The following is a 72,089-nucleotide window of genomic DNA, read 5'->3' on the forward strand; positions in this document are numbered from 1 at the left end:
GCAGATTTGCATTGTATTATTTTTTTCAATTTCAACACAAGCCGAAACATTTACGATTCAGTTTCCTTTTTGAGACCGTTGATTAATTATATTTAATCTATATTTTTACGATCGCGAAAAATAAACCAATTGTCTATCACAGAAATTTCCATATACGGACTACTGAAATAGAAATGTAAACTTAATAAGGCAGACAATCTGCATGATTGTTATTTGAAAACTCAATTATTCGTTTCAAATAGACGCTTTTGATACAAAATGTTCGAGACAGGATTCTCCGTCTTCGATAATTTTCTGAACAGGAAACAAATTTAAGTTAAGTATCATTTAGATAATATAGTTGGCATGCAATATACTTTTTATTGAGAGGATTGATTATTAATCATCAATGTTATATATGCATACAATTCTAGTTACCTTCTTTATATATCTGAAAGTATATGATATTCATTTATTACAATATCAAACTAAGTGTTCTATTAAGTATGTGTTAAATTAATACAAAATGTACTTAATTTTCATCAACATTTCGATGAAGGGTTATCCATATATCAATGGCTAAAATACAATTAGTGATATAAACTTTATTATCTTTGTGCAAAATTCTGACACGACTACTTTGAAAACAATTTGATATCACAGCAACAGCATTGAGATCATGTTATAGCTAATGTTGCTTTACCCCTGTTTTAGCAAAAGCATATTTGTAAGATATGATTTGTAATGGTAGCCTAAACTGAGGTATGTTGTTGGAATCAGACAGTATTCTTTCTTGTATATGTGTTTGAATCTCATAAAATGATTTTTCATGTAATTTCATAAATATAATGTAATTTGTCTCCTTTCTCAATTGTTTTATTGCTGTTACCTGGTAGTAGTATTTCTCAGGATAAACATACGGGATTATAATATACAAATGACTTAAAACCTCTCTTCAAATGAGGTTACTAGAAAAAAGAACAAAATTAAAAGTGTAAGAGCAAAACTAACTCGTACATGATAATGAAATTGATTTTTGAAGATCAAATAATAGCCTCTTTGATTTTCAGAAATAGTACAATAAACGTGATGGGAAAATGTTACAGAATGCTATTATACAAATTAAAAATGAAATAACGCATATGAAAATGATTAAATGTTATCGAATGCTATAATACATAAATGAAACAATGCTTGTGGTAAATGATTAACTTCGGCAATAAAGATCACACAATAGTTCTAATATTTCTTAAATTATATTTTCACAATAATAACAATTTGATAAATATCCTTTATGTGTCCCTTAGGGGGAAGAATCAATTTATATGATTGTTATATTTGCGTGAAGCAGAAATATTTGAATGATAAGTTTTCAGATAACTCAAGATGTTATCATTAAGGCTAAGTTCTTTCTTTATTTATTTTAGTTTTGTTGTTCAGACTAAGTTTGTTTTAATCAAGGCTTAGTTATTAAGATGTTTTTTTTTCTTCCTTTTTTCTATATATTTGTAAAACCTATAAATGAATATCAATATTTTCAAGAGAAATAAAGCGCTAATAAATAAATATCAATATTTTAAAGAGAAATAAAGCAAGCAGTATGACAGAACTTTGATGTTCAGGAAAGAAATAACAAGCTTTTTTGAGTATATTCTATGATTGTTAAAACCATAAAAAATCATAGCATATTGTGGTGCCCAGACCCCTGCTTAGTGTTTCCAGGGCAGTCTGCAGCCTCACATTAACTCAGGGTTCGTTTTACACGGCCCAAGTACCAAATTATAAATGAACACAGAAGACATTTTGTAACTTAAAACTCTTTTAATTAAAATATTATATAGATCAATTAATTTAAATATACATAGTCATGGATGCCTAGAGTCTCTTATTATTATTCCTATAGATGACCAGATTTCATTAAACAAGTACCAGGTTTGGTACAATATAATGAGATACCAGATCTGGTAGTTACCAGATTGGGTACTATACCGGATTGGGTATTATACCAGATTTGGTATGAACCATTTCTGGAACAACCGTTCTCTACACTGGCAAAGTAATTATAACTGTTTAACAATAACAACAAGTGAATTTCACCTGTATCCGATCCATTTTCGGTTATTTATTCGTCTACAATTATCTACTCAATAGAGTACTTTTCTACCAGACGACCTGATACGAGATGACAACGATATGCTAACGCGCAGTATTTATAGTACCCTGTGACGTCATCACATTAATATTCAAAATGGCCGACCAGTGGCAAATTCAGAAATGTGACCAAATATTAAGCAAGATTACATGAAAATAAACGTATGTCAGCATTTAAGAATAGATAATAAACATTTATATATACAAATGGCATCTGAAAATCATAATAATGTGAGATAAAAGCAGTTACATAGAAAGTAATCATCAAAACAATGCGATGGTTCGTACTCAGAAATATTCGTACTCAAAGTCGGAAAATGAATAAATATTAAAGAACATTGATAAAATAGCCTGAGCATCACATTACCCCCACCTCTCAGGAATCGGTCCCCGATTAAGAAGTGTGGTAAGTTAATTTTTACATATTTTTTAAGTTATTTAAAGGTACAAACATTGAATACTTATTATCATTATGCTTAATTGACTTAATTGATTACTGAAATACATGTAAATAATTAACATCACCAATTAATTAAGAGTTATGTTGTTCACTTGTAGATATAATCTTTTTATAACAATTTAACAATTCAAAATAACAATTTATTTACAATTAACAATAGGAAGTCTCTTTTAGGTTACAAGTACAAAAGCAATTATGACTGTAGAACCAGTGCAGATGTCTATAAAAGATGTAAGTATACAGCCTTTAGATAATTGTTTTGTGTCAATGATTTAAAAATATCACTTTTACTTAACATGCGAATTGACTTCCATAACATATGAAAACAATAAACAATAATAATTTAACATGTCTAAAACCTTATAACATTGACTCATAATAGTACATGTATATTCCACAAAGATAATAATTAAAATGTCTTTACATATTCTTAATATAAGAAATTTGTAAGTCTCATCTGTTGAGGTAAGCAATTATGTCACTTATAATGCACTAAGTGTTCATAAATTTTGATATTTAGTAACATTGCATTTCAAAGTATAATGTCAAATGTTATATTAATAACAATAAATGAATACATGTATATTTAACATAGATGTATTCTATTGCGTCAAATTATTTTACACAAAAATTTAATGTTCATTGTGTTATTTTATAAAGTATTTCAGACACACTGAACTGGGCATGGCACAAAATCCTGTAGAATAATCACAAAATATGTATATTATGTAAGTATGTGTTTGTCTCACAAATAAAGTTAAGATAATTAATTGTCATGAAATTGGTTAAAGTTGCTTAATAAAATTTATGGCAAAATGTGTACTTTACACTAAAATTAGTTTGAAACATTAAATGTGAATTTTATTTGTATAAAGTTAAATTAATCTTTTAAACTCCACTGAAGATATCTGTAATACTGTTCCTTTAGTTTGTTCATCATGCTGATACTCTGTTTATCGGTAAATTCCTTTTGTCATATGTATTTCTTTTATCTAAAAATTCCTTTTATCTTTCAATAATTATTTTCCAAACATTCCTTTTATCATCCTGTCTATATTTGACATTACAACACTTTATTTATTCTTGTTTACACATTTTCTTTTAAACTTATCCTTTTGTCACTGCACTGTTTTTCCAGCTTTGGGAGGTTGAAATATTTCGCCTCGAGTTGTAATGCAGCCAAACTTCCTCTGTCTGATGGTAAAAGATCTCTTGACAGGTTCATCACTCCTTGTTGACGGTATCTTAAATGATTCAAGACATATGGGAATAGTTCACTGTCCCTGTCAATGAACAATTCATCTTTATTTATCACTACTTTGTCCATTATGCCTTTCACGGTGGTATTTAAAGTTGAAAATTTTCGTCCTCCTACATTCAGTGTAACTATTTCCATCTTTTGTTTTTCTTCTGTTTTCTTACTATGTCTTTCATCCTTGTCCTTTGCGTGTAGTCTCTTTTCTTCTACCCTTCCCTTTTCTTTCTCTGCTTCCATGTTTCTCTTTTCTTTCTCAAGTCTAACTTCCTTCTCTTTTCTCTTTTTCTCCTCTGCTTCTTTTGTTTCTATCTCTTTTCTTTCTTTCTCAAGTCTAAGTTCCCCCTCTTTTCTCTTTTTCTCCTCTGCTTCTTTTGTTTCTATCTCTTTTCTTTCTTTCTCAAGTCTAAGTTCCCCCTCTTTTCTCTTTTTCTCCTCTGCTTCTTTTGTTTCTTTCTCTTTTCTTTCTTTCTCAAGTCTAATTTCCTCCTCTTTTCTCTTTTTCTCCTCTGCTTCTTTTGTTTCTTTCTCTTTTCTTTCTTTCTCAAGTTTAAGTTCCTCCTCTTTTCTCTTTTTCTCCTCTGCTTCTTTCCTTGCTTCATTCTCTTTCCTTTCCTTTTCTACTCTCTGTCTCTCCTCTCTTTCTTGCCTTTGCTTTTCCTCTGCTTCCTTCACTTCTTTCTCTTTTCTTTCCGTCTCAAGTCTAAGTTCTTCCTCTTTCCTCTTTTTCTCCTCTGCCTCTTTCCTTGCTTCATCTTCTTTTATTTCCCTTTCAATTCTGAGCCTCTCCTCTCTTTCTTGTCTCTCCTTTACCTCTGCTATCTCTCGCCTTTCTTTCTCTTTTCTAAATTTTTCCTGTTTCTCTTTTCTTTCATTTTCAATTCTTAGTCTTTCCTCACTTTCTTTTCTTAATTTCTCTTCGTAACAAGGTTCCACAATTTGAAAGTCCTCCTCCAGATCAAGTAGATCCCTAACAGCAGTTACCGTTTCATCTTCTCTTGAGCTTGTACTACTTGATCTGGATGTGTCTGATGATTCAGAGCTACTTGAACTGGAACTTTCCCTTCTCTTTTTCGTACATCTATTTTCTCTGCTTTGCGGCCTTCCCCTCTTTCTTTCGAATAATACTGGTCTTGTCTGTTTCCTTATCATATTATACCCTTGCCTTTTGTCTATTATCAAATCAGGAATTGTTAGTTTAAATCTTTCCATTATGTCATCAGCTTCTTTCCCTCTTTCACCTGTAGCCTGGACAAACCTAATATAATTTTCCTTTTTGTCGTGACAGGTATTTGCTTGTGGTGTGTTTCTATGATAGACCTTGCAACAGAATCGACACTTCCATGTCACGCCAGAGTGCTGTTCTAGAATATGACTGTAACATCTGCTTCGGGTTGTAAAGGAGATATCTCCACAAATCTTACATTCAAAGGGTTTCTGAAGATAGACAAAATAAGTTTCCTAAGTATAAACTTCATTATCTTTATATTTATCCATTAATACATTTCGTGAATTTATATTTATCCATTAATACATTTCGTGAATGTACAATAATTACTTTTCAACAAGTTATGAAAGTAATTTCTTATCAAGTATTATTTATCATGTCATGTATATAATGACATCATTATATAATCTTTTCATTTATTATAATCAATTGGTAAAGAATCATATAAAATTATCTTTTCATTTTTAATAAGACATTATCAACTGAATTTTGATATATATATATATATACACAATGTGATAAAAATTAGCAACAACAACAATAGAACAGTAACAATAAAACAAATGCAATAACAAACAGTCTATACTGTTGTGAATTATAGGTGTGCTATTTACACCTATTTATTTATTTAATTAATGTATGCTTTTAGCTTATCATGACGAACAACTCTAGGTCGTTCTCTCTGACTACCTTTTATTCGATATAAAATGTTGTTAACTTTTTCAATTATTTGATATGGACCTTTCCACGGTCTTGTTAATTTTCCACTTCTACCAACTTTTCTCTGTGGGTTATAATACCAAACAGAATCACCTACTACATAAGAAGTCTGATTAGCATTTAAATCATAATTTCTTTTCATAGCATCACTTGAAATTTTTAATTTCTTTCTAGCAAAAGAATGAATTTGATAAAGTTTTTCCTCTAATTTTCTTACATAATCACTGGCATACCTGTTTTCTTTTTCAGGATTGTCTACAAGAGGAGCTCCTATCAGTAGGTCAATTGGCAACCTCATCTGAAGTTCCAAAACATCATAGAGAATGGTGTGACACCAGTAGATTGATGTACAGCAGTGTGATGTGCCATCATGCAGAAAGGTACATACTTGTCCCAATCATCACCATTTTCAGAAACAAATGCCGTTAACATATTTAGGACACTTTTATTAGTTCTTTCTACAAAACCAGCCCCCTTGAGGTCTAAAAGGTGTATTTCTTGTCTTTTTAATGTCAAACAGTTGACAGAGTTCTTTAAAAAAAGATTAGACTCAAAACTGTGGACCTTGGTCTGTATGTATACTTAAAGGTATTCCAAATCTTTGAAAAATATTTGATATGAGTGCATCTGCTTACTACTTGAGTTTCTATATTTGGTAATGGGATTGCCCTCGGCCCATTTAGAGAAAAATAATCAGTTACTACATTAAATATGAATTATTTCTTTCTGTTTTCCCTAAAGGACCTACAAAGTCTACCCCAATTCTTTCCCATCTTTCTCCGGTGACAAATTGTTTCATATACGCTTTTTGTTTCTGACGAGTCGGTTTTCTGGACTCGCACACAGTGCAATTTTCTAATCCAGTCTTCAATATCTTTTCGTAAGCTATACCAGAAAAACCTTTGTCTAACCCTAAAATATTGTTTTCTTCACACCTAAATGAAAGCTGATGTTGTTGAATTATGCATTTGTGTTAATACCTGTTTAATAAGGACTTTAGGAAGAATAATCTGATATTCTTACTGAGTTATCTATGTCACTAACCCATTTCTGTAAAGGATATCTTCTTTAATTATCAATGATTTCCCACCTATACCAATAATACTTATATTCGGCATTATATTTAGATACCATATTCCAATTTGGTTTGTTTCCAGACAACACCCATTCAGACACTGACCAATTACTGAATCTTCTTCTTTGCAACTTGGCTAAGAGCTCTAAATTTAGAATTCATTTAAGAATCAAATGTCACTGTTGTCTTCATAAATTTTGTGTTTGTTTGACTTCATTATCTGATTGTTTTGGTGCTTGTTCGATGGTTTATTTAGGTTTGTGTGTGAGCTATCCTTATTTTTGTTCAAGCAGACATTACTATCTTTATTGGACGGACCTGGTAGACATTCATGTGAAGTGTTACTGTCAGACTTGGCAGACCTGACCCCTATAGTTAACATTTCACTACTTTGACCTTGAGACTTGACAGGTTCTTTGCATCCTGCCCTATTTATTTCATTTTCAGTCAGCGAAGGTTTAATGTATGCTTTAAGCTTATCATGATGAACAACTCTAGGTCGTTCTCTGTGACTACCCTTTATTCGATATAAAATGTTGCTAACTTTTTCAATTATTTGATATGGACCTTTCCACGGTCTTGTTAATTTTCCACTTCTACCAACTTTTCTCTGTGGGTTATAATACCAAACAGAATCACCTACTTCATAAGAAGTCTGATTAGCATTTAAATCATAATTTCTTTTCATAGCATCACTTGAAATTTTTAATTTCTTTCTAGCAAAAGAATGAATTTGATAAAGTTTTTCCTCTAATTTTCTTACATAATCACTGGCATACCTGTTTTCTTTTTCAGGATTGTCTACAAGAGGAGCCCTACAATAGGTCAATTGGCAAACCTCATCTGAGTTTCCAAAATCATAGAGAAGGTGGGTGACACCAGTAGATTGATGTACAGCAGTGTGATGTGCCATCATGCAGAAAGGTACATACTTGTCCCAATCATCACCATTTTCGAACAAATGCGTTAACATATTTAGGACACTTTTAATTAGTTCTTTCTACAAAACCAGCCCTTGAGGCTAAAAGGTGTATTTCTTGTCTTTTTAATGTCAAACAGTTGACAGAACGGTTCTTTAAAAAGATTTTAACTCAAACTGTGGACCTTTGGGTTGTAGTAACTTAAGGGTATTCCAAATCTTTTGAAAAAAATATTTGATATCAGTGCATCAGCTACAACTTGAGTTTCTATTTTTGGTAATGGGATTGCTTCAGCCCTTTTGGAGAAATAATCAGTGACTACCATTAAAATGAATTATTTCTTTCTGTTTTTTCCCTAAAGGACCTACAAAGTCACCCCAAATTTTTCCCCTTTCTCCGGTGTGACAAATTGTTTCATATATAAGCTTTTTGTTTCTGACGAGTAGGTTTTTCTTGGACTAAATAGACACAGTGCATTTTCTAATCCAGTCTTCAATATCTTTTCTAAGCTTAACCAGAAAAATCTTTGTCAACCCCCTAAATATTGTTTCTTCACACCTAAATGAGCTATGTTGTTGAATTATGCATTTGTGTTAATACCTGTTTTTATAAGGACTTTAGGAAGAATAACTGATATTTCTACTGAGTTTCTATGTCACTAACCCATTTTCTGTAAAGGATATCTTTTTAATTATAATGATTCCCACTATACCAATAATAACTATATTCGGCATTATATTTAAGATACCATTATTCCCAATTTGGTTTGTTTTCCAGACAACACCCATTCGGACACTTGAACCAATTACTGAATCTTCTCTTTGCATCTTGGTAAGAGCTCTAATAAAATTTAATTCATTAATACAAGTCACTGTTGTATTCAGGTATTTTTGTGTTTGTTTTGACTCATTATCTGATTGTTTGGTGCTTGTTGGGTTTTTAATTTAGGTTTGTGTGTGAGCTATCCTTATTTTTGTTCAAGCAGACATTACCATCTTTATTGGACGGACCTGGTAAACATTCATGTGAAGTGTTACTGTCAGACTTGGCAGACCTGACCCCTATAGTTAACATTTCACTACTTTGACCTTGAGACTTGACAAATTTCTTATATTAAGAATATGTAAAGACATTTTAATTATTATCTTGGTGGAATATACATGTACTATTATGAAACAATGTTATAAGGTTTTACTTTTAGACATGTTAAATTATTATTATTTATTGTTTTCATATGTTATGGAAGTCTATTCGCATGTTAAGTAAAAGTGATATTTTTAAATCAGTGACACAAAACAATTATTTAAAGGCTGTATACTTACATCTTTTATAGACTTCTGCACTGGTTCTACAGTCATAATTGCTTTTGTACTTGTAACCTAAAAGAGACTTCCTATTGTTAATTGTAAATAAATTGTTATTTTGAATTGTTAAATTGTTATAAAAAGATTATATCTACAAGTGAACAACATAACTCTTAATTAATTGGTGTTGTTAATTATTTACATGTATTTTCAGTAATCAATTAAGCAATAAGATAATAAGTATTTAGTAGTGTTCCTTTAAATAAATAGTTAAAAAAATATGTAAAAAAAAATTAACTTACCACACTTCTTAATCGGGGACCGATTTCCTGAGAGGTGGGGGTAATGTGATGCTCAGGCTATTTTATCAATGCTTTATTACTTTTATTCATTTTCCCACTTTGAAGTACGAATATAATATTTGCTGAGTACGAACCATCGCATTATTTTGATGATTACTTTCTATGTAACTGCTTTTATCTTATATTATTATGATATTCAGATGCCATTTGTATATATAAATGTTTATTATCTATTCTAAAATGCTGACATACGTTTATTTTCATGTAATCTTGCTTAATATTTTATCACATTTCTGAATTTGCCACTGGTCGGCCATTTTGAATATTAATGTGATGACGTCACAGGGTACTATAAATACTGCGCGTTAGCATATCGTTGTGATCTCGTATCAGGTCGTCTGGTAGAAAAGTACTCTATTGAGTAGATAATTGTAGACGAATAAATAACCGAAAATGGATCGGATACAGGTGAAATTCACTTGTTGTTATTGTTAAACAGTTATAATTACTTTGCCAGTGTAGAGAACGGTTGTTCCAGAAATGGTTCATATACCAAATCTGGTATAATACCCAATCCGGTATAGTACCCAATCTGGTAACTACCAGATCTGGTATCTCATTATATTGTACCAAACCTGGTACTTGTTTACTAAAATCTGGTCATCTATAGGAATAATAATAAGAGACTTTAGGCATCCATGACTATGTATATGTAAATAAATTGATCTATATAATATTTTAATTAAAAGAGTTTTAAGTTACAAAATGTCTTCTGTGTTCATTTATAATTTGGTACTTGGGCCGTGTAAAACGAACCCCGAGTTAATGTGAGGCTGCAGACTGCCCTGGAAACACTAAGCAGGGGTCTGGGCACCACATCTGGTGTCAGAAGTGGGATAATGAATAAAAGTAATAAAGCATTGATAAAATAGCCTGAGCACAGACATTAACACAAAAAGTTTTACATATGTCCCTACTTGTCACATTTAGTAAAATAAGACAAAAAGCAACTGTAATAGAAATTGGAATTTGGGTAACTACCACTATTATTAAGATAAGACTTAATATTAACTTTTCAGTTGTGACTCTACTTTGATTAAAAATTAGTATTTACTGAGCTTTCACTAGCGCTCGGTTTGTTTTCAAAAGACAGGACAAACAGAAACATTTTCTGTACATAACACCTTTTTGTTAATTTGAACATGTTTTATCTTCAACACGTTCACAATATGAACAAACTTTTGTTTATAACAGGGACGACGACTTAATGCGTCAGCATTACCATGTATTTTACCTGGTCTATGCTTTATTTCATAGTCATAATTTTCTAAAATGCTTACCCAACGACATAACTGACCCTCTAATTGTTTAAAATTGGTAAGCCATCTTAGACTCGCATGATCTGTACGAATAGTGAATTTTCTTCCGTATAAATAATGATGGAAATGTTTTACCGCAGTAACGACAGCCAGTAATTCTCTGCGTGTCACGCAGTAGTTACGCTCAGATCTTGAAAAGCACTTAGAAAAATACGCGATTACTTTTTTCTTCTCCGTCTTGTACTTGATGGAGAAACCGCTCCCATACTTGAATTACTCGCGTCCGTATCAAGTATGAAATAATCATTTTGGGTAGGGAAGCTAGTATAGGACTTGTTATCATAGCTGTTTTTCAAAGCTTGAAATGCATTTTCACATTCTAATTGTCCATTCAAATTTCTTATCTTTTTCTGCTAAAGTATGTAAGGGTTTTGCTATGTTCGAAAATTGATAAATGTACTTTCGGTAAAATGAAACAAGTCCCAGGAAACTCTTAACATCTCTAACATTTCTTGGTGTGGGCCATTCTTTAACACTTTGAACTTTTTTTTCTGGACATGTGGAGGTCCCTTCTTCACTTACAACATGACCCAAAAATGTTACCTGCTTTTGAAAAGAAATGGCATTTTCTAGGATTTAATTTTAAGTTTGCTTGCTTTAATCTCTGTAAAGCTTCTTCAAGGTGTTTTTTAAAGTATCTTCAAAAGTCTTTGCAAATAAAATTATATCGTCTAGATACAAAACTAAAGTTTTCCAGATAAGACCCTTAAAAAACCATTTGTACTAGTCGTGTAAATACACTTGGACTATTAGACAAACCAAATGCTAACTTTTTAAACTGCCATTGTTGACCACCTTGAAGACTAAAAGCTGTTTTCGGTCTACTCTCTTTTATCAATGTCTACTTGCCAAAAACCTTTTGACAAGTCACAAGTACAAAACCATTTAGAACCTGATAAAGCGTCAAGATTATCTTCAATTCTTGGCTAGGGTTGGTATTCTTTTATTGTAACTTCATTCAATTTGCGAAAAGTCACAACAGAAACGAACAGATTTGTCAGGTTTTTGTAACCCTAATGATAGGTGATAACCAAGGTGAGCAAGCTGGTTTCGATTATCCCGTCTTCAACCCATTTTCATTATTTCATTTTCAGCCACCTCTCTTTTTGCTAGAGGTATTCTGTAAGGATAGGTTTTAATAGGGGTACTGTTTCCAGTATCTATATGGTGTTCCACTAACTTTGTGTGGCCTATATCTCTATCATTTTTTAGAGAATACATCTTGATACCTTACTAAAATTTGCCTAAGTTTACCTTTTTCCTCACTATTTAAATGAATAGAGGACCTTTCAAAAAGATCATTTAAATGTAATGGTATTTCAGTATTGTTTGGACTTGCAACATGCTCTTTGCTACTGCATACACTGAATTTATTAGGTGAACTGTTCTCATTCACTGTTACAGACTCTAAATTACCCACAACTGTATTTTTATAAATTTTACAAGGTTCTGAATTGAAATTAGCAATTCTAATAGGAAAATTACCTGTATTAGGATCTACTAAAGTTTTGGCTACCAGTAAACCAGATTTTTCTACAAAATTTGTATTGGCCTCTAATATAGCTGAACTATTCTTGTCTACTGCAACTAAAGGTTTACCCTCTAAAATTATTTCAGTTTCTGGAGGTATTTCTATTGGTCTCAGCTACAACTATTCTACAAACATGTGTTTTTCATTATCCTTTTGGTGCATATAACATGGTATCTTATCCCCTTTTAAGGTTATATACTTTTTACTGAATATTATGTCACACTGATTTTGTAATAGAAAATCTACACCAAGTATACCACCTTGCTGTATTTCAGCAATTAAAAATGTATGTACAATACTATGTCTACCTATTTTTATAGCAATTTCTGTTTTTCCTAAAAATGGAGTTGACTCTCGGTTACTGATATAAGTGAAGTTTGAACAGGATATATTACAGGTCTTTTCTGAATATGGAAGCCTTTCTCTATTGTCTCTTTATTTAAAAATGCTTACATTAGCTCCACTATCTACTAACATTGACACATGGTTACCAAAATAAATATGCTGACAAAAAGTAACCATGATCTGATTCCTAGATTATTTAGTGCAATTTGGGACCTGCATTTCTTGTCAAGTTGTGGCCCCTCCAACTTGGCATTTGTTCGTTTCCCTGATTAAAAATTTTGATTTTCTTCTATTATCATACCTTGAACTTGGTTGGTTTTCATTAGATCTAGCATTATACCTGGTGTTTCTATTTTCATGATAATTTCTAAATTGATTGAAATTTTGTCTTGTTTTGTTGTCTATTATTTTCAGGTCTAAATTCCTGAGCTTGATATGGTCTGTTAAATGTAGGTTTAGACATGTTGGGTTTAGGTCTGTAAGGGTTGCTATGAGAACTATTTTGTGACGATATAGAATTTGTAGGTTTTTCAGTACTTTCCTGTACACTGCCTATAAGTCTACTTCTCTCTGTCTGTCAGCAAGCCTATGAGCTTCCATCTTGACAAGCTATTTGTTCAGCCTCAGATATGCTTTTGGGCTAACTTCTCTTAATCGTAGTCTTATAATCAGACTCATTCAGGGCATCTATAAAACTATCTAAAGCTAAAGCATCTACAACGTCTGGGTTTGCGGTCGGATATGCTTTTCTTGTCAAATTTACGTATTGATTGGGCCAATTCAGGAATGGACTCTCCCTTTAACCTTATTCTAGTTTTTAGTTGAGTACGGAATATCTTCGGCCTTGTTTTTTCAGAACCAAATCTGCTCTTTAGTTTTAAAAAAAAATTAAACTTGAGAAATCTCTTCTTTCAGTTTCCAGAACAAAAATTCTGTTAACAGAGATTAGCAAGTACCTGTCCAATGTACTAGCCAAAATATAAGGACTTTTCAAAATATGTCCACCCATTAATTTCAGAAGTTATTTCGAAACTGTGTGAGAAAATCATGTAGATTTTCTTCTCCACTAAAATTCTGTGGTTTCCATTTCAAACCAATGTCTCTTGTCAATGAGTATCACATTATCAGCAAGAAGCTTTCTTGAAATTTTGAAACCTATATGAAATTATTACTAATATTACTTGGTCTTGATGGTGTTATATGAAAACAGGAATTTGAGGAAATTAACATTTATGCTCAGAAATGTTACATTGTTTTTCTATAATGATTGAAACTGACCTCATTAATTCAGGATGTTCTAAAATTCAGACAAACCGTGATCTTAAACAGATAAAATATCTATTTTTCTAACAGTAACCTAGTTTATTTTGTATTTTACTAGTAAACATTTTTCTAAAGTAAGGCTTAAAGTGCCTAATTTTTCTTTTACTATATTTGAAATTTTGACTTCCATAAAATTCTCAAAACTATCAATTCTAGAACTAGAATCATATTGATTTCCATTAAAGACATTTTCGGAAGAGCTTTGATCGCCTTCACTATAATTACTGTTATCCAAGGATTCAGTGTTTTTCGGATTCACAACAGAATAGCTATGATCAATATCTGATTCAGCCATTTTGTAACTAAGTAAATTATATAATTTTATCAAGGAAACAATTTAAACTCACAACCTGGAAATATTTATATATATATACTATATATTTCGTATTTGTTATAAAGACTTATAATATAAGTTCATAATTCTGTACTAATGTACCAATAAAAATTTTGTCACCATTACTTGTCATAAGTGTCAACTTATTATAATATCATTATCTTTTCCAGGTTGTCAACAGAACATCAACAGATAACCTTCCAGTGTAGAGAAAACAGAACAGAAAATTGTCAACATAAACAACATCTCAATCTCAGACAAATCTTATCCCAAATATTTAACTTTTCTTTAAATTGTCTAGCCAATTGTCAGGAGTATTCAACTTTTCAAATGGAAAAATTGTTTGTTTGTTTTTTTGTTTTTTTTTTCACTTATGTGTAATACTAACTAAATTCTAAAAAAAATCCTTGTTCTTATCTATATTTTTTATTCAATTTATCTAAAACATTTGTGTTAACCATGATCTTGTTAGACCTTGTAAATCCCACTTCTGACACCAGATGTGGTGCCCAGACCCCTGCTTAGTGTTTCCAGGGCAGTCTGCAGCCTCACATTAACTCAGGGTTCGTTTTACACGGCCCAAGTACCAAATTATAAATGAACACAGAAGACATTTTGTAACTTAAAAACTCTTTTAATTAAAATATTATATAGATCAATTAATTTAAATATACATAGTCATGGATGCCTAAAGTCTATTATTATCATACCTATAGATGACCAGATTCAGTTAACAAGTACCAGGTTTGGTAAAATATAATGAGATACCAGATCTGGTAGTTACCAGATTGGGTACTATACCGGATTGGGTATTATACCAGATTTGGTATGAACCATTTCTGGAACAACCGTTCTCTACACTGGCAAAGTAATTATAACTGTTTAACAATAACAACAAGTGAATTTCACCTGTATCCGATCCATTTTCGGTTATTTATTCGTCTACAATTATCTACTCAATAGAGTACTTTTCTACCAGACGACCTGATACGAGATCACAACGATATGCTAACGCGCAGTATTTATAGTACCCTGTGACGTCATCACATTAATATTCAAAATGGCCGACCAGTGGCAAATTCAGAAATGTGACCAAATATTAAGCAAGATTACATGAAAATAAACGTATGTCAGCATTTAAGAATAGATAATAAACATTTATATATACAAATGGCATCTGAAAATCATAATAATGTGAGATAAAAGCAGTTACATAGAAAGTAATCATCAAAACAATGCGATGGTTCGTACTCAGAAATATTCGTACTCAAAGTCGGAAAATGAATAAATATTAAAGAACATTGATAAAATAGCCTGAGCATCACATTATTGTAAGAAAAATATGGCTTTTTATGAAGATATTTTGTAGATCGTTCAACACGACATTTTTGTTCTGCTCGTGATATTTCTAGTTATTTCTTTTTGTTTGCTGTTGATGTTGTTGTTTTCTTCCTAGTTAGGTGTTTTTTTTTCAGAATTCCTTTCTTGAATAATTTATATTCACCCAAGATACGTTGCCGCCTGCAATTAAAATGCGTATTTTGCCTGCGATATGCAGGCTTAACCTCTGATTCCTTTCAAAATACCATTTTATTTAGTTTTGCCATTTATGTTCTAATTTAGGGCACATGCATTATTTCACTTTGGGAAAATGTGTCGCTTTCTATGTGTTGGTATTTACATTGTCATATTGAGTGTTCCATGACAATCGCCGTATGGACGCATCTATAGAAGTTTTATTGTTTAAACTTTTACCACTGCATGCCAAATGATGCATTCCGCTTACACTCGGAGTAACAAAATGTTATCAAATGTAAAACTCGATATCATAACGAATTTCATTTCTTTTCTCTTTTCAAAATTTTAGCAAGACATATCAAAAGAACTGTCATTCATTCAATTTGACTTCAATGTAATTCTTGCATTCATATCTATATATTTGGCGGATAATTTTATACAAATTTATTATCCTTCATAAACTTAACCTCTTTGTTATATTCATGTTTTGCATATTAAAGCCGATTAAGACTGGATAGACTGTTTCAAGTCAAACTGAAGTAAGATGCTAAATCATTAAGAATTATCCCTCTTTTTAATTCCTTAATGTGAAGTTTAAATGATTGACAAATCAAAATGTTTAAAGTGACATGTTTTCCACAATAATAAGCCAATACCGTCTTTATTTTATTTTTTAATATAATAAAAGACAGTAAAACTTAAACAAAGACTGTTGCTTTAAAATTGTATAATTATGTTATCTTAAATATCATAAACGGTATGCTTCATGACATTGCAAAACAAAATAAGTGATCATACCAATCATCTGTTAAGGAAATCAAAGAAGAAAAAACACAGCTGTACACTATTGCAATAGACCATTTACTGTTTGATGGTTTATAATTTGAACACAGCTATTTCAAGTTGATACAAATGAGCGAAACTTTCCTTAGTAAAAACAACAACAAATAAAACGCAAAAACATAACAAAACAAAAAAACAAAAACACACCACAGATAACAATCTAGAATATAAAAATTTATCAATGAAAAGTTACAATATTGACTTGCTATGTCATACATTTACTACCCTTCGTTTCAATGGATTGTATTTTTTAAGAATCCTAATGGCGCCATAAGCCGGTCGTACACATAATGAGTGTACTTATGACATTTGAATAAAGACAGATTTTATCTTATGATGAGTAAATTTCTTTTGATGACACTCATTCAGCTTCTTGTCTCTACAGTGAAGAAGTACATCGTTGACATTCAACAGTGGATTTTACTTATTTCTTTAGTCGATCTAAAGTGTTCACTTCTGTTTGAAAATTATTAATTTTAGAGTTATAATTGAAGAACATAACGGATATTGAGGGACGGCAGGTTCAATACTAGACATACATATAATGAATGAATTCAATAAAATCATATTAAGTTTCCCCTTGGCGAGCTTAACATTGTTTTACTAAACGAGTTCAATAACGTTAGACTAAGTATTAACTTTATTATAATATTCTTTTTATCAACTTAAACGCGCTTTTACGCTATGTTTGAATGCAAAACAAATGACGTCACGTCTCAACTTGGCAAGACGCTAGTGTAAAATCGTTTCTTTTTTAATGGCTTTATTACATTCCTGCGTCATGGTTTATTTGGATAAACTAGTTAACTATCATCAAAATCGTATCAGCATTCATTTGAATACTCGAGTCTTTTTATCACATAAACCCCGGTGCAGGGGTATAATAAAGCCAATCATCAAAAACTATATTACACTACTATAGTAACACTTTGACATGACGTCATTTTCGTTATATACAAACATAGCGTTAAAGCACGCTAATGCTAGCGTTACACTTTAGGCGCGGCAATAAAATATGACTCTTTTTGAAAATGTGATAGATAGAATATTATATACTCGTAGATTCAATACTAAATTTATAAACCTCGTATTATGCTCGCAAGAGGCTCGCATAATATGATTTAATTCAACTTGTTCAATAAATTTAGTATCAAATCTACACGCATAAAATATCCTCTATTTATTGATCAATTTTCTACCTGCATCTTCATTTACACTCAATTTATTCTCGTCACTCTTGTCATAGCTTTGTTAAAATATTAATATGAAAATAAATCCTTCTTACTGATCACTTCAATGATGAATTACAGCAATTATGATAAAACACCAATTATCATAAAACACGACAATCTAGCCATGACAACTGAATTCACAATTCATTTAGTCTTTCGTATTTGGTCAAATGTAAATGTATATTTCTTTAAAATTGATTTAAATTGTTCCCTTATATTTTTTTTCCGTCAACTTCTCTTAGTTATTTATCAAATAATGGTTAGGGTCGTTGACTTCAAACCACTTGCCCCTCGCCGCTGTGGGTTCAAATCCCGACAGGGACTTTGGATTCTTCCATGTGAGGAAGCTATCAAGCTAGCTTACGGAACGTCAGTGGTTCTACTCAGGTGCCCGTTCGTGCCTGAAATATAAGGAAGGGAACATAGGTCTTTCTCCACCAGTAAAGCTGGAACATCACAATTTGACCTATACTGTGCCGGTGTAACGAAAAACCCAATAGAAAAAAATCATTATTAAATAAATACCGCTTCCTTCCTTGGCATACAACTCACTTATATTATTGAATGTTAATATTAGGGGGGAAAAGATTATTTTTTTGTGTCTGATATCGGTTTATCTTCTTGCTCAATATAATATCAATTTCACTAATCGGAACATGATGATACCAATTAAGATAAATGTCCTATACTCATTGAAACATAACGTCAGAGATTGACAACATAACACCTTATGAAGAAGTTACTTATCACTTTATAATTTGGTAGCACAAACGTTCTGATTTGCATGTAACTGATATTTTCTTATGAATATCATAATTGAGTTCAGAATATAATACATTCAAACATACCAGAAGTACATACACTTTTGTTCTATGTATAAATATGTACATACTTTAAGAATGAATACAATTTTGACATTTGATGAATTAAATACTTTTTTCAAGTTAGCATGTATACAATTAAAGAATTGTTTTATATAATTAATTTCCTAAATATGCAATATCCTGCATAACTATTATGAGATATAAAATCAGCTTTTGTATTGGCGTTGAAGCGTGTCTGTGTTTTAGGGTTCGATTTCTGCATAAGCAAAATATCTTATTACAAAATATAGCTTGAATTCATTGACCTGCCAATCATAAAAACATTATTGCATTAATCTAAATATTCGATCAAACTTCGGTCTTGCCCTTGGGAATTAAAATTACAATTGAATATATAACTAATATTTGAAAAATCACACAAGCATAGAGTATACCGTCATGACATCCGGATTCAAAAATGCACAGTTGGTTATGTGATTGGCAAAAACAAATTTTGATTTGTATTTAAATGACAATTTAAGATATTTTTTTCTTAACGATGCTATTTGAAAAGAGGATAGACTTTGCAAAAATAAGTACACACCTAATATGGAAAATATTAATAAAAAATAAGACCTTCGCGGTCCCGATCTAACAGCATATGTTGTAGCAAATACAAAACCGCAGGTTACTTTTTCCGCTTTAATACTCAGTATAAATATTCTATAGGCAAAATTAAATTTTAACATAATTTATTATATGGATGTGTAGATCTTAGTAATACGAACATTACCGAAAAATTATATTTATTTATTGCACTATAAGACTCCGTTTAATTATGCTAAAGTTTATCTGACCACATCTGACTGCCTACATTTCAGAACTATACATACAACGTATATCTTTATTTATTGTGCTTTAGGCTCAGGATAATTAATCTGTAGACAAAACGTAAATTTAATCACATTTTACTGGGTACATCCCACCAACCGTACCGAAATATGTATCCAAGATTGCTATTTCGGGGAACTGATCGTGTTACCAGTTATAACAAAGTCAGGCAAAACCTTTACACGATCATATTAAAGCAATACATAATCGGTTTCTACATAGCACGGTCAGCAAGGAATCGTGCAACAATCGTTTAATGTTGTCTCGAAATATATACACTTTCATTCGTAAATTATTTAAGTATTATCAACAACAATGAAGCTCTAATTTAGATAATACGTTAAGGTTTCTTTTTAAAAACACTTATATGTAGTATGTATAATATGGAAATTTTATTCAATGTTCTTAATCATGGCCATGGCATCTTGAAAATTGTCAATTTCTTTATATATTTGTTCTAATTTTAAACATATTCGTAAATGTTCAGTATCTTCGATATTGCGGTTTATCATTGTAATTGATAACATATTAAGAACATTTTTTAATATATTTATCTATCCACCAACTGTACTATTCCTTTGAATTTTGGTTAAAGTATTTCGCTTGCTTTCTACAAATATTCCAAAAATGAGGTCGCTAGATTCGGTTCATTTAATTTTGATTTCTGTAAACCCACTGAGTGATTGCTCCGGGCGAAGACTTAGAATACCAGCAGTTGCCACTATTGTCACAATCAGGAAAATAACAAACAGCAGGCGATCAATAACAAAGGCAACATCACGCCACTCTTGAAAAGACATATCCTCCAAGCATTCTAGGTTATGTTTCTTATGCAACCATTGTATCAACTCATTCACTGAGTTTTGCTTATCTTGGTAATGTTTAAGAACAGGGTCAGAGCCACCATTTAAACTAGAGTCAGACAACAAATGGTCCAATTCTTCCTCAAAATTCTGATGTTCTTTGATCCCCTCTAGATGAATCATCTCCTGTTTATCTTTTGTAAACAATGTTGAACTTTTGCTTTCCTGCCGTTTGTAACTTCCGGTCATGTGACCGGTTGACCTGAGTTTCAGACAGAGTAATGGCGTGAAAATGGAGAAAGCAATGTCTTGATAAACTGAGGACATCGCCGAGGTCTTCCTCGTTGATGATGCAGGCTCAGGATGTAGACAGAAAGCAAGATAGATACGCACGACATTGATAATACGACCATTAGATATATACCTGAAAGTTTGAAAAGAGGCAATACTGATTCTTTTGTGGTTCCAATTTATAGCAGTTTTATGCCGTCAAAAACAGCATTTCAAAAATAGTCTTATTTAACGATGATTTCTAAAAAAATGTGACAAAACTTTGAAATAAATGAAATTTGAAATTTGAAACTTGTCGCTTTATGTTTGACAATAGATGTTTATGCATTTAACTACAATTTATACAATATGTAAACGACTATTGTATTTATTTCTATCGTACCCAATTTCCAAATTTTTAAGTTATTTGTAGGGTATCATTATCAATTACAAATGAATATTGACAGTTTTCACACTTTTAGACAACCTTTATCAAATTTTCCACTACTTCCATCATACTCAATATTTATAAATACGAACATTTAAGGTCTCTGTAACATTAAATGGCTTGTTGTAAAATATAGATACAATAAATGGCTTACTGATGAGAGAAATACTTTCAGAAGTTTGAGGCATCTTGTCAGCAACCATTAGCATGAACACTGTAATTGTCAGCAAAACAGATAGACCTAGTGTGATCTTTTCACCGCTTTCTGGTGGTAGCAAGAAACTGAATAAAATGTTAACAAATCAAAATTAATCCTGGAATAAGATTATCAATTTTATTAGACATACATGTTCAGAGCTGTGAAATTTGAAACAAAGGACAATGTGAAATAATTCTTTTACACTTAAGATAATCCTTATAACCAGCGATATTGACAAGCGTATGCCTCCATAATAGAAGCACGGTCAGCTTTTAAATACGTGCAGTTTGACAAGGTGTCGTGCCTATTGCTGCTCAAACCAGTTATTTCGGAATTGAAACAATGAAATTTTAAAACTATAAAGCAAAATGTGTTGAACTTCATAAATTAATATGAATTCAATAATATGCATTAAGGTCAAATGTAATAAAAATATAATATTATTCTATTTATTCAATAATTGTTGATCTTATTTCATGTCGTAAGTGAATACCGTTATTCGAACTTTTTTCTTGAACCAAACAAGTCAGTAGACCTTGTAATACTATTATGAACTACTATTAAAAATCTTACCCAGCCAAACATAGAAAAGATAAAATTATGCATGGTATTATGATGTTCATGAAGTAGTACTTCACGCGTCTGCGCAACCGGAAGAAGAACATAACATCCGGAAACGGCTCACTACAACAGTTGTAGACAACAGAGTTTCTTGTTACCTGCAGTTGAATATGTACTAGTGCGTTACAAACGTTTTAGTATATTAATAATACCTAAACATGCATCAATTGTACAACATATGAATATTCACATAAGTCAAATCATAGAAATATAAAAAGAGAAAGACCGGCTTTTTTTCGAATCAATACATTTTATTTAAAATAATGACTGATAAGTTCTGTTGAATTATTCATAAGTTATAATTAATAATATGATTCAATCATTAACATATTGAAAAAGTTGCTTAGATCTTTATCATGTATGAAAAACATCTCAATTGAACACATATGTAATTACATAGAAATTTGTACACAGACACCTTTGCCTTTTTAACAATTTGAATTATATCTTAATTAAAAATTAAAAATGATAATTTTCTGGTAAATCAGTAACAGTTATAAATATTATAATACATATCATGATATATTGAATGCAATTGTAGATTTTAATGTATTCTATGCTACACTACAACATCTGTATAACTAGCGGGTAGTCAATCATAATTTATGTTGTTTTGTTTAAATACCAACAATCGCAGATACGAAAAATGTTGGTATATTTCAGCCGATCCATGATTCGTCAAACCTTTGACATGTACAAATATTTAAAAATTGTATACGAGCAATCCACTGACAAATGTACATTAAAAATTAAACATAATATCAGACTGAGCTACTATATCGTCATAACGTTTCGACAGCATGAACAGGGTCATTCAAATAATTTTATTTTCCTTCTGTGATATTGAAATAATTTTAGTTGTTGATCAGACACAAACATTGAATATAAAATCATTCTCTGAGATAAAATAGCCATACATTTCCGCAGACGATAAATTACAACGTCAGATCAATAACAGTTCAGCAGACGACATAAAGTAATTGGGCGTATCATATTTCAAACATTTCCGGTTGTACTATTGTAATGCCTCAGATGGACGATTATCGAATCTTAATTAATGCCTGTTTTATGGTGATATGCATACTACAGCCATCGTCATAAGGCCAAGACTAAATGTACTTTATTTCTATGAAAAGGTACATAAATATTGTAAAAAATGTAAAAAAGTAAAAGAATATTTGAATTCTATCATTTCTTGACGGGGTTGTTAAGTCATTTATATAATGGACGGAAGATCAATCCTTTTTTAAAACCACACATTATCTTTTTAAATAATGAAATATTTATAAACATGTATTTTGCATTATCTTTCTAACAAACAGGACTCATTTATCGCATTTCATAATTGCGTAAAGTGCACTCTTGAAATGATTACGAACCGCAGAGAGTCAGTTAATATTGAGAGTTCTACGTTATTAAGTTGCTCTCGCTTTTTTCAGTAGTTTTCGTAGCACCTACATTTTTCTACGTTAGAGGAAGTTTTTTTCACTGTTGATTTATCAATATTTGAGACTTTAAAGCGTCACAAAAACGTTTTGGCTACGTATGTATTCTAGGCATAATAAGGTTCCACCCGCACATTCAGGAACTGAGAGAATGGACCCCGGACATGTCACAATTCATGTCCTTTAAGAAAATTATCCACCAAAAGGTGACCTTCAAATTTTAAATTCAGTAATTCACTGATAAATACGTAATATGTTTGCTAGTAGATTTTTGGGTCTGTAATCATTGACATACTTTACCGCATAGTTTTGATTCCAGACTGATGCATACTTTCTTTTCCAAATTAGAAATCGAACTAGTACCTACACCTAACGTACCTTTAAGCCAATCAATTTCCACTCTCCGTTATCTACGTAGTTTGATAAATCAACCGTCTCTGATCGATTAATTACGTTTACTTGGAAACCGTTATATGCCCAAGAACCAAGCTTTAAGTGGCAAACCTAAATATAATAAGAGTTTTATAAGTGCTTTCTTTTAAAAGGTCCATGCATGTATCATGCATTACAGTGATGGAACAGGTTACAATCTCCAAAGGAACGAAACCAATAATAATTCAAGAATAAAATGTATTTCTGAAATACAACTTTCAAAATAAGAATTTTATTCATGTTTTTAAAAAACAATATTTTTTTTTACAAAACTATATTTTTGTTATAAAATTGGTCGTTAAAAAGGGCAATGACGTAAAATACATAAATGTTTTAACATTCACTTATTAATTTAATTGATCAAAGAAATCAATTTATAAAACATATATTTTAAAGCAGCATGCCTCCTGAATTATGCTTATTTTCATAAACATTCCGGAAATGTATTGTGAAGTGACTAAAGAAAAATGTCTTCACATTGCAAAATGAACTTACAACCCATGTGAATTAATAAACAAAGGTCAAAATATTGGAAAAAAGCCCTTACAGCGTTAGTAACGCATTTAGAAATATTGGGAAAAATATCGTAAAATTGGTCATAAATCACACATAACATGGACACTATTACTTTTATCGTGATTCTTTTTTTCTTAATATTTCAGCACGTTTTTATCAGGTGTTATATTCTTTAACTATCTTTGCTCCTCTGGAGGCATGCAACTTATCTTTTTATATCTTCAGTTTATAAAGAATCTTGCTAAATCTGAAAAATTTTACCTGATCGTCGAAGGGGAAAAAAGTAATGTCAATCTTGCAAGAGCTTCGAAACCTGACCACTGGACCCCAGAATACACGTCCATTATCATACACCATAGCAAGACTGGGCATGTAACCGGAAGTATAGTCGTCAACACTGAAATGAGATGTCATAATATGCAAAACTATGAAAACGGGTTTTTTATATTGTTGTTTTATTGTTATTATTATTATTTTTTTAAAATTATTATTATTATTATTATTATTATTATTATTATTATTATTATTATTCATTTGCTTTTTACCCACATGAAAGGGACTCCATTGATTTTTTTTTTGTTTTGACTTGACGGGACTGAAAATATTTTTATGCAACATTTTTATACCATTTCATGAACGTTTGAACATAGAACATATTTTTCAAACATTTTTATACCATTTCTTGAAAGTCTGATAATATAACTGAAACTATTCTCGAAACATTTGTATACCAATTCATGAAAGACTAAGCATATAACATGTGTGCAAATTTTCACACCAATCCCTCAGCTCGTTTTCCCATTATAATTATTTCTAAAATTGACCTAAAAATGAAAAAAACAGCAAAGTTATTCACTCAATTAGGCTACAAATTGCACAGGGTATCGATTTTCAAATTCATTCTTTTATATTTGCAGACTGTTTCATTTTTAGTGCTGCACTTGATTAGGAAACAATTCTGGATTTATGCTTTTTGATTTGTGGCCTCGGCGGATATCCTTTAAGAAGCTATGGGTTAAGTTGCATAACGATGATTTATCCTTTTGCTTTCTTTTATGATCGTTCTTTTACATAGTGTTTTTTATTTATCAACGACAACTTAACAGCTTACCCTTTACTTTACTTCTACTTCTTACAACATTTCGGGATTTTTTTTTCAATTTAGAATTTTCTTACTTCCTTCGCTAAAAAGCTTATGCAAGCTGCGTTCTGGTGTGATGAACGATTGCGGTAACAATAGACTTTCATATTGATATTTGATTTAACAAATAAAGTCTAGCGTTTGCTTCCAAATTTATTTAAGAAGGTAATGAATATCGATATGTTTGACAAATTAACAGTCAATGTGTATAAGTTCATAACTAAAAGTTTGATTAGTTATTATTTAAAAAAAAATATTGAAAAAGGGTGGTCCCTCGAAAGCATTAATAACAGCAATTGCACACTCGTTTTGATTGAGTCTGCACAAGAGGGATAATGAATAAGTGCAACATCACATCAACTAGCACCTGCTCGAGTGGTACTCTATTTTCAACACTAAAACTGTGATAGAATCAATGATCCCGAAGGACCAGAAAAATCATTTTACCTGTTATAAAGCACGATATCGGGCAACCACAGCCGTCGACATGGTATACGAATATTGTCTGTTCCATCATAATCGCGGCGATCCCAAATCAACTTTTCATCTTTCCATTCCTACATCATAGTTGTAAGCATAAGATAATAAATCCATTTTATTGTATGATTGCATTGGTATTTGTATCATTACTCGTATTTTGATATATCTTCAGACTTTTAAGGTTTATAAACGATGACATATTTACATTTTTGACAAAATATATAATGAATCAATAAATGTATGTTATTTGGATACACCCTGCCATTCTCTTTATAATCATGTTTTATCGAAATATGAGATCTTATATTTACATATATTGTCAAGAATAATGTTCTATAAAATGGTATTAAATCACACCTACCACTTCCATCCAAACATTTGTGGTCAACACTTGGTTTTTCTCATCCTGAAAATACATGTTGATATGATTGATTATTAATTCTTACATATTCATAGTTTTATATGGTGTTCATAAGCGACATCAGTTTAAATGTATCTTTGATTTGTTAACACAACATTTAACATTTACGTTTGTATCTATATGGTTTGTTTTCATCATGAGACATGACTCATACAGATGTTTCTAAATTCACAATTTTACATTTATGTGTTCAAATGTTGAAATAGAGATAGCAAGAGTCCCTAAAGAAGGTCCAAAACAACATAATTGAAAATGTTGCACGCTCGGTTTGAATGAGCCTGTTCATGGACGGTACTGTAAAGTGCAAACTACCGTCCACGCCCCTAGCACCGGCTTAAGAAGAATTCAACATTTAAAATGAATTGGTACAATTTTGAATTTTTAAACATCCGCAGGTGTGTTCATATGGCGGTTATCATGGAACCTTCAATGTGACACTATATGCCATTCCGTGAAAAGCGGCATATGGTCCCCAAGTAAAAAAATCGTGTGCCCTAAACGAGAAAACAATGGGCGGAACTAAATAAAATGGAATTTTGAAAGGGGATCAGAGGTTATGAAGCCTGCGTATCACAGATAATACGTCAAAGACAAATTTAAAAAGCAGGCCACATATCCTAAGTGTGATTCAACAGTATTCAAGTGAGAAATACTGGAACCACCCAACAAGAAAAAAACCCAAATGTAAATAATTTAATTACCACAAGCACAACAATTATGTCGTGCTGAACGATCTTTAAGGATGGGAAATATAACATCCCTGATTTAATGTACGGGGCGACTTTTTACAGCCTCCACACGGCACAAACAACACTGATGTGGCGATAAAATAGAGATAGCAAGAATCCCTAAAGAAAGTCCAAAACAACATAATTGAAAATGTTGCAGGCTCAGTTTGATTGAGCCTGTTCATGGACGGTACTGTAAAGTGCAAAATACCGTCCACGCCCTTTAGCACCGGCTTAAGCAGAATTCAACATTTAAAATGAATTTTGAAACATCCACAGATGTGTTCATATTGCGGTTATCATGGAACATTTAAAGTCTGCTTTAACCGATGTTCGGGCACGTTGACGGTAACTTTCACTTTCCATTATCGTCCATGAACAGGTTCAATCAAACTGAGTCAGCAACATTTTCAAATTTGTCGTTTTAGGCGTTCTTTAAGGATTCCTCTTATTTCTGTTTCAAATACATTTGTTAATATTTTTAATTGATTTTCTATGATTTTTGTTATTATTTAATGTGTCCATCTTGGTACATAACTGATAGGCCTTTGTAGTTGTGTTTTGTGATAGGCTTTTGGCAGTGAACAATTGATATATCTTCCACTTTTAACAGCATTTTCAGAATTTTCTTTGATTGAGTTTATGATGCGTGTATTAAGTTGAAACTTCATAACATGGTACTAAAAGACGGACAGGTTAAAATGTTTGACTTTATATGTGTCATTCACCGTACACGGAATAATGATAACAACGGGATCACATTTCACTGCTGAATAAAGAGAACTTGTCAGACTCAGTCGGAATTGTCAAATTTAATGGTAGTCGGCTTTTTTCCTCTTCATCATTTGTTATAACAAAAGAACTATCGATTTTTTTGTCAGGAAGAGTAGCCGTGTTTGCTTTACGCACCTACGGTGCATTGATATGATTGTTATAATTGTTGACTTTGTCATGCTGGACTCCTTGCCGGATGTTCATTATTGATATATGCTTTCAATGAATGCCACCCTTCCTTGTTGATCTTATTAATCGTTCTTTAAGCGGGTGCTTGTGGGCATTTGCAGTAACCAATACCGCATATAGAATTGCCCATTTCAACCGAGCATGTCCGTATTGTCCAATCTCTAGATTCATTTCTATTTTTACTTTTGCTTTAAAGTGTCATGTACCAGATCACACGATTGTACTAGACAATAAATATTTTCTCAGAAAGACGTTTTCATCAATGATCTATCAGACGTATCAAATATGATTCGTTTGTTTCCAAACTTTTTCAAATGCTAATATAAGAAATATATTGGACAGATTTTGGAATAATGTCAAATGATGAAAGAAGTAAATCATGTCGCTGAATTTAAACTAATTTTTTATTGTTATGAAAATGAATAACGAAGGTCTCTGATACTGTTTTATATTTGTCATTTTGACTTTTTTTTTCGTCATTTAAATTGCTGATATTATGTTCAACAAAGGTATTTTCGGATCAGATTCAATTGGTTAATTTTACAAATGTAATCTATATTTTCCAACAGAGTTTCTTTATTCGCACACTGAATATAAATCACTAAGTCTAGTAGTTTAATTTAAAAGGCTTATGCAAATGTTAACATATTTTTAATTATTCAAAATAATAAAATGTTTTTTTTCTTTCTTCAGAAAGCTAGTCTTTCTTTCATTAGATAGAAAATTAGTTGTTTAGTAGACGATGTATGATTGTTAGACGTGTTATATGAAAGGTTCACCATAAACAGTATAATATAACCCAAATGCGAAAAAATAAAAACAATTTCAATTTTTATTTTACCATTTTTCATTATGAATAAAAATGATAAGGTTTTGATGTTTTTGGCGATATGGATCTTTCTTTCTAAATTGCTACTGGTGCCTTTTTCTCAAATGTTGAAAATATGATCAGGAAGATCAAAGGAGAGGCGGCGTTCAATGAAGGCAACCCCACACTAGCTAGCAAATAAAACTAGCGGCGAGGCGCCAAGGAGGATCCCAAACAAAAACAGGACAAGGCGAGTTATACTGCATAACTACAATTAATATTCCATGTAACATTTTATTTTCATGTGGAATAGAGAAAATAAAAATCCCTAAAGAAAGCCCAACACGGCAAAATATTGCAGGCTCGGTTTGATTGAGCCTGTAAAGTCTGCTTCCAGAAAATTTAGAAGCTACAACATATTGCGATATTGGATCGTTGAAGATGTTGAAAAGATGATAAGAGATGGCTCAAGTAATGTTATAGCACTTGATTTAAGGACAACACTCGTCAAAATGAAAGCGAAATTTTTGTTTGTGTCAAAAGGAGCAGAAGTAAAAAAAGTAACATTTGGCCATATAATTTTGACGGCAGGCAATGAAAAGTAAAATTTTCATTTGCCGTTTTCTTTAAAATTCTATTATTCCGGAGTTATAGAGTGTCTGTGGGGTTAAAATATGTAAGTTGTTTGAACGATTTTTATAAAATAAAATCTGCGAAATAGGTGATCTCGTAGAAACAATTAAAACAACAAAATTTATTGGAAATGTCAGTTTCGGTTTAATTGTGTCTGTTCATTAGGGGTAATGAAAATGTGTAACATTCCTCACGCCCCTAGCACCAACTTGATGAATATTCATAAAATCTGTTGAAGCTATAATTTGTTTTTGTTGAATCTTTTCCAGTTTAAAGTTATCTTCTCCTGTCTTCAAACGAATTGCTTCGCATCTAGGTAACAATGTGTCGAGTAGATCATTGAAATTATGTTGACGGGATGGGGGAGTGAAATATATGCTGTACAAGCCAAATTTATGTTACAAATCTGACACATAAATTGATCTCTCTATTAAACACTTTTATTGGACCCCAACGATTAATGTGTTTAATAACAGGAAGGACATTAAATTCTTTCTCAAATAAATAGTGTTTTATATAGACAAATCCGTTTTATAATTTCTTTACCTACGAACGCATAATTATATTTATTCTGTTTATCACTGAAATTGATAACTTATTTTGCTAGCATGGTTTAATTCCGCATGATACAAGCATGAATTTATTCAGAACACAAAAAAAATGTATACTTTTTTCTTCAGAGTTTTCTAAAGATAATTACACATGTTTCCGAGTGGTTAAGGTTATGGACTTCAAACCACTTTTCGAGCTATTTTCAAATAATTTTATCTAAAGCGTATATAAAATGTGCTTATAAAAACAATTTTAATGAAATTGTAATGCTTTTAATATGAAAAATATAAATAGGCCAATAAAGCCGGTTCTTATTCTTTCTGACAATATTTTAACGAAGATGAGTGTGTGTAATAGGACATTGCTTGGAATATAAGACTAATGTATAATTTTATACTACTTTATATCATTCCTTGTGAGAAAATAATGGTAAAATGTCGCTGTGTTGAATATCGCGTGTCATTTCGTAAATTACACTTGCCGAATGTTTTTAATATTTTACTAAAGGAAACTTTAAAATTGTGAAATTCAATAAATTTCTATTTTTCAACTCACGATGCATTTGACTAGAAACATAAATATGGGTTCATAAGACAGTCCATTTTGAGCAAAATTGATTTCAATTTTGTATTAATGTACATGCAATCACTATTCTGAAATATTGTGACAGTTACTATTCCTTTTTATTAGTTTAATATCTTGATTCAATTCTGAATTGACTGAAGTAATATGCATCCCAAAGAGGTTATGATCCGCATTATATTAGTTTATTTTGTGCCAGTAAAATATAAAGTAGTACAATTTATTTAATACAATGAGAGGAAACAAGGAGTTTCATTTTCGTACTCGATGATACACAGACATATTCCAGTATTTATTTTTCTTTTTGTTTGATTTTGTTGTACTTATTGACCAAAAGCTACTATCATGCCTCCAGTATGCCTCCATGTTCGTAATATTTTTCTTGATAATTCTGAATTCAAGTAAAATATTATAAAGTACACAAAGAAAGTAATTTACATAATGCATACGGCACTAGAAATGAACATAAATTACCAAAATTATATGCAAAAGCGGATACATACACTAATCGCACATTACATGCCAATTTAATAATTCAGTAATGAATCTTTATACTTTTCTTACAATATTACTATATTTTTCTCAAGTTTGATTGTTCTTGGAATATTTTGGCTCATCTGAAGGCTTGCAGCTTTAAATGTAAGACTTAGATCATTTTATAAAAGTAAACAAAAATCTTCAAGAAAAACACGTTTGACTATAACTTTATGTTTTGGTCTTGAAACACTTATAAAACTCACATTTATTTCTAAACAAGGTCTTGCAGTGTTTCGATAATATGCTAATAAGGACAGAGGCCAGAAAGCTTACCGACAAATAGTTGTAGATTACCGACAGATATTTGTTGCAACGTAAATGCCGGTAAGTAAAACAGACATATTTAGACGTTTTAAATCAGTTTTACTGTCATCAGTGCATAGAAATCACTGTATTGAAAATGGTTTTTGTACACATATTTATCGCAGAGCAATTACTCTGTCATCAGTTATAAAAGAAAGGAATGCAGCAGAATTTTATGTTAATGCTGGTTTCCCAAAAGTAGGGTCGTTATATATGTTACCCTTTTATATATAATGTCATATTGATTTGAATTAATATATTTGTGTTGGTCAGCTTAATTGTTATTGATTCAGATACAAAACAACAGCTGCCTGAAATACATCTAACTCAGTGACGTGGTAAATACTAAAATGAAATAGCATATTATTAATAATTACAATTTTTTGTTTATTTTTTATACTTATTCTGAAGACTCTTTTTCAAATAATTGACCCTTTTAGCGGTTGGTTTATACAAAATTTATTTTAGTTCGAATGTGTAGGAAGCTATGAGCTTATAGATACACTTTCGAATTTGTTCCTGGAACCAACCAGTACTGAGCAATGAGTGTAAAGTTTCTTTCTCAAGGACGGAGTTTGAAGACATGCGGCTAGCGATCATTAGACCTTTTAGCGGTTTATGTCTCAGGAGTAAAATCTATTTTTAGTTACAAATTATTTTGATATGCAAATACGTTCTACAACGATTTATTGCTCACCGCGCAAAAATTAATCTCCAGATTTTATGAACTGCGTTCCTGAATGAAAAATGTGGAACTTTTATAAATAATGAATTTCGTAAGGAAATCACCACAAAAAAACAATATAATTAACGTTGAAATATGAACAAACGTAAAAAAATGACACAAATTTAAGCAAATGGAGAAAGTTTGTATTATACACTACAAGACAGACAGGTGTGTAGTGAAGAAAAAAAAAATATACTAAGAAAACCACAAACTTTTGTCACAACAATAAAAATGTTAAAAATATGACATTATTGTTTTATGTCTTCGTGATAATTATGGTAGTATGTAGAATTTCAAACAACTTTTGGAAATACACTAAAAGTTGAAAAATTACGTTAAAAGGAAAAACATTAATATTGGGACATAGCAGTAAATACACTGAAGCAAAGCTTTTTAGCACTCCATTTTAAATAAGTGTATCTTATATAACAGAACTTTAAAATAGCATGGTATTGCCTACGCAACGTCAAAATATCATTCATTGTCTTTATTGTTATGGATTTTAAAGGAAGAACAACAGCGTTACCAAACCTTTAGATATAAAACTTGACGATCATACAACAGGATCACTTACATAGGAAAATATGAAAAAAAATGATAATAGATAAATATTTTCGCAATTAGACAGAAAATTTAAATCAAATTTGCTTCTTTGCTCGACTGAGATAGAATAGTTTTTTATGGTTTTAATTTTAAGTTCCTTTTACATAATAAAAATAATTGTTTTGGTTCAACAGCGGTGGCTAATGATATGATATTTTACAAGCATGGTACCTGTATAAACATTCACCATGTTGCATAAAAAATAACAATAAAGTATTTCGATTCCCGCCATGTAAAATAAATCGTGGATTGCTAAATAAATTTTAAGTTAGTGGAGATCCTTTCTACCATATCTGAGGTGTTTTGCATCCCAGAATACACATAAAACAATTTTTACGGAATATTAATACCAAAAGATATTTTTTTTACGTTTGGAAAAATACACAATTTATCTTTTTTCACTAATCAAGATACCGATCTGTGAATTTGGCATACACAAAAGCAACAAAACAAAGATCATCTTTAATAATCAGTAATAATAGTTCATACTAATGAATTTTTTTTTTTAAATTGTGTTTTACAATTTCTGATATAATTTCATAAGTTCTACGCTTTGAAATGCCGGTTTTGTTTGTATTTTATTGTTGTTGTTCTTTTGTGGTTTTTTCTTCGGGGGGGGGGGAGGGGGTGTTGGTGGAGGGGGTGGACGGTTGTTTTTTGTGTTTTTTGATGGTTTTTTTTTTGTTTCTTTTTTTCATTTTTTTTTCAATTAATACTTATTAAAAGCGAAATTTCATAACATGGTTATAAAGTAACCTTGTCGTCAAAGCGAAATAATAAACCGAGGCAAGTTTAGAAACGAAAATGTTTCTCCCTAAGTTAACGAATATGGTAATATTACGCAAAAAAACACCAGAACCAAAGTCTCACGTACTAAAATAAGAGAAATGTTTTTCTCTTTTCATAAGTCTTATTCATCATCTGAACCATTTCGGATTATATTGGAGTGGATTGCTGACTTCTGATAATATGCAAATGAAGCAGTTTCCAATCATGACCAACCCGTCTGAAGGATTACTTAAAATCCACGTCAATGCCGCACTACAATAAGTATACTGGCTGTTATATACAGGATTTAACGTATATGCAAATATTAACTGGAAGCAAAAGATACTTTATTCGTAGGTCAAATAGCAGTGTGTATAATAACCACGAAAAAGAAATCGAATGCGTCCAAGAAGTTGATGTAAATTATTTTGCTTTACTGACTTTGACTAGATTAGAGAAGCTTTGCAAATATTATGATTTTTTTAAGAACATTGCATGTCATCTATTCAGATACAAATTATGTAAACAAAACAAACAAATTGAATAGATTTAAGGTAAGAAAGAATTTCAACAATAGAAAAAATTTGGGCATAATAATTTTGAGCATTTTCATGCGCTTGCTTGTTATCTTTCGTTTTCTGATCTTTATCTATAGCACAAAAATCCTTCGCTTGAATACAATTATTTCAACAGTAACGTTAATATCTTCCATAAATTTGTTTTAACGTTTAAGATATTGCGAAAATAGTTGATTGATAAAATACGGCAAGAAAAAGATTTGATGCAATATGATCAGAGTTCATAAAGTGCCCGTAGCAAATGTTTAACACAGATCGTTGTGATCTTTATTGATTAAAGAGGTATGGTCTATATTGGACTCATTTTCAACCACTTTAAATATTTATAAAACACAACATAAATTAAAATAAAATTATTATTTTGACATTGGTAAAACAAAGTTTACCAAGTTTTACCAAGTTTACCAAGTGCTTAAATATGAACATTTATATGATGAATTATATTTTTTTTATTCTACAACAATTTTTTTTCTGTTTAATATTAATATCTTATATCGGATTGCGTATCTTACCAGCAACATCGTTTTTTAATCATTTCATGATTTGATGTCACATGTGAAACTGATCTAATCAATATTAATGTTATAGGAAATGCCAGTACCTAAATGGTGTACATAAGATGTCACTGAATTTAGAATTTTTACCTCAATCCGTACCTAAAAATGTTTACGGCATTTACTCATATCTAAATTTTGATATTTTTGGAAAAAGAAGTTGCGGTGCGTTCAAAGATCTTGTGTCGTAAAGTAAGTAAGTCTTAAATGGAAGGTGTCTCAAACTTTGAAAATAATGTTGATAGTACTAAGTCTTATAGGTGAAAAACACTCTACAAAAGAATTATTAATGTTATAGGTAAATGCTATATACATGATCCAATATGACATACCAATATAAAGCAGATAATAAAGAATTCTAGAAGAAAATATTATTATTATTCATATGTATGTATATAATAAATCACTTTAGAACTTTATAAACCTTTTGTTTCCAGATTATTTCTTGATATGATCCAAATGGTACATTTCTACCGCTTTTATCAATATCTCTTAAATACTTATGGAAAATGTGCCAAATGTAGACCAATTCACTTTAATGTTTAAACAATCAGGAATGTGTAAAGCTATAACATTGGTCTTTATATGCGGTTTATTTAAGTAATTTCCGTATTTTCTTTTTTAATAATAAAAATCACGACACTTCACGTCACTTTCTGTTCAAATTATTTGTTGTTTTATATGGTATGCTTGCATAGTTTGAGAAAGAAACTGAGTTTGAAGAGATATTGATAGTTATGATAATAACACTGTAGAAATCAATACTGAATGCGGTGTGAAAATAATTACAATATTCTAATAGACTTTCCTCTTTTTATGGCTTCTTTAAAGAAAGTTAACGAAAATCATTTTGACTGTTAATTTCAGATCAGTTTTACTAAATATAATTTTGTGAATAAATAAGTGTTCGGTTTTAACAAATCAGTCATTTAAATTATAAATATATTTATCGTTATTTCTAGCAAAACATGTTTTCAAGATCAGATTAAAATCATCAAATGAGATAGCATTTTCTTTAAAAGAATTGTAAGTGTTCAAATTGTTTTCCTTGAAACAGTAATTTGAGTGACAAATATATTTGATTGTTTTTTCTAATCACATTTAATTGGAGATCAATTATAACAAATCAATTAAAAATAAGAAAACACGCATTTAAACTAACAAATTAAGTTTCCAACTTACCAAGTCAAGAATCTGTGTTAATGTAAGCCCTAGACCAACCCCGACTGCTTTGGAAGAGTTGTAAATTGGTCGCACGGAGTTTTCGTACTTCCATAGCAAATCTGTCATTAATCGTTGTTCACTTGATATATTACTTATAGTCCGAAATCTACCTGTTAATGAATTTTCTGAAACAATAAAGCTTCAGTTATAAACGAAATATTTACAATATGAACGGTTAGATGTGATATTGAATATAGAGTAGAAGGGCACGAGGCACGCAATGTTATTATTAAAATGAACACATTTTGAAATTTGGAAACGACCATTATAAATTCAATCAGCTTTGGATGGACTCTCCAAATTTAATTCTTTAGAATATTTATAGAACAGTGTATTTAAGTAAAATTTGTTTTTACATGACAAATATGCGTGCGTGTTTTTTCAAAACAAAACTGCTGTCTTTTAATATCGAAATATTTCATTATTAACTTAATTTCAAATTTTATCTATGCTCCTTTTGCGCTTTTCGTAGTATTGAATTTACTTGCGAAAGAATTTTAAAAAAAACTCAACACATCATTAAAATTGTTATATTTCTGTTATAGAATACTTTCTAAAAATATAAATATGGACATAAGACAAAAATCTACATTTTTTAAAAAGCAAATAAAATGATTTGAAAGAGAAAACATACTGTCCTCACTATCTGGTACGATTTTCGTCATATTATTATTCCCTTTAGAATCAGCTTTTGATTTAAAATCCGATAAAATGTGCACAAAACACATCCACATGCATATTTTATTAACTCCCATTCTGACAAACGTTTCTTATTTACAGAAAAATTGAATTAAATGCGTAACCGCCTGTAACTCTTGATGAAAACGGCAACAGTCGGTATCGGGAAAAACTCTAATATCTGTAACTTTTGCCTTGTCACGATTTCCCAGAGATTTTTTTTCAGTCACCTTTGTAGTGGAAAGTTCTTAGTATGTTACTAGCTACGTCAGACAAGTAAACATTTGCAGACTGGAAGGGTTTAAAGTTACATAGTTATAATAGAAAACACATATATTCTTTTAATCACCATTCCGTATACTTAAGTGGAATAAAGTTGATCTTTAATTAATATGATATATATAGCAAATGATCATGACTGCTTTATGTTATAACACGAATATTTTATTAGAATTAAGCTATTGGTTACCATGGCAAATTAGAACATTGTTTTGGAAACTCGAAACTCAGAACAACTTTAAAATTTAGAGAATAAAATGTTTGTTGCTACCTGGTTTGGCACTAACAGTTATTGATTTAAAGAGATGTATAGCGCATTGCCACATGGTTTGATACAGTTACAAATCCACTATTAAATAGTTTAATCACTAAAACATCTATCTATCTGTCTGTCTGTCTGTCTGTCTGTCTGTCGGTCGGTCGGTCGGTCGGTCGGTCGGTCGGTCGGTCGATCGATCGATCGATCGATCGATCTGTCTTTCTGTCTGTCCGTCCGTCCGTCCGTCCAACCATCCATCCATCCATCCATCTATCTATTGCGTTTCACTTAACACCCTTTTTTTACTCTCGATTCTTTACGATTTATGACATTGTAAATCATTACATGTTTCAAATCATCTATTTTAGTGACTAGAATAAAGTATGGTCATTCTTAGAGTGTTCTCTGTAGAAGTTGTACTGTATATCATTAACGTAAATTATTTTTAATTGCTCTATTGTCTAGCTAAGTTTTTATCAGAGTAATGTATAAGTTTTTTATCATTATACCAATCTTTCAGTATTTTACCTGCATAAAATTAACACGAGTAACAATTTTATCATCATCTTTTTGAAGCGAAGGGTGTTAAATATTGATTTACAAATCATTAAATTTCTTTACGCATAAAATAATTTATTCTTTTTAACACAGTTTACTCTCTTTTCGTTTTTAGTAGATCACCCCATGGTAAATTGGCGAAATAATCAAAACACCATCTCTGTTGATTTCAATGATATTTACATTCTGTGCTTTAATACGTATCCTGGGTGAGTATTATCAAAATAAATTTACTGATCATTATACGAAATGCAATAAGTACACTCATTATGTCTACTTCCGCGAATGCACCATCAGGACTTTTGGAGAATAGAATTTGTTGAAACATATGGTAGTAGTAGAAGAAGTGGTTGCGGTGGAGGTGGTTGTGCTAGTGGTAGTAGTGGCAGTGGCAGAAGCAGTAGCTGTAGCAGTAGCAGTAGCAGTAGCAGTAGCAGAAGCAGTAGCAGTAGCAGTAGCAGTAGCAGTAGCAGTAGCAGTAGCAGTAGCAGTAGCAGTAGCAGTAGCAGTAGCAGTAGCAGTAGCAGTAGCAGTAGTAGTAGTAGTAGTAGAATTCTTAGCATATCACAGACAAAATTGTAACCTTTCATTGATAGTTCAGTTTGGAAAGAAACTGTTAACTGCATCACTCCTTGTGTTTATAAGTTCAGAATAAAACATTGATTGGTATCAACTTATCAAATCTGTAATAAAGTATATAGATAATCACACAGTATATGGTTTATCATATTATAATTTTACATGTTAACAAGCAAATACGTTGCATTTATATCCCCCGCCGAGTACTGGTTATTACTAACACAACAACAGAAGACATTAGGCTTTATTAATATATTTATCATGGCATAAACTGTAAATTAACAATTCTTTGAACTTGATAAATATTCAGGGCAATAACAGAGCCATAACTCTGTGTTAAATAGTAATATCTGGAAATGCCAATGAGATGTATGCATACTGCATAACTAATCAAGGGCCATAAATCTGAGTTATAAGTGTCTGACCGGAACAAGGCGACAATATGCACATCTCCTCTTCGTATCCTATAAAGTTGCATAGAATTCCAGCCAGTATTTATAGAGAAGTAGCACGGAAACAATTATTGCTCTGGTTGTATACTGCATAAATTATCAAGGGCCATAACTCTAAGTTAAAATGTCTGACCAGAACAAGGCGACGATATGCCAATCTCCTCTTGGTACTGAATGTTCCAATAAAGTTTCATTGAATTCCATTCCGTAGTTGCAGAGAAGTAGCGTAGAAACGAATATTTTTCTACATGCATACTGCATAACTAATCAAGGGCCATAACTCTGAGTTAAAATGTCTGACCCCAACAAGGCAATGATATGCGCATCTTCTCTTGGTATTGAAAGTTCCCATAAAGTTTCGTTGAATTCCAGCCAGTAGTTGCAGAGAAGTAGCGCGGAAACGATTTTTGTTCCATATGCATACTGCATAACTAATCAAGGGCCACAACTCGAGTTAAATTGTCGGATCGGAACAAGCTGACGATATGCGCATCTCCTCTTGATATTGATGATTCCCATAAAGTTTGGTCGAATTCCAGCGGACGGACATCGCCAAAACTAAACCCCCCTCCCGATTCCATCGGCGGGGGATAATAAACAGGTGTTTAGCATAAATCATTAATTGATATAGCATTTAGTGTTGCAAGATACATTAAAGGATATAATTATGTTTATATTATGTTAGGACAGTTTGGCATTCTGTAAAGAAACATAAAGACGTTCATTTATTATATTTGGACAATTATTTAAAAAAAATTAACTAAATGCAAAAAATCCCTATTTATACTTTGCTTAAAGCCTAAAGTCTGAAAACGAAACCCAACAAATTAAAACAGGATTTGTTGCCCGAAAGTAAGAATAAATTTTGTTTAATAAACGACACTTCCCTTTATTTGTTTTGCTAAACTTTTAGTATTCATTACGATATACTTGTTGAGTGCAATAATAAATTATATAGGACGAGAACACAGCCTCTTCAATCATATATTGGTCAAAGCACTTCCTGTGTTATAGTAAAAAAAATCCGTCGTTGTTGTTAAATGACCTCTTCGTTTCATGCCACCATTTTTTGTTTATTACATTAAGATAGAACATTTCTTTAAAATGATTTTCTACAGAAGTATTCGACTCGGAAAAATAAAACGAGGCTAGAAGAAGCACAATAATGATCTGATATTGATATTTTGGATTTAAAAAATGAAACCGTGACTAGTTACAATAAACCACATATTTGATAAAGATTCGTTGGGTCCATGAAATGAAAACGAGGTTGAAATGATAAAATTTTATCCATCCGAAAATAGTTTATATTTTGAAATTACATGGTGCAAACGCATGATAATTCTTTTAATCATATTCTAAATGTGTGAAACAGATTGTATTACTAACTATCAATATTCACTTGAAGTTGAGCGGGATTAAAATACACAGTATATACCCATAGGTAATAATGTTTTCACTCACATGCTGTCAAGTTCTTAAAAGCATACAGCAGATGCAAATTACTGATAACAACATAATAGATGTGTTTCTGTACATAACGTGTTTTGTAATCATAATTGCAAAACCCTAATGTTGCAAGAGGTTACTCTCTATAATTTGATTTAATAACGATATACGTGAATGTGAGAGGTATTTTTATCTTGCTCCCGATGAATTATAAAAAAGTTCAAGTACTAAATCTCTTCTAAATATGTTTGTTTCGATGCATTTTCAGTAACATTAATACTGTAAGAAAATATAACGGCATTTCGGTTTACCTTCTGAAAAGGGAATATCTTATGTGAAATATTGAATTAAAGCAAATAGGTGATCATCGAGACAAGATTAAATAACAACAAGAAAAACAAGAAAAGCATTGATGCAAAGCATCAAAGGGCGTCCAAACAGCAGGTGCAGATGAACTAGTAGATATATGATGACAAGATATTCTTATAAAGTTTTCAATGGTTCATTGGGTTTTACCAGAATTGTATATCACTTTTGAATGAACGGACGAAATACATTGTTCATTATTTATAACTTTGATCGGCATGCTAGAAATTAGAATATTACTTGTTATTTCTTTATGATCGTGGTTATTAAAAGCAACGGATATACATGTATACAATCATTTATAATCCATATGTGTAACGCATGATCAACACCATACTTGTGTAATTGTCCCATATTATGTTATCGCTATTAGCGAAGACCCCCTCTTAAGGTATCTGTTCACACTAAGTAACAATATGACACTTGTTATATTACCATGTTGATCATGTTGAGCATAATTGTTTATTATACAATAAATGTAATTTCTATTTTAATAAAAAAAATACAGATTTTATGAATATTGTTTTCTTTTCTTTTTTTGTGTGTGTTTTATGCGCTATTTTAATACTGAGTTTTTACGTTTACTACTATTTTAAGAAATCAATTGTCATAATGATCGACGATTATAAGTCAAAACTTAACTGGAAAAAGTCAGTAAATCATGGTTAATCTTTCAATATATAATATTGCTTATTCTTAAACCATATACATGTACATTTGTATTTTTCTTTATCATTTTTTAAATTATCAATCAATTGAATAATTCATAAAATCTGATTTGTAGCTATGAATAATTCCTCGGAATCTTTACTAAACACGAATAACAAATTAAATAAAATGTTTTAAAGTTGATAGTGTCATATTAATGCCATAAAAATGTACATTTTGTCTCAATTATTGTACATATTTATTGTTTTTATCTCATATAGATAAAATACAACATGCGATTTGTGTTGTTGGGTTTTTTTTTCGAATTGTATGTTTATGTATAATTATAATCAATCAATTCGAGAGTTGATCTGTGTTTATTAATTATTGTAACCAAACTAAGTGACAAACATTCATTTTGAAAAAAAGCTTATTTATCTGTAAAATATTTGTTCTGTTCTGTAACGATATCAAACATCTACTCCAAAACCGGGAGAGACTGGACAATAAACGTGTGGTACTATTCGCCGGTCATTAGTAAATCCCGGGAGAGACCGGGAATTACCGATAGGAGTACATCCCTCTATAAATAGATTTTCGGAATATTTAGGTCATCAACTCATCATTCTATTAACAGCTTTCGGAATAACATACCATAATAACCCACTGTGTACTACAAAATGATAAGCAAAAATACCCCGAAGAGCGCGATTTATTGACGGAAAAGGTTATTTCATTTGAAAATGTTTGCATTGCAAAATTTTCCAGTTCGCCATTCATTGTACATATCGCGACTAATTAATAATCAAGCACCCTCATACCGATCGGAATGATCGGCTTTTATTATTGGCAACTATAAAAGGCTCGAGAAGTTGCTGTCGCCCTTTCACAAAATCTCATTTCATTCCAATAGGCGCCGCGCTTCGGCGCGGACGCCAATAACGACATTCCGGCTTTATTGTTAGATAAAGACCTCATGCACCTTTCTGAAAAAGGGATATTCTATGGGAGATTGAAATAAAGCAAATAGACGATCTTCGAGACGAGATTTTAATTGTGTAATTTCTCCCGAACTAATACGCTTAATAAGCTGTTCAATCATACACTCAATGAACTATGATTATAAATCCCAATAAGAATATCACAATTTAAAACAAATGTAAGAGAACATGCTGGTCATATTGTTGTGTCGACAGACAACTAAATGTACAAATTTAACTCTGTGTATTATTATTATTATTATTATAATTGAAGGGTAACAGATTTTTTGCAAAGGCAAACAAATGCTGTTCACAGAATTGAACGTATTTGTAGCTGTAAATTGTTTTACATCTGATTATTTTTTATCAGATGTCTGGCAATGATTCGATCTTTCATCCACGTTAATATTGGTTGTATGAAAATATATTGAAAAATCATTCTTCCGTTATCTGATATGGGAAATATACAACATTGGAAATATACAACAAGCCGCATAAATGATATGAAACGCTGAGGATCAAATCTTGATTCATGACAGCTGTTATATTGAACCCCGACGATTTATATGTCTAATAATGGTACCGAAATTCAACCCCATTCGAAAAACTGTTGTTAAATACTGAGATAGACAGAGTCGTTTAAATGTCGTTACATTCGATTCAATTTTGCAGTATTAGCTTTCTTCAAATAGAATGTGAAATAGAAGTAGTTATACACATCATTAAACACAGCATTATATTATCATATGTTTCCTGTATATATAAAATGAAATAAAATTTTATTCTGGTGTAACAAGCAATCTATTCATATTTCGTTACATACTGTCAAAAAGAATAAAGACACGATAAACAGGAGATATACAATTTCAATAAATACTCTTTCTTTTAAAACTATTTATTTTCGCCTTGAATAAACATGTTTTAGATGATAAATAAATCCATATACAATTTTGTAAAAGTCTATCATTTCGTATATTTACATAAATTTGATATTTGATATGATATTTGAGATTCCCATGATTATAATCATTGTTGCTAATATATATATTTTTAAACTGCCACTTATGAGTATTCGGATAAAGATTTAATGACTTGTCTGAATATTCTTTGGAATATAATTGTAGTTAAAGTGACATTATGTTTATTTTAGTTAAAAGAATAAAGATCAACAAGGCAAAGGCAACGTTCATAGGACGCAACCCCCGGACACACCCAAGCAGGGCACCAAAAAGGCACCAAACCAAAACCTGGAGTGAACATAAGGGCGGTGAAAGGAGAGGGACATGTAATGTGTGAAATAATATAAACTAAAACGGGCACATATGGGAATCAAAGGGCTAAGGGCTGTAAGGGTGAAAAGGGGAGGGGGTCAAATATGGGACGGGATGTGAGAAAATACCTACCGTAAACGACAATCAAACAAGGCAGACATCACAAAACATGTAATGTTAAGTTTAATTAGCAATTAAATTTCAAAATATTCAATATTATAATGATAACTGGCCAATAATTGATTATCAAAATGATTAGTATAGAATATAACGGCATAACTTCTCAAAATACTGACCCACTCTTTAAAACAACTACAAGAAAAACATGCACGTTATCGATACATTCTGAACGGTATTTATAAAACAAAATGCGTCTGGAGAGTTATTTAAAATTTGTGCATAGTAAGATTATTATTTAAACACAACTTTGGTAAACTGTAAAGTTATTTTGTTTTAAACTTGGGCATTAACCACTTTCACTTTGATTGGCATAAATAGTGATAAACAGAATCCCTAAAGAAAGCCCAACAAGACAAACTTGAAAATGTTGCAGGCTCGTAAAGTATAACAATTTCTTGATACTATTAATTCACAATAATCTAAAATGAAATCACGCTTGTTAGATAAATAAACAATAAATGTTTGTGAAACTCAACATAAAGATATATGATTGGATGCAAACGCATCGTAAAACGGATTCGCTTATCTCAGTATAAAACAACATTCATTGGAAACAGATTAAATATTGGTATCATTACTAGACACTTAAATCGTCGGGGTCCAGTAAAACATCTGTTTTAAATCAAGATTTGATCATCAGTTCTTATCGTTTATATGGTTATAATATAATGCCAATGTTATATACTTGCCAGATCAGATTATAGGCGAATGAATTTTACCATTTTTTCGAATCATCAATCTACACGTTCAAGAAAGATCGAATCATTACCAGACATGGAATATAGAAAATAAAACTTAAACGCATTTTAAAACAATTGACAGCTGTAAATGCTTTCAAGTTTTCATAAAGCGAGTGTTTTTTGGAAACTCTTTAAATAAATATAGCATTTTAAATACAGTATATATTCTCAGTCTATCTACACAATATCTTTAATAATGTTATCAACCAATATTGCAATATGTTGCATTTATCCAAATAATATGTAATCAAATGTGGGCATGAAGAAAATGTAACGGGCAATTTTGATTGTAACTCTATAGTAAAAATAAGAATATTCCATTTTTTATTAAATATAATAGTAAAATCATTTAAATTAATGTCATGTTAACCCTGACGTCAATATCTCTAGGCATGTTTTTCTTTTTTTTTCCATAAAGTCAGTAATATTGTCAAAATGTTAAAATCATATTTTCCCCGTTGACTTACGTTGTACCTGACGTGACGTCCATTTCAAAATGGCGGCTTCCATATCGACGTCATTTAGGGTTCGTCTCACAATTAGCGTGAAATGTACTCGGTGATTATAAAAATATGATTATTCTTATTTATTTACTGATCAATAGCTAAATGTTATTAAAATGAAAAATGAGAACAAAGTTGGTGTCAGAAAGGCAATTTTACAAGCAAACCATTATTTAAAATAATCAAAATCATTTGAAGTGAAATATTAGTAACCGCTTTATAAATTCTAACACACAAAAAATTATATAATTATATAATTACCATGATATACTGTCGTATTTATTTATTCTTTTTTAAGGGAAAAGAGCAATCAAGTGATTTGATCAGACAGATTTTCAATCAAGCGCGTATCTTGAATACCGCAACGCGTCGAAGGGGGACGAGAACACTAGCTAGAAGACTGAAAAAATGGTTCTTCGCTAATGTTTAATTTACATAATTCTGTAGTTGTCTGAATTCTGTCCATTAGTATGTACCACGTATATTTAAAAATAATTACATTAACAAGGTCCGATGGGATACAAAAATATGTACCCTTCTTATTTCGGGTGCGATGTTCGTGCGCTAAAATCAAAACAAAGGTTATATGTGAATTAATGGAAGAAGTATTGTACTGTTATAGATTCATGTCATTAAACTTTTTATTTTATTTACAAAAGTTTTATTGTTAATATATGAATTGAGGGTGTAATTTTAACAATTACTGCAAAATCTGGGTATACAAAAAATATTTTAAATGCCATCGAGACAAATTTATCTCAACGCTTTAAATTATCTGTATGAGGTTATATATGCCTAACCGCCCTCTGTCATTCCGCAACTGGAATCATCCATTAAGCGCGAGGCATTTTTTGTTACGTCATATATTTCGTAAATTGTTCTTGTCGTAATAATGTTTGAGTTATAAACATTGTGATGTTGAACTAAAATGTATGGGCCGTTTTTGAATTATTCTTGAATTTATTAGATTATCAGTTTTTGCTACATAAAACGATCATTATGGAATAATGCAATCGTGTTGTGTTGTTGTTGTCGCAATAAATTAGTTGATACTTCATAAATTATAAGTTACCCTTCTTATTTCGGGTGCGATGTTCGTGCGCTAAAATCAAAACGAAGGTTATATGTGAATTTATGGAAGAAGTATTGTACTGTTATAGATTCATGTCATTAAACTTTTTATTTTATTCACAAAAGTTTTATTGTTAATATATGAATTGAGGGTGTAATTTTAACAATTACTGCAAAATCTGGGTATACAAAAAATATTTTAAATGCCATCGAGACAAATTTATCTCAACGCTTTAAATTATCTGTATGAGGTTATATATGCCTAACCGCCCTCTGTCATTCCGCAACTGGAATCATCCATTAAGCGCGAGGCATTTTTTGTTACGTCATATATTTCGTAAATTGTTCTTGTCGTAATAATGTTTGAGTTATAAACATTGTGATGTTGAACTAAAATGTATGGGCCGTTCTTGAATTATGGATTTGGAACATACTGAATTATGATGTGTTGCATTTGCTAACCCAGATAACTTCACAAATGGACCAATGTTTTAATAATAAGATGAATTAACAGTTTAAGAAAAATCTGGATCATCATGCCATAAGTGTAGAAGTCATGTCATTCAGGAGTAAAAAAAATGGGATCTACGGAATTGGTTCGAAACTGGCCATGAAGGAATCTTCAGAATGCGAATTTTTCGTGAAGTTTATGAAGATCTATTTCGAAATTCGTAGGGATTCTTTTCAGCTTAAAAGTAAGTGCAATTTCTAGATCTACTCCATGTGACTCGATGTTCTTGCTGCTTTTATTCACTTTTTAAAGTTTTTCATCATGCATTGCAACTAACCTGTTACATCTTATAGATCCAGTTTTATAGAATAATTATGAAACGACACCGAAAACATCACGTTTATTTTAGAAACATGACACGTGATTTCTCCCGTTCATCTTCAAATGAAGATTACTTCGACAATGGCTACGGAGAATAAACAACAGAGATTTGCCGTAGAGAAATGAAACTTTGCTTTTACAAGAAAAGTAGACACTTTAGAAAAAAATCATGAAAAATCTCGGTAGTGACTTTTTTAGTTTACAAAAAGCTTTAATTTTTATTCAACGTCGTTTTGTTAATTCATACCAGGCAAAATTTCATTTCCATTTTTAATGGGACAGACTATAGGAAGAATCACGTCCGATTCAGACATCATTTACCTTATTAAAATTGATTCAAGCATGTGTATTACCATGGAATGATCTTATAGTAAACTGATGAGTGATTACATTGATAACTGTTCTGTATACGTTAACAATCACGCATATTTGATGAGCCTAATTATTGACGGTATTAAACATTTAAGAATAGAACACGTAAACAAAGAAACAGAAAGTTTAATAACCCTTACCATTTTCAAACTTATCGCTAAAAGAAGAACAAAAAGTAAGACTTCTACAAATACATACATACCAACGCTTTTTCGTGGATTAAAAAGCATAAAGGGACTCACCTGAGGCCCAAATGTCTTCAAATGGCACATTAATCTTGAAACATTATTCGTCATATCTCATAAAAAAAACATGATTGGAGTACTTTTAACATATTAGCTAAATACTATATCAACATAGCAAATGTTATCTTTAAGACAATACAAAAATAATTTATGAAGTATCAACTAATTTATTGCGACAACAACAACACAACACGATTGCATTATTCCATAATGATCGTTTTCATGTAGCAAAAACTGATAATCTAATGTTTTATAATTTTAGGCTTTACTTCAAGATATTGTGGAAGAAGTGTTCCGTGAATGCTGCTCTCCTATGTTTATGATATGTCCCATATTTTAGCACCAATTCAGTAAGACTAACACCGACAGGATGAACAGTTATTCTAGTATATTTGTTTCAATTAAATTCTTATTATCTAAATTGTTATAATGTTGAACATTCAGACATTTAAATAAACCAGCATTGGAACTAGGAACAACTTTTCTTTAATTTATTGGCATGTTAACGTATATTTAAATGCTATCTCGTAGTTTTCCGATACAGAATGAAGGAAGAATTTAGTCAACCAATAAATAATATGAAATCATAGATGGCATGTTAGCTCTTAACTCGATAGTAATAAGTCTGTCTTTCGGTTTTGATTACTATTTATGATAATTTTAGTAAAGTTGGCTTTTCATAGCGAAACATAACTATAAGAATGTAATATTCGACATGTAAGCAAAGTCTAGTCAACCTGACGGCGTAATACATACATTGCAAATTCAGTGGATTCAGTTGTTAGAGTGGCAACTTAAGAAATTTAATGATTTACGTTAATTGGTGTCACCTAAATTAATATGTGACACTTAGTTATCTATGTCATTTAAAGCTTCACCTAACTGATTATTGCCTTGACTACATAAACTAACCATCGTTTATATCGTGTCATATAACCTGACCATAAAAACTACAAGTACAATTATCAATTAGCTTTACTTATTGTTGACTTTTAAACATTTTATACATTTAACATATACATTATAGCTGAACTGTGATAATTATTTAAAACATATTCAAACCACTCTGGTCCAAAGTCTACTTTGCATCGTTGCATTGATATGATTATAGGAATATTGCTTACGTAAGCCATAAACTTATGATCAAAGAATTGAAAGACAGATACAATAACTACCAAACATCGTTAGTAACATGTCTGTTTCAAAATGATTCTAGTATGTAGAAAAAATAAAATTTAAAAAAATAGAAAATTAAAATACAGAATCCCTAAAGAAAGCCCAACACGGCAAAATTGAAAATGTTGCAGGCTCGGTTTGATTGTGCCTGTTCATGGACGGTACTGGGAAGTGCAAGTTACCGTCTACGCCCCCCTAGCCCCGGCTTAAGCAGAATTCAACATTTAAACATGAAATAGTAAATTATGTTCGTAAATTGAATATGAGTTCATAATTCCATAAAAGTGCTTAATTATTGATTTAAAGGAAAGGCAAAAAATGTAGATGTCACGTGCTTAGTTTTGGTTCCATTAGCTCTCCTCATGGCAGCCCAACCCGCCGTACCTACTATGAAGACTGTCATGATTTTCTTGTTTTGAACGTAATTTCATAAGACGATCGTATGAACCTATGTAATCGTATGGACCGATGTGTTCCTATATGGTGTATCAACAACTCTTGTACGTTTTGGAAGCGATTTTCTTCATAAATATATGTAAAGATTTGTCGAGATTGAAATGAGCGACCCGACAGGGACAGAGTTTAATAATATGCTGACTTTCGAATGCATGGACTGGCCTGCTAGATCTCCCGACCATAGAAAATTGAAAACTATTGAGGTATTTTATGACGTCGGCATCGGAGACAAGAAGCATATAATGACCTTGTAACATGCACTTGATATCAAATATCGAAGCTTTTTCATACTTTAACCAGAATTTTAAATATTTGCATATGATTATTAACATTTAAGCAAGAACAAATTCTAAAATTACCTGCACATACAACCCACTGTTATAATCTTATAAAGAGGACATGTGGAACATCGGGCAAGCAAATTATGCGTTGATGTAAAACCCGAAAATATTATTTTGCAATATAATATTAGGCAAATAATCAAGACAACATCATAAGTTTTTTGCTCTTTTTTTTAATTTGAAAACTTTGACATGCAGTACTTCATATTCCAATTGTTACTGTATTTATAAATCCGGAAACTTAATCGTGACCCGAACGTCCGTATATCCAGATTCCGAAAATATGTTTTGGTAGAAATATTTAAACTGCAATTTGTGGAAATGAAATCCCCATTTAATTTTAACTGTAAAGCCCCTGTGTTACATAATTACATCGGTTTTGTCTACAATAACTTTAATTCATAATTATGTTGTATTCATAAAATATAGGCCAATAACTTTAGCTATTTATTTAATTATGCATCAAGATTAAACGGTATATACAAGGACTTAACTTGAATTTATGCACCACGCAACCAACATATACTCTTTAATGTGCAAATATTATCAAACAATATATTAAAACCAAAAACTATACGTCACATAATTTTCAAAATTCGGACTTCCTGATTTGTTTTTGTACCTGCTTTTACACACTTTTAAACACGTGTCAGTTAATTTTAAGGGTGGAAATAAATTAACCGGCCTTACTGGATAGGTAACAAATATTACCATTTTCAACGCGAGTAACGACCTACTACTAACAACAAATAATTATGAGTCAGCGATGAGAAAATTATGAAAAATATCGTAAATTGCCAAGATCAATAGCATCGCACGTGGATCGAAGGAGATGAACTTATAACCGAGTTAAGCGGGTGGACTTCAAACTATTCCAAAAACAATGGTATGTATTACGATATTATAAATAAAACAACTAGCTGCAAACAATTATAAATTTTTACGCATTTCTTTTTTTTAAGGTTGATGCGAAACAAACTGATGTTATATAAGAATCGTATTGGTTTTAGGCATCAGCCAATATTTGTCTCATTTCATACTCTAGATCATTAGCTAATTTTCTAACTTTATCAGCCGCCTCTGAAATATTACCATCAGTCAAAACTACAACATCTTTAATAAAGAATATAATTTCAAGAGGCAAAGCAAAAAAGGCAACTGTATGACCGATGAATCTTGCTGTCTTGCCAAGTTTCAAAAGGGTTGCTGCAGCTTTCTCAGATACAGTTAGCTGTGTAGCAATGTCGGACACTCAACTCAAACCGCAGAATTCTTTTTACCAATCTCATACGCACACTTTATTCCTTTCTCTAAATTCACTTTGTTAGCCGCTTTGACAGCTTCTTGAAGTTTCTCAAACGAGCTTCTATCATTATCAAGTGCCTGCTGAACATCCGTCATATAGCCTTTCTCAATAAAATAATTTGTACTTGAAGAACCTATTGATGTAACACCTCCAGCTATTGAAACATCTGTGAGGGCAATCCCTTGTATTAAACTTGCTCCTAAGGTGAATGGTGCTACAAAGTAACATATAGCTGCACCAATACCTGCTGCGACACTTGTTCCTCCGCCAACAGCACTCGCAATCTTTGCGTGTTTTGCATTATTATAAACTTTATCGACAAGCATTCGTAACTGCCTTATTGTCTCGCGTCTATCATGTTCCCATTTTGACAATTTGTCGTTCTGCAAAACAAAAACGTGTTCAGGATTTGATGAAATAAAAGGTCTTTGACAATGGTAATTAAAAAATAGTTATAAATTTAAAAATATAATTCTGACTAAAATATTTGTATCCAAAGGTTTGTCAAAAGCTAGCCGACTTGTTAGAGTTTTGACAAACTAATTTAGCTTAGGTGTAAACTAAAAATGACTATTAATTTGTATATGTACGTTCTACTTATTACATATTAAACACATTTTTTTCCATTTGATTTTGTGTGGTATTATTTGTATATTGTAACTAATAACACATACATTTTGGTTAAAACTCATCGCTACAGTTATGATCCAAATTTACAGACACTTTCATATCAAAGAAAAAAAAATAAGTGCGACATAAATTTCGCAGTTTCAGTTAATTATCAAACTTTTCAAATGCGTAAGACACTGCTTAAGTAAGATTAAAAAAAAACAACAGTTTAATACATATTTATACTACCGCCGATGTTTGCTAAAGATATTGATGTTACGTGATATTGTCATGGTTGACGTTCTGTTTAGATATGTGTTTTTACTCTCGAGAAATTATAACAACCCATCGCTGTCTCGTTGTTCGTTTGGTATTTTAGTATTTATCAACATTAACTCTTTTTTTAGCTTTTGTTACATTCGGAGATCCTATTGGCAGTTACCTGCCAAATCATTGTTTACTTGCAAATGAAATACACGTAACAAAAGAAAACCGTTACATACTTTATGATCTTTTTAACAGAGTTAACGGTGACTTTATATGAATGTAATTGATATGTATTTATATTTTATATTCTTGAGTACAACAACACAAGACTTCTGGCAATTGTACCGTGTACGAACTAGCACACATTTTACTTCCGCTTCTGATAGTCCACTGCCTCGAATTGACCTGATCCGGGTTCATTTTAAATTATATTGTAAAATAGTCGACCTTTCGCCTTATCACCTACACGAAACCACAACATTATTTAAAGTTTATTATGAAAATCTGTATGCATTCGCTCCTTTAAAATGAAAGAAATCCGGCTGTGGGTATGCTAAGAGTCTGCACGTGTGTACATCACGTTGCTCTTCATTTTGTGTTCTCTAGACAAACATTCAACAACCTGACAACTCAGTATGTAACACCTGAGTCAGTTAAGCAAAGACCGATATCACGTAGGCCCCGTGCGACGTTACGTTGAGAGCTTTGCATTTTAACTATTATGCAATAATAAACAAAGCACATAAGACACAAAGCAATAATCATCCAGTTTAATAACATTTCAAATAAAATGCAGAGAATTTGTGATTGAACATTTGTTAAAAGATCCTGTATGTAGTGATCAAAGTGGTAAACCACACTAAGTGAAATTATATTAAACCACACTAAGTGAAATTATATAAATGTACATAATTATGAAAAAAAAAATTTTTTTCAAACATTGAAGAATATGTAAAATATGTACTGCAAATATTTGTGCATGTTATATGTAATCATGCTTTTTGGAACCTACAATATTGATAAATGATATTTATGATTTAAAACCATAAAAGTATTGTGTTACAGGATCTTTAAATAAATGCAAAAGATAATTAGAACATGAATAGGGAAAACAAGTAAATTTGATAATATAGTTAGGATTAAAGTATTTTTAAAAATTCTGATCTAAATCAATTGATACAATATTAGTGTAGGAATCTGGGAGAAAAATGTGATAATTTGAAAATGTTCGAGAAATTGAAAAAGTGGCAATGTTTGCATATCTTTCAGATCTTAAATTTAAAATGACATAAGGCATATCCAAATAAATGGTCAGGGAACTAGTTAAGATAAAAAAATATAGATTTTGCCATAAATGTGAAATAAAAATCAATAATACAAATTCTGCAGCATTTTAAGGCCACTGAAGCTACATGTATATAAAATGTTAACTTACATATCAAAGGGTTGAAGCAAAAAGGTTGTATGTGCATTTTTGGAGAAGCATAATCTGTCGTAAATGATAGATCCCTATTCTGAACTTTTATTTGAAATTTAACCACAACAATTGACATGTGCTCTTTTGTTAAGTATGTTGTGGTGAAATTCTGTTTGTATCCACTAGTCTGATGGTAAGAATAAAACAGGTCAGGGATCTATGCAATGTATGTAAAAATAATAAAATTAAAATTCAAAATTAAAATTACACATCCAAATGGTTAAGAAACATGCCAAACAAAATATTGATTTATATGTAACTTTTAAATTAATGCTCTAAAAATGTCCTAGCTATGAATTTTATGTGAAATGGTTCTTTGTGACATTTTTGATAGACAAAAAGCACTTTTTTCTTGTTTAATTTGAATTCATGCAACACCTTGCGTTTCCAAAAAGTCACATTATCGGCAAGGGTATCGTATACAGTGTTTACACTATATTTAAAGTAAACAAAGTTTCACAAAATCCTTGAACTGATAAAATTTTCATAATTCTAACTCTGATAATTATATTTATATTCTTTAATTAATCAAAGTCAAAATTGTATTCAAATGAATACTTTTTTGCAGTGTCAGAAGTTAACTTAAAATACATTTAAACCTTTTCCGTGTTTTTTTTTTTCCAAAATCAAAATTTGTCAAGTGATCACTTAGAAATTTATTTTTAAAAAATTCACTGAAGACATGTGTTTAACTAAATATGGCTTCTGCATACGGGCTGTTTGCCCACTGTGCTGTAGTTTATATTGCAATGTGGCGGGACACAGTCTCAATTGCAGCATCAATGGTATCGTTTTTGTTAGCTCACCTACGCAGGTAGTACTTAAGTGCGAGCTTTCGAGATCACTTTGCGTCCGTCGTGCTTCGATAACGGCGTCAAACTTTTTCTTAAAATAACATCTGAACCAATACCAATAGGCCAATATTGTTAAAACTGAGCAGGAATTTTCTGGCATGAAGCTAATGAATCCCATTTCATGCTGAATTCTGGTTGCCATTGCAACCTAAATAAAAAGCTTCAAAAATCCTTCTAAAATGTTTTAAGAGCTAGAGCTTAGATATTTAGCAAAAATTACCTTATTGTAGGTGTCTGCCACGTTTGTTCAAATAAAAGCCTTGGATTTCATTGATTTTCCTTACATGTATTTAGTAAAAAATTCTTATATTATATTTGGTATACAACATTGTCTGATGGACTTGTACTACAATTGCCCGGGGGAACATTGATTTATCTAATATGCTTTTATTAAATACTTTTAACAATTGTACTTTAAAACAACAAAACAAAAAGTCTTCTTCAATTATTCTATAGAAGCTTTAGATATTTGGTATGAAACCATGTATGGTGGACCTCTTCAAATATTGTTTAAATATTGTTCAAATGATGGGTCGAAATTTCCGACATCCCGGCGGAACATACATTTTTCATATATGTGTATGAGTAAAAACTTTTTAAATATTCTACTCTTAACAAAGCTTAGTTTTTTCACTTTAAACATTATTTGGTATACCTTTACTAAGTGTGTTCAAATAATTACCCTTGGGTCAAAATTTGTCAAAATTGGTCCTTCCCTAAGGGGTCATCGATTTTCTTGATATGTAGCTTTTCCTATTAAACTGTACAGGCTTTAGCTTTCCATAGCAGCCATTGACAAATATTGCAACCATTGACCTTCAATAGCCACCATTGACTTCCTTAGCAATAACTTTCCATAGAAGCCAGTGACTTTCCATAGCAAAATATTGACTTTCCAAAGCAACCTTCCATAGCAATTATTGTCTTTCCGAAACAACTATAAACCTCATAGCAACCTGTGACTTACACAGCAACCATTGACCTTCCATAACAACCATATACTTCATAAGCAGCTAATGAATTCCCAGAGCATCCATTGACTTGTCATAGCAACCATTGACTTGCCAATGCATCCATTGACTTGTCATAGCAATCATTTATCTACCAAAGCAAACATTGACTTTCCTAAGCAATCCGAGACCTATTTTGCAACCACTGAATTTCCATAACAACCATTAACTTCCATATGAAACAGTGACTAAAAGCAATTAATAACTGTCATAGCAACCATTGACTTTCCAAAGCAACCATTAACTTTCAAAAGCAACCATTGACTTTAATTAGCAACTGATGACTCACAAAGCTGCCGTTTGCTTTACATAACAAACATTGACTTCTATAGCAACCAGTGACTTCATAGCAGCCAATGTCGTTCCATAGCAAACAGACAGTTTCCATAGTATCCAGTGACTTCCATAGCAAACATTGACTTTTTTGTTTGCAACCAGTGACTGCCATTGGAAACATTTAATTTAACTTTCGATAACAAAAATGAATATATGTAAGTAAGTAAGAAAGTAACGACTTTATTTATCGAGGCTTACACATTTGGTTTCCCGATCTTCCATGTAGGCCTATACGATTTGCCATAATGCCGGCAAATAAACAAATAAGAAATTTCCAATTCCTGTAAAGATATTGAATTATTTAACATGGTGTGATGAAGCATTTTACGATGATATAAGCACAATTTTAAAATCTAAAATATATATTACATATACATATCCCATAGATATATGAAAACATGCTTTACATTTAAAGATACCACTTTTTCCGCGTCTGAAATACAAAAAAGAAACACCTGACTTCATTTCCAAAATAATTGACAATTTTATGCAAGTAATTGAAACATTTATTTGGCTGGTGAAATAAACTCAATATAATGTATATGTTTGTATTTTATTTTTGTACAGTAAATACTTTTTAGCTGATATACACGTGTGTTATCAAAGCAAAATACTATTTTGATGAGAATTTATAGCAAGCTAACTGAATTCATTTAATTTAATACTTCTTCATACTTTTCACTTTCAAATATCATATTTGTATGATGTCAAAGTCAGGAAGCAAGAAACAAGCATAATTCAATGAAATAAATTGACGAAATAGGACAGGCAATAAAATTGTTCGGCCATTGTATTCATTGAATTTGGTTCGACCATTGTACATGTACTCGTTTTTAAAAAGATGCACAATTTCGTTATGCAACTTTACAAAGAATGAAAATTGTTCTTGACGGGTAAACTTGCAATTATGCACAAGATGTCATTCTTAGTTTGCTCAAAATGCGTTTCTTTTACTGAAAACAACGTATTTTAGTACCTGTTCGGCCATTGTACTCATCACCCAAAACAACTTTTTTGACTTTAAGGCCTAAACAGAGAGAGCTGCAAAGTAACCAATAACAGAACAGTACGTGGTTTTTATACAGGGGTTCCGTGCGGCCTAGTTTTACATATAAATTTAACGTTAAATGTAAACTTACCTCAATTTCACTGCTTTTACCGAGCGTTTAGGCCGCCATTTTATGAGCCCATTGTACAATTTTAGTCACGTAATTATCGGCAGTGATAGTCTTATGATTGTTTTATGACACATTGCTGCACGTTTTTAACGGTATCTTCCTTTTTTTGATTTCTGAGAGGTATTATGCGCCTTAAAGTAGAGACAGATGGATAAATGATCCAAGAACCAAATTGATTGACAGTCACTTTCTTAATTTGATATGTTTTGATTGTTTTATTGGACGTCACAAAATTATGCGTTTATATCATCCCTCGTTAAAAAACTTTTACCCCCGGTATTTTCCTCGGAATGATTTTTTAACTGTAACCCAAAATTCAATGTGTTATTTATATAATGACAAAAACGCCAATCTTCGGCGCTAATGTCAGTTGTTGTTGTTGTTGTTGTAAATTAATCTTCTACCTCTCGATATCGTGTCCGATAACAATTGTTATTAACAACAAAAAAGGTATATAAGTTAATATAACAAACATTCAAATTTATTATAGGGTTAAAATATAAAGATTGTGTAGTAGACAAGGTTGTTTCCCTTTCGTTTTAAATATGCTAATGTTCATATTTCTGACACCTAAGCTATAATCTTTTAATATCTCGGCGAACACGATTTTGTCTAAGAAAGAAAGAATTATAATAATCGCTAAAATTTTATATTTACATAGTTTTTTTAAGCTGAGGCATTTAAATAAAGTATATTATCACTTGTTATTACTGTTATTAAACTGTTATTAAACAAAACGGATCAAGAAAGTCGGTATTTCGTTTATTCGTTATGGTAATGTCCAGAATACTGGGAGAACGAAGTGGGTCCAACCTTCAGCTCTAAATAAATAAGTAGCATTTAAAATGGAAAGAACTTCGCGAATCAATGTTGTAATAGCTTTGCAACCTGTCGCTTCGGGTGAAGCCCCTATTGCTACATTTTGGCGTCCCTGAGTGTGCATGTCTTTGGAGATAGCATCGCTTTGTTCTCTTTCTTTTTGGAGTTTGCTGTACGAAACAATTAATGTTAAGTAGGCTTAATATTAAGTTAAATTATTTGCATTCACATTTCATTTGATACACATATTATTTTGAAGTATTATGAAATGAATGCTGTGCAGAAATACAGTACTCCTACTGTCAGTTCTTTTGTATATTATATTCTTTACCAATTATAATGACAAATAGTTTTCATTATGCTACCGTAAGTGTTGGTACTCGAGCTCCCATACAATCTACTTTTAATGTTGGGTTTAATACCTTCCTTGCATTATTGGACTCAAATATTTATACAAAAACATTTGATATATACCCTGATCTCAATTCGGGTGTGTAACCAATGCCGGGTTTTTGCAATACAAGGGAGTTGTGTCAATTTGAAATGCTTACAGGGTACGGGTCTATATCTCACATATTACAAGGTTTACAAAATAGAAATGATTTTCGACCAGCTTTTCTGTGACCTTAGTTTCAAGCTGATACTATACATAAAACATTGGTGATGCAGCTACTGAGATCAGAATAACCCCAATAAAATTATTGTCTGGGCTGAGAACATGGTTTAATCCGAATGTTTGACAAAATTGCTCACTATAAAAATGGAATCTTAAAAAATGTGACATTTCCAATTCGGAGCTAAATCATAGGTTTACAGAACAGTTCCCCGATACAGATCTTACAATTACTTACACAAAGTCAATTTAAAGACAGTGACTCAATCACTGATTATGAATTTGCTACTCGGGTATTAGTTGGCTTGAGACGATCGGAAAAGAATGGCTCGCTTTATCAGGAACATGTCAGATTTTGTACGAAACTTTTGTTTTTACACATAAGGTAAACGAGCATTTGGTATCCGTCGTTCTCCTTTGCAACAAATTGCCTGCACGCGTTGAGTCAAGTTATTTGTGTAGAAGTTGTTTACTGATTATGGAAAAGAATAGAAAGAAGTCTTTAGCTTATCTGATATATCTGCTTAAACTGACGCTGAAACTTTGGTTACAGTAGTAATATATCGATTTTGGTTGCCAAGAAAAAAAATCACACCAATCAAGGAATATACTTTACATCTTATCTCTTTGCTATTTTCTTTTTTAAATTACACTAAAATTCGCTCTTATCAGTCGAATAGTGATATATATATTCATAAAACATTATGGAACGTGAAACATTCGTATGCTTTCATTTTTTTGCCATGAAAACCAGAATGTTTTGGACGATTAACTCGCTGACTTTCTCATGTGTACCCCTCATGAAAACATGCTTCTGAACAAAATATACACCAAAGCTTCTCATGTTTGGTACTAAGATAAATATTGCTATAAATGATATATTGGTCCAACTCAAGAAACTGAAAATTTATGTACAAATGTACAATTTATTATGTTGAATGATTTTATAATGCCTCTATAACTTCTTTTGAAGTAGAAGATCGGAATTGGCTAGGTTTTGCAAAACGACAAAAGAAAACCATGACTCAAAATAGAAAATTAGGGAATTTCAAGTAGGAGATTTTGTATGGCACTGCAATCCTCCCACCGCTAACTGTAAGTTTAGGCTCCAAAATTATATCATCTAATAAAAAAAGAGATGAGTATAAAGATCAACAAAGCAAAGGCATCGTCCACAGGACACAGCCCCTGACACACCCAAGCCACCATAGCAGGGCACCCAGAATGCTTAAAACCAAAACCGTAAGCAGACACATGGGCGTCGAAAGGAGGAGAGGGACAAGTTATGTGTGAAAAAACGGGCCTATCATAAGGGCAATTAGGTTAAAAGGGGGAGAAAAAAAACAGAAAAAGTGCAGGGGTTGAGAAAACACGGCCGACGACAATTTAACAAGGCAGACATCACAAGACATGAAACTATTTTTCAAAACAAGTAACAATACAGACATGTGATATATGACAAAATGTGTAAATAATATTAATCCCCGCCAAGTGAAAATCTAACAATGGTTATAGCTACATTTGACTAACTAAATTAAACACATAAATGATCGTGTAGATATGTTCAAATAGGTATAGCCTAATGACCATTACCAAAGCACTCGATGCCTTAATTGAAGATAGAGCAACAAGAAAATCACCTACAAGGGTCCGACGAAGCAAGACAGGAGACTAACATTAGGGCAATTCAGTCCTAAGGTTTTAAAGAACTGTCCGTCATAGTGTGTCCAACACACTTTTCAAATAAAGTTTCATATATGCCTTAAAAAATGATATTTATCTTAATATAATACTGTCTATGGAAATACTAGAAATCGATTGCTGTCGCGGTTTATTTAAAAAAAAAACAACTGGAATATTGTATTGGTAAATTCGTAGGTAGAAAAAAAAAACAAATAGAAAGGGAAATAAACTGTTTTTATATGTTTTGAATAATTATTTCAGTTATTGATACTCCTTTCTATGTTATGATCGTGCAAAGAGAGCTGAAAAGTAGTTTTTCAGTGCTTATAACTATGTTAAAAGCATAGCCTGTCGTTCTGTAGCTAAAATTTTTAGATTTAACTTCCTTTAATCCACACAGGTATTAAGCTACAATGATATGTTGACATTAAGGTGATTTTGTTAAGGTGCAAGCATGATAGATTTATCATATATTTATCAAACTTCAGGAATGCCATTTATACCTGAGATGGAAAAGGTCTATAAACCAAAAGGAGATTGAATATGACATTTTTAATAGATAAAATGTTTGGTATCTAGGGTGAGTTTAAACAAATCAAGCTTTTCAATGAGTGGACGATTATTAAGATAAGAAAAATGTAATTATATGACCGTTACATCGATTTGCTTTTTTAATATTCTGTGTACTTTCAGATCAGGTAGTTACTTGTATTTTTAAAATGGTTTTAAACAAAGCTCGATTTTACTTTAAAGACCTAGTAAACAGTCCATGTAAACTTATTTCGATATTTCTATATTACAACTTTATAATATAATGTAATAAAGAACAGTTAAAAGTATTATACTGTTATCAAGAATAGCGAACTGTTATATAAGGAACAGTCAGCTTTTATATACTGTTAAACAGATAATTGATATTCTGATATAAGGAACAATTAATGGTAAACTGTGAACAAACCTCATCCGAAACGTATATTACAGGACAAAAATAAAGTGTTAATTGTTTCCGTGCAAACATGTGACCAATAATTGTTTTGTTATTGTGTGTTTTTTTTTAAATATTTTGATTGTAAAATAAAAAAAAATAAAAACATATATGGCGAAGAGGGACAAGTCTTAAACAGGTGTTTATATCATGACCAATTAAGCGGGACAGATACGCATGCGCTTTTAACTTGTAATAGATAGGCATGCGCCGTTGATAAGTTATTGAAATTTGTTCATACGCATTTCTATGGAGCGCCCGTTTCGAAATGGCGGAGTTTAGTCCTGGGTTGAATAACATGTAATAAAGATTATTATAGAAAGGTACAGTAAAAGTACATTATTTGTTTTAATGTAAGACAATTATGTTAGATTTTATTTATGTTAAACAAATTTAGCATTTTAAATTAAAACATATTAAATCATTTGACTTATATGCCATTGTCAAACATATGATACTGATACCAGAGTATATTGGCAAGAAATACTTTTAACGAGAACAATATAGGGCTGCAATAATTTATTTATATTTAAATGTCAGGATCGTTTTTAGAAATGCAGACAAAAGCGTTATTATAATGCAGAAGAAAGTGTTTTGACTAAGTCAGTAGTCAACATTTTATGTTAGAACTGTACATATTTTCCGGACAAAGGCGGTTGCAAATCAGTTTTACTTCCTGTAAAAAAGATACTTGGCCGAGGTAAATATGTTGTTTTGAGAAAAAATATAACGTTATAATGACAGAGATATAAAAAGCAATGTAAATAATTTGTGAGAGATAAACTTAAATATCCGGGGAAAAAACACTAGTAAGTGAAAGAACTTAAAACACTTGAGTTCAATTCAGGAAAATATTTAACTTATCTTAGAATGGCCCAAACAATTCGCAGATTTATCTTGTAATTTAATGAATTAATATTCAACTTAAATTCAGTTCTCTATTGTAATTTTTAGAGATGTCTTATAAAAGGCTATAGTGGAATAGTGTGTTTATATCTTGGCACAGATACACATGCGCTTTTACTGTTTGATAGATGCGCATGCGCTGTTGATTTGTGAAAGATAGTCATACGTAGTAATATGGTGCACCCGCTTTGAAATGGTGGAATTTTGTCCTGAATAAAATATAATGACAAATTGAAAATATTACAGTAAAATGTACATTATTTATGTTTCACTGGAAAACATTTATTCTAAACTACTCAAATGCTTAACTCATTGAATATTTAAATAGAATATTTGCATCACATTTCGCTCATCGAAACAAAGGTTTTTCTTAATATGACTTTGAGCAAAGTGTGAAACCAAAGTATATAGAACAGATATACTTTTCAACATGAACACAGCATCGCTGCAATAATTTGATAATTTATATATTTAATTTTAGTATCGCTTGCAGATGTTCAGACAAAATTGTTGTTATTTTGCAATAGGAAACTATTATTTATGTGTCTACCAATTTATTAAAAACAGTACAGTTTTAAATTTATCTTTTTCTCTTGAAAATGCATACTTTAACCTAAATCAAAAGTATAAACTAGACAAAGTTGGTAAAGAGTTATAGAGATTTTTTTACTGAACATTCATATATTTTAGTAATGTCCATTGGTTGTTAAACCCAAGAAATCGAAAATTTTACAGTTTATAATATTGTGAGGGTTTTTAAACAAAACTCATAAATTGAATGTTGTTTGACTTAAGTAGGTATGTGATATGATAGTAATATGATATTAGGATTTCCATTGAGATTCTACGAATAACAAATGCTAAACAGTGTTTGTGTTGTGGCTATAAGGCGACGACCGGAACTAATATATGTGTATAAGTTAATTCCTCTCAATATTGATATGCCAAAGAAACAATGGCTTAAAACAGAACGCAACTGGCCTTGGACAGAGTAAAGTTTTGCATTCAATTTTAATCAGCTAGGCGATCATAACGAACATGTTTATTACATTTTATTGATGGCGTGTTGATATTTTAAAAAGAGATTTACGGATTAACTGCGTAGAAATGTTATAAATTTGTCTAATAAGCAGTCGCGAAAATTTATCAATGCATAATCATAAAATTTTGTGGTCACTTAATCAGTGGTCCCTTACAAAAAATATCATAATGCTAGAAAAATAGCATACTTTATATTGTTCACATGATATTAAAGTGACATTTTCAAAAAGCTTATGCAATGATATTCATAATTATGAATAACACAAGCTAATGTGTATACATTTTGTATCTTTCAAAAGCTTACGTAAATTCTTCGCTACCAAAACGTTACTTTTGTTAGTCAGCGGTACGGAGAGTTTCGAGTATTATACACTTCCTATTATTGACTATAACTTTTTTACTTATACAAGGTAAATTTGTTGCGACGTCCAAGACCAGATGGTTATCTGTATGCTTTAAAATGTGTGTCAATATGAATGGCATTTAAATACATTCGTTTCTTAATCATAGTCAACGGTTTTCTTCATGTAAAGTACGTTTCTACTAATCTTTTACAGTACAATTATGTAAAGTGACAGTAGAACATATAATTTATCAATAAAAACAATATCAAATCAACAGTTGAGTCAATTCTTCATAAGAAATTTTAATACATGTTTCTGGAAGTTTAAAATTGATTAGCACTTTTTTCAAATTTAACTGCATGACAATTTAAAGGATTATTGACAACATTCCTACATAGTATACGCTCTAAGTTCTACATATTCTACAATTAAATTGTGTCATGAATTATTTGCTTTTCACTGAATTGTAAAATTCTAATATTATGTCTTACATGACATGCTAAATCTTAAGTTTCTTAAATCGTTGAATTCAATTTCATTCCTGGCAAAGTCCTTTGATCGGTTATCATAACAAGTCTTTGATATATCCTCTTTTCAATTTAATTAATCTTTTATCAATATTCTATCAGTGCTCAGAGTGTAAACAATGAGTTACAGCCAGGTAAAATCTTAAAATTTAAAGTTTAAGATTAGGAAAGGACCAATTTTGCGCTCGAGGTCATATCATGACAACTTGAAATTTTGAAGATTGATACGAATGCGCTGAAGTTGTAGATTTTATCTTGTTTTGATTAAAATGTCGGAATTCAAACCTTGGATAAGTGTTTATTTAAGTGTCATAACAACAACACGTTGGCCACGAAGCCACTTAAAGCTCGTTATCTTTTTAAAAATCATAAATAGAATGCAATGACTCCCAGACCTAAAAATAGAAACAAAATGTAACGGTAATATGACATTTTGTTATCAACAGCCCTGGCGTTGTTTTTTTTTTTCAAAATAGGATAACCTTTAAATGAGATCTTCATTTTAATTATGTGGAAAATTTGATGCTATTCTGTTGAAATGATCATAGGGGGTTTTATTATTTAAGTTCCTTAAATTGTATTAGTTCCCTGAATAAGATGTCTGCCAAAGCTAAAAAAGAAAAACACCTATGACCTTCATATCTCCTGAAATATCAAGTGTATTTTTATGAAAATTTAGGAATGGTCTTTGGATAAATTTCTGTCATAATCATAGGGTTAAAATATAAAGATTGTGTAGTAGACCAGGTTGTTTCCCTTTCGTTTTATTTACGCTAATGGTACTATTTCTGACGCCTAGGTAACATTCTTGAAATCATTCGTCTAATATAATTTATTAAACAAATAAAGATCTTTGATATAAATCTGGTCATAACTTGTATAAGAAAAAAACAATGTTGTAAGAATTGAATATTTACATAGTTTCATAAGTTGATGCATTTAAATAAAGTATATTATCTCTTGTTCAAAACATTTATTAAACAAATATTATCAAGAAGCTTGGTGTTTGGTTTATTTATACTATTAAAGTCCAGAATAAAGAAAACAAAGTGGGTGCAAGCTTCAGCCCTTCATAGAAAGTAGCATTAAAAATGGAAAGAAACTCGCGAAGCCATGTTGTAATAGCTTTGACACATGTCGCCTCGGTTGTAGCCCCGTATTGCAATATGGGTGTGTATGTCTTTGGAGATAGTATCGCTTTGTTCTCTGTCATTTGGAGTTTACTATACGAAACCATTAAATTATAAATGTAAATAAGGCCTTATAATAAGTTAAATTATTAACATTCGCATTTCATTTTAACACATATTATTTTGAAGATTTTTGATATAAATGGTTGGCAGAAATACAGTATTCCTACTGTCAGTTACTTTGTATATTTTAATTCAACAAATATTATGGCATATAATGTTCATAATGCTACTGTAGGTTATGGCACTCGAGCTGCCATATAGTCTACTTGTATTGTTTGGTTTAATACCTCCCATGCATTTATGGACTCAAATCGGTTGATGCAAGGAATGTCGATTCAAAGGTTTCATATTTATAGAGATACTTCTGATATGTACTCTGATCTCAATTCCGGTGTGACTAATGTCAGGTTTTGTCAATGCTAGTAATTTGCGCCAATCTCAAATGCAAATAGGGTACGCGTCTATGTCTCACATATTACAAGCTTGACAATATATATATATATATATATATATATGATTTCGGGCTGGATTTTCTAGGACCTTAGTCTCAATCTGATACTATGCATAATGCAATGACGATGTAGCTAGTGAGATTAGAATAGCCCCCCCCCCCCCTCCCACAATTTTTTGGGGCTGGGGACATAGTTTTATTCGATTGATTGAAGTAAAATGCTTTCTATTATAAATGGAATCTTAAAAATGTGACAAGCGTCGCAGCGAGAACGGCCCGCTTTATCAGGAATATGTGAGATTCTGTACGAAACTTGTGCTCTTTACGCAAATGGTATACGAGCATCTGGTATCGGTCGTTCTCCTTTGCAACACATTGCATGCACGCTTAGAGTTCATGTCATTTGCTTTGAGTGGCCATTCCCTGATTTCTGATCATGAAAAAGAATATATAATGCTTGTCTGCGATTATTTTACACAGATTGAAAGAAGCCATTGGCCTATCTGATATACTTGCTTTAACAGTTGCTAATACTTTTAATTGGTTACATAAGATAGGTGTAGTTTTGGTTGTCCATAACAAATCCACATCAAGGGAGGCAATGTACTGCTTATATCGTTACTGTAGTTTGAAGGTTATTGGGAATAAATAGGACTACAACTTGTCCTAAAAGTGATGTACAAATAGTGATAAATGTACGTTGAACGTATGCTTTTAAATGTTTGACATGAAAACCAGAATATTTTGGACGATTATATATTTTACATACTCATGGTGTGACACTCCTCTGAACAAGCTTCAACAAAATGTTCACTAAGTCTTCTGATGTTTGGTCAAGAGATAAATATGCTTTTTAATGTTAGTTTGTTTGAAAAGCGAAGATATTACCACTAAACAGTACTTTATCTATATGTATATAACATATTGACAGCGATACGCCTCTTGATTTATATTATGTCTTTGAAATTGATTTCCAAGTATTATTTATTATACTTGTAGGTAACAAATTCGTTAACAAAGATGCCTTAAAAAATGTCAGTATCTTACAATAAAAAGGAACATTGTACTCATATAATTTAATTCATAGCAGAGAAAGCTCATATAGAGAGGGAAATAAACTGTTTTCACATGTTTTAAATAATTATTTTGTTAACTGATGTCCCATTTCTATGTTAAGACCATGCAAAGAGATCTTACAAGTAAAGGTTTTCAGTGTCAATAACCATGTTAAAAGCATACTAGACTGTTTTTTTCTGTAGCTAAAACGATTTCAATAACTTCCCATTATCAACACAAATATTTAGTGACATTGTTTTTTTTAATCTGCATGACCCAGTATGATTTAAACAACGCATATGTTGATCAAACCCGATGAATTCCATTTATATTGGAGGTAAAAAATGCCTATACGTCAATGGAGATTAAAAATCACAATTTCCAATAGATAATTGTTGGTATCTAAGGGGAGTTTAAACAAATAAATATTTTCAAAGATAAGAGGAATGTTATGAAATGACAGTAAAATCGATTAGATTTTTGTTATAATTTTGAGTACTTTCTGATCAAGTTGATACTTGTATTTTTTTAACTGGCTTTTCACATTGCACGATATGAGAGTCAACTTATTCCCGTTGTTCTATGTTTAAGCGTTATAAAATACTGTAATAAAGAACAATAAACTGTAATGTACTGTTAACAAGAAATGTGAACTGCTATTTACTGTTATAAAAACAAATTAACAGTATAAGCAATTTTTTAAAAATAAAAATAAAATAAAAATGTTTTTCGTTTTTGTCTTTTTTTTAATTTTAAAATGTCTCTCTAGACACACTTGTTGTTTTGTCCAGATATGAATCCTTTCAATTTATCAATTTCAAACTTTGAAAAAATATAATCAAAATTCAATCATTTGACGGTTTAGGTCATTTAGCGGTCAAGGACATATCTAAATTATTTCATATGTCTGTTTGGTAAAAAGTGTTGTTTTATCCACGTATGAATCAAATCCGTACATAAATAAAACAATTATGACAACTAAACCAAGAATTCAATAATTTGACACTGACGGGCAAGGTCATTTAAAAGCCCAAAGATAAGGTCAGTTCAACCTTTTATAAGTTCTCGTACAAAATGTTGTTTTGACATAGTATGAAGATAATTCATTTTTGTTATTACTAAATATAATTATCAATTACCAAGTTGCTTGCAATTAGAGCAATAAAATGTCAAGGTCATAAAACAGTCAAAGTCAATTTGAGTTAAATGTTCATTTACGTTTTATCCTAAATAATGTATTGTTAGAATTTTAAGTCAATTCATCAGTTTAAAGTAAAGTTCTAGCCAGTAACAGCAAAAAAGAATGGAAAATTAAATAACGGTCAAGGTCATTTATAACTAAAGTTCAATGTAAGTCTGGTATCCTTAAATGTCTTGTCCAAAGGGTTGTTGTGGCCAAGTATGAAGAAAATACACTACGAACTTAAAAGTTATGAACAAGGTACACTTTTGTAGACGGCAACGCCGAGATTACTGTAACAATAACTGTATTTATTTTATCATTTAAAAGTCGAGTACAAAATGAAGTGTAAGTTGTCTTTTTGCATACATGTTTCCAACACTTTCTTTTTGTTGTGTTTGTTTTTAAATCATTTATTATAGAATTAAAAAATGTAAAAAGAGAAGGGGACAATTCAATGTATATTTTTATCTTGACTTGGACACATTAAAAAACATGTCAAAATAACGAATCATTTATGGGAAAGATACGCATGCGCTTTTGATTACTGACACATACGCAGATAAGTTAATGAAAGTTTCATTGAGTGTCCGCTCCGAAATGCCGGAATTAAGTCCTGGATTGGATAACAAGGGACATTATTGTTGTGCTTGTGGTATTTTTAGTTTCAACTTTTCGGCATTTTCTAGTTGGGTGGTTCAAATATTCCTACTTGAATAATGTTGAATCACCCTTAGGATATGTTGCCTGCTTTTTAAATTTGTCTTTTGACGTCTTATCTGTGATATGCAGGCTTCATAACCTCTGATCCCCTTTCAAAATTCCATTTTATTTAGTTCCGCCCATTGTTTTCTCGTTTAGGGCACACGCTTTTTATTAATTGGGGACCATACGCCGCTTTTCATGGAATGGCACGGAAGTGTCACATTGAAGGTTCCATGATAACCGCCGTATGAACACATCTGCGGATGTTTCTAAATTCAAAATTTTACTATTTCATGTTTAAATGTTGAATTCTGCTTAAGCCGGTGCTAGGGGGCATGGACGGTAACTTGCACTTTCCAGTACCGTCCATGAACAGGCTCAATCAAACCGAGCCTGCAACATTTTCAATTTTGTCGTGTTGGGCTTTCTTTAGGGATTCTGTATTTATCTATTTTATACAGAAAGTTACCATAAAAAGGTACATTTATTTATTGTATTTTAGTGTAAACAATTCAGTTTAAGTTCATATATGCTAAACCAATTAACAATTTCGTATTAAAACATACTATTTAAATCATTTGACTCATATGACCTTGAAGAAAATTATGAGTTTATTGGAAAAACAACAAATTTTTAATTTTTAAACAAGATAAATACATCGCTGCAATAATTTATTGTATTTAAATGTCTGTTGTTTTGAAAAAAGTTATGACACAATTATAACAGATACATAAAAATCAATGTAAATTATTTGTGAGAGATAAACTTAAATATCCGGGGAAAAAACACTAGTAAGTGAAAGAACTTAAAACACTAGAGTTCAATTCTGGAAAGTATTTAACTTTTCTTAGAATGGCCCAAACAATTCGCAGATTTTTCTTGTAATTTCATGAATTAATATTCAACTTTATTTCAGTTCTCCTTTGTAACTTTAAAAGATGTCATACTATTTTTAAGGCCTTTGGCCAAAAGAAATATGCGGAAATTTCCCAAAAGTGTATCCAACAAATACTATATCATTGTACCTATCTTGACCTTGAAGAAAAATAACTTCTATGAAAGTTGGCACATAATTAATATATGACAAGGCGATGAAAGTATTCGTTAAAAAAGGCTTTTTACGCATTATTTCCGAGTAAACAGACCCAGTTAAGATATATTTTAGATTCATGTTATAATGAACAGCTTAAACAAACGTAGTTAAGAACGGAAATGAACAGAAAATGACTGCATTGCTGGTCTGTAGTTTAGAACTCCCTGTTTACAGGTGACTAATTTTTGTGTGTGTTTTTGTGTGTGTGTTTTTTTGTATTAGATACGCATGCGCCTTTACTGTTTGATAGATACGCATGCGCTGTTGATTTGTGAAAGATATTCATGCGTAGTTATAGGGTGCACCCGCTTCGAAATGGTAGAATAAAAAAAATAAAATTGAAACTATTACAGTAAAATATACATTATCTATGTTTTACTATAAAAAATATTCTAAACTGTTCAAATGCTAAACTCATTGAATTTGTAATGAAAAATACATACAATCACATTTCGTTCATTTAAACAAAGGTTTGACTTAATATATAACTTTGAGCAAAGTATGATACTAGAGGATATCGAACATATATACTTTTAAACAAGAACACAACATCGCTGCAAAGATTTCATAATTTTTATATTTAATTTTAGTATCGCTATGAGATGAACAGACAAAAGTGTTGTTATTTTGCAATTGGAAATGTTTCTTACATTTTATAAAAAACAGCACAGTTTAAATATATCCTTTTCGCTTACAAAAACATACTTTAACCTAAAACAAATGCATAAACAAGACAAAATTGTTTAAAGAAATATAGGGTTTTCTACTGAACATTGATATATTTCGGTAATGTCCTTTGGTTGTTAAACCCAAGAAATCAAAGACTGTAGAGTTTATTATATTGTGAGGGTTTTTAAACAAAACTCATCAATTGAATTTTGTTTTACTTAAGTGAGTAGAATATAAATTCATTTAAAAAACCCAAAGAACTAGAGCTTATATATTTATCATGAAACATCTTCTAATATGTGTCTACCACGTTTGTTCAAATAAAAGCCCCTGGGTTAAAATTGGCCCCGCCCCAGGGCGCCTATATACAGATGAGCGATTTCAGGGCCATTATGGCCCTCTTCTGTAATAAAAGTCTTTATTGGAGTAAAGAAGATATGTTTTTCTGCAGGAGATGGCAACAAATAAGAAAGAAACTTCCACAGGTCAAAGTCAGGCAGATTATGAGCAAGCTAAGTTAGGTGAGTAAATATTTTAGTTGATAGTGTACACTCCAGTGTATGACATTTGGCAATTTAAAAACGTCATTGTTACATTAGTATACCCCCAAAAACGAAGTTTCAGAAGGGGGGGGGGTGGGTGGCTTATATATAGGAGTCAGCTTGTAAGTTCGACCGACCCCCTGGTGTCGAGGTCAAGGTCACCATTACTTTAAATAGAAAAATGTTTGACCAGACATTAACTAATGTTAGGATTGCGCTATTGTAATCAAACTAAGTGTATAACAAGCTTATTAAAAGACTAGGTTGATATTACAGGGGCAGCGGTCAAGGTCATACATAGGGGTCAAAGTTCAGATAAGAATATGAACATGAGTAGTTAAACCATTTAGTCATCATTTATTGAGGGATTGAAACACAAATGGTCATCATTATCATAACTGTTGTAATGTACATGTAATTAAGGTTATTAATATATCGAGGGCTGAAAGCGAAACTAGTGTAAGTGCATTTTCAAACATTTTGCAGGAGAAGGAAATAACTGTTTAAATTTATCATTACTGTATATTTTAACTAAATACTACAATTATATGTGCAAATCAACTTTTTTCCCTACATCTTTGTTTTGATCTTCAGATTCACTCATTACAGAAAAAAATATTACAATGAACGTCACTTAGAACAGTTTCAGGGTAAAAAACTTTTAAAAATGTTTAAAAAAATTAAATGTGAAAAGTGTGTAAGTGCAGTTATTCTTGATTATTTTTTCAACTATTTATACCCCAATTAATGTTGTTTTGGTTCTAAAGAGCTGTTGTTTTTTTTATAATATCCATCTTTTTGTAAAATGTCAGTTACATTGTTTTCACATTTATAAATGCAGACATTTAAAAGTCTGTCATTGTCACTTACATAGTGGTAGGATCAGCTCAAAAAGTTCCAAAAGTTATCTAAGGGGAATAATTGAAAGAATTAAGTCTGGTGTTTAATTTTATTCAATGAAATTTATTAGTGAAATAAAATCTGTATCACTCACAGTTTATCACTGATATAGGGGAATATTGGTTTAGAAAGCAATTCGAACCACAATTTGGTTTCAGATTGTCATGTTACTTTGGTATAATAATCACTTAAGTTTTTTTAAAAGTTAAAAAGGCCTTAAACAGTGTCAAGCCAATTGCAAACATTGGAAAGAATGAAAAACAATGTTATTTTAAATGTTTTATTTCAATTAAACTTTAACTAGAATTCATAATTTTGGCAAATTAAGTATGCAATTTATCTTTAAGTAAATCATACAATACTTTCATTCACTAATGTAAAAACAAAAGCAAATTAATGCATCTGGACATGATGACTAATGTCTTCACTACTTTTTTATGAAGAATACCTGGTCACCTCGCTCAGGTAATTTGAGAAATTCATCATTACAGATACAATTGTTTGCTTAATTAACTTATCATAAAAATTTCACACACAGGAGTCAATATTATGTTACTATTTACAATGTTAATTTACTTTATTTCATGCTTTCCAGTGTTTTATTGTAATATATCAGATGATTATATTCTGATAAACCACTAGTGAAATTTATAAAATATAATTTTCACTGTAGCCGGACTATATCTGAATGCGGATGAAAAGAAAATCATAACTAAATGAAATAACAGGCAGAAATAAATGCCGATATGCGTAAATTTTGCTTCTTTAGGAAAAGAAAGTCGATGTCATCATACATCATGTTAAAAATGAAACAAAATTAGAGAAATTGAACAGACCTATATTTTAAAATATTCATGATGTGACGTCATGAAGTGATGACGTCACAAAGGAGAATGCGTGACGTTACGCGGCAAAATAAGTAAAAAATACTTAAAATCACTTAAAAAGCAAGAAATAAAAAGAAAATTTATTTGTTTTACA

General features: G+C 31.1%; 4 protein-coding genes and 1 long non-coding RNA gene across 5 annotated transcripts in view; 2 read left to right on the forward strand and 3 right to left on the reverse strand.

The window, feature by feature from the left end:
- The first annotated feature begins 1,669 nt into the window (after nt 1–1,669).
- LOC132721014 (uncharacterized) lies at nt 1,670–14,637 on the forward strand. The gene is made up of 6 exons (XR_009624413.1): nt 1,670–2,536; nt 2,765–2,821; nt 3,251–3,318; nt 5,134–5,310; nt 6,043–6,173; nt 14,477–14,637. It is a non-coding gene; the product is annotated as an uncharacterized LOC132721014 (long non-coding RNA).
- LOC132721013 (DNA ligase 1-like) lies at nt 3,386–5,137 on the reverse strand. Its single transcript, XM_060705261.1, has one exon. The coding sequence runs from the start codon at nt 5,055–5,057 to the stop codon at nt 3,678–3,680; it is 1,380 nt and encodes a 459-aa protein (XP_060561244.1). The 5' UTR covers nt 5,058–5,137; the 3' UTR covers nt 3,386–3,677.
- A 5,603-nt stretch (nt 14,638–20,240) lies between the features above and the next one.
- LOC132721011 (uncharacterized) lies at nt 20,241–20,645 on the reverse strand. Its single transcript, XM_060705260.1, has one exon. It carries the CDS (start codon nt 20,643–20,645, stop codon nt 20,241–20,243), a length of 405 nt encoding a protein of 134 aa, XP_060561243.1.
- A 17-nt stretch (nt 20,646–20,662) lies between these two features.
- On the reverse strand, nt 20,663–36,730 carry LOC132721010 (neuronal acetylcholine receptor subunit alpha-10-like). Its single transcript, XM_060705259.1, has 9 exons — nt 36,564–36,730; nt 35,888–36,054; nt 26,310–26,354; nt 25,916–26,025; nt 24,589–24,724; nt 23,758–23,883; nt 21,887–22,032; nt 21,269–21,396; nt 20,663–20,820 (listed from the first exon to the last, which is right to left on the reverse strand). Exons 1-9 carry the CDS (start codon nt 36,682–36,684, stop codon nt 20,666–20,668), a joined length of 1,134 nt encoding a protein of 377 aa, XP_060561242.1. The 5' UTR covers nt 36,685–36,730; the 3' UTR covers nt 20,663–20,665.
- Nucleotides 36,731–60,712: 23,982 nt separating this feature from the next.
- Nucleotides 60,713–72,089, forward strand: part of LOC132721015 (uncharacterized) — a 20,485-nt gene continuing 9,108 nt past the window's right edge. The window contains exons 1-2 of the mRNA XM_060705262.1: nt 60,713–60,824; nt 70,118–70,187. Coding sequence (XP_060561245.1) covers nt 70,121–70,187 — 67 coding nt within the window. The 5' untranslated portion in view covers nt 60,713–60,824; nt 70,118–70,120. The remainder of the gene's footprint in view (nt 60,825–70,117; nt 70,188–72,089) is intronic.

This window comes from Ruditapes philippinarum, unplaced genomic scaffold (assembly GCF_026571515.1).
Source record: "Ruditapes philippinarum isolate M1 unplaced genomic scaffold, ASM2657151v2 ctg1178_1_1_1_1, whole genome shotgun sequence".
NCBI lineage: Eukaryota > Metazoa > Mollusca > Bivalvia > Venerida > Veneridae > Ruditapes > Ruditapes philippinarum.

Excerpts from the sequence above, each read along its gene's own strand:
- LOC132721013 (XM_060705261.1), bottom strand. The coding sequence starts at position 5,057 with ATGGAAAGATTTAAACTAACAATTCCTGATTTGATAATAGACAAAAGG.
- LOC132721011 (XM_060705260.1), bottom strand. The coding sequence starts at position 20,645 with ATGACCGGAAGTTACAAACGGCAGGAAAGCAAAAGTTCAACATTGTTT.
- LOC132721010 (XM_060705259.1), bottom strand. The coding sequence starts at position 36,684 with ATGGGAGTTAATAAAATATGCATGTGGATGTGTTTTGTGCACATTTTA. Across the intron at positions 26,026-26,309 it reads CAAATGTTTGGATGGAAGTG|GAATGGAAAGATGAAAAGTT; the intron begins GTAGGTGTGATT and ends ACTATGATGTAG. Across the intron at positions 22,033-23,757 it reads GGAAATTGATTGGCTTAAAG|GTAACAAGAAACTCTGTTGT; the intron begins GTACGTTAGGTG and ends ATTCAACTGCAG.